Source organism: Leucopleurus acutus, assembly GCF_964270905.1.
Source record: "Leucopleurus acutus genome assembly, chromosome: 13".
In the NCBI taxonomy this organism is placed as follows: domain Eukaryota; kingdom Metazoa; phylum Chordata; class Mammalia; order Artiodactyla; family Delphinidae; genus Leucopleurus; species Leucopleurus acutus.
The window spans coordinates 1,325,897-1,396,758 of NC_139155.1; the positions used below are offsets into that span (position 1 = coordinate 1,325,897).

At 54.5% G+C, this 70,862-nt stretch overlaps 1 protein-coding gene across 1 annotated transcript; it reads right to left on the reverse strand.

Annotated features, from left to right (window-relative positions):
- Positions 1-11,836: 11,836 nt before the first annotated feature.
- On the reverse strand, positions 11,837-52,765 carry CTDP1 (CTD phosphatase subunit 1). Its single transcript, XM_082853327.1, has 13 exons — positions 52,311-52,765; positions 46,768-46,851; positions 46,017-46,110; positions 44,510-44,638; positions 42,943-43,093; positions 40,007-40,097; positions 37,951-38,117; positions 36,117-37,100; positions 35,669-35,810; positions 34,883-35,086; positions 28,571-28,733; positions 19,988-20,172; positions 11,837-12,524 (listed from the first exon to the last, which is right to left on the reverse strand). Exons 1-13 carry the CDS (start codon positions 52,613-52,615, stop codon positions 12,383-12,385), a joined length of 2,841 nt encoding a protein of 946 aa, XP_082709453.1. The 5' UTR covers positions 52,616-52,765; the 3' UTR covers positions 11,837-12,382.
- Positions 52,766-70,862: the final 18,097 nt, after the last annotated feature.

Sequence of the window (70,862 nt, forward strand, 5' to 3'; positions counted from 1 at the left end):
CAAAGAGGAGAGAGAGGCCAGCCCCTCCCGCCTGCAGCCGCGCGGCCCGGGGGTCCCTAAACCCAGCCGTCCAGCGTGTGAAGCTGTTCTGAAAGGGGCGCTTCTAGGAGAGCGTCGCTTTTTTCAGGTTGACCGTGAACACTCGCTGTCCCCTCGTTTATTCTCGCGAAGGCAGTTTCCAGGGACCCATCAGGGCCGCTCGCTGGGACTGATTCAGCAGGTGAAAGACAGACCCCCGCCTTCAGGGGTCTACAGCGCTGGGGCGTCCGTGGTTGACCCCTCCTTGGTTGGTACGCAGCTCTGGCAACACAATTCGGGAACAGTCACGGCCCTGCAGAGGCTCGGAAGGCAGAGGCCCGGTACTTGAATGGTTACCCCGCTCGCTTATTTTCCTGTATTTGCCGTGGAGTGACTGGAAAATTCCCCATCCCTCAACGCCTACGAGCCAGAGATTACCAGAACCAAAAATAAAAAGATACCCACAGCTTTTCAAAGAGGAGCAGCGAGGTGATTGAAGGCTCCCCCAGGCCTCCTCCACCGGCCCCATCAGGGGCTCTGAGACAGCCAAGCAATTAGAGACAGTTGCTGTTGGGGGAAAAGTACCAAATGCTGCGAGCTTTAAATCCTTCCTTTTGATCAGATTGGACTCTGGCCACTTTATAAAGCTGAACATTTAGATTTTAGAAAGAAACGCAACAGCCCACGGGTTCAAGAGTGATACCAGGTCTTGCAGAAGACAAATGTTACGAAACACATACGGAGAGAAAGATCCCTCATTAGGAACCGTACCCTTCACTGTCTCCACATATAAGCAGCGCCTAATTTAACAACTTCCCAGCGTTATTACCTTCATCACAACAGCAGATGTGCCCAGGAGTCCACGTCCCTACGAGACAAGAGCTTGGTGGGGAGTCCTCATGCCCGGAGGCCTCCACAGGCTTCCCTGGAGGACGACACATCCGCTCCCCCGCAGCTGAGGCTCTGAGACAGAGATCGTACCTGGCTGGTCCTGCCCTCAGGCCCCAAGGAGACCAAGGGGAGGGTGTGGGTCTCAGCTTTCCCAGCGGACGGAGCCTGCTCTGCCCTGGACGGCGTGCAGCCAGAGGGCAGTGTCAGGAGTGGACGCAGAGCCTGCGAGGGGCAGCTCAGCCAATCACAGAGCGTTAGCTTGGACGCAGGGGGCTGCGCACGGGGAAACTCGTGCAGCAGTGCTCTCGGGAGAGGCCCTGGTGCTCGGGGCCTCTGGGGCGGGACGGATCGGTGGCCGTGGGCAGAGGCAGGGCCAAGAAGGTGGCTGCAATCCAAGCCTGGAGCAGTGCCTGTGCTGCGTTCAGCGAGGGGCAGGGGGTGGTCCGCTCAGCTCCGGAACGGGGACGTTTGCCGTTTGATAGACCGCAGGCTGGGTTACGGCCTCGTGGTGATTGTGAGAAACGGGGCCAGAAAGGCCAGCACAACTCAGGCCCAATGGTGGCCGTCCCCGAACCGTCCTGGCAGCACAGTCCAGGCACCTACGTTTCCCCAGATCATTGCTGGGGGGTGAAACCCTGGAGAGCGAGTGTCTGCAGGCTCGGAGCCCCATGGGTTACTCCGCGGTGTGGGGCTGCATATCTCACGCTGTGTAATTACGTAGCCAAATTTCCCCGGGGGGTTCTGTTTACAGAGGGATTTCTGATCATTCTTGAGGTTTGCTTAATATGTGTGTGTGTGTGTAGGTGAGTGTACTGAAAATAGCCGAAAATCTGTAATAAGTTAGAGGAAAGGCAGGCAGGCAGTCCAAGCGACTAGCAGTACGATTTGGGGGAAGTTCTGGACTCTCTCTGGATGTGAAACGAATGGACTGCAGCCGCCCACGTGTGGTCTGCACAGGGTAGGCCTGCACCCCCGGAGCCTGTTGGAGGTTCAGGCTCAGGCTCCGCCCCGACCACGGGTCAGAATCTCCGTTTTATAAGGTCTCAGGCGGCTCATCCGCGCGCAAGCACGTGCCAGAGGCTGGGCCTCCCCATCTCTGAAGTCCGTCCGGCTCTGCATTATTTGATTCTATGGAAAGAAGGAAGGCTCTTAAGAGGCCATAAAGGGACCAGCAGAGAGAGACTCTCTCACCGAAGGGCAGCAGCATAGAGCTGCTGAAGAACCTTCGTGTTTAATGTTTGTGCAGGGCAAGCGCAGGTGGCCCCGTGCAGCAGTGCTGTCATTAAAATTAACGTTTGTGAATTGACCATTTAACATTCGCAACCTGACCATGAAATAACGTATCACAGAGCAAAACGCATCAGTTCCTGACTGCTGTCCTGCTTTGTCTCTTGGGTCACTTGCATTGGGTCTGAAACCAGCCCCAAGTGGGAGTACTTACAGCACGGAGACGGCACATGCCACAGACCCGCCCCAGTGGATCCTGACCCGTTCCCAGTGCCGGGCGTCTGTCTGTCCACAGTCTCGCTGTGAGTGGAGGGAGAAGGCTGCTTCCAGCGAGATGTGGGAACTCCAGGGCCTGGTCTCAGACAGAAGGTGAGCGGGGTCACGGGATCACGTGGAAGCAGCCCGGGGCTCTGCGTGTGCACCTTTTTACTTGGATGTGAGTGACTTTTGCACCAGAAGCCAAAGGGGGCTCACTGTGCCTCAGCAGCAGCTGCAGGACTCTGGCTGCCGGGGCTGGGAGATGGCCGGGTCGCCCCGGGGCAGGCGGAGCCGCTCCTGCCGGGCTGCACCTTGCCCTCCACGGGGCCCGGCCTGCTGAGTGATGACCACTGCAGCGTTCCTCCCCTGGAACCATCCTGCCGCGCTGCGTGGCTGCACCTCCAGTGCCCAGCGCACTGACCAGCACCAAATAAATACGTGTTAAATGTGCGAATGAATAAGAAAGCAACCCCACCGGGAGGGGCTGTCCTGTCCTGTCGCCGGCTCGCTGGTGCCTTCTGACACGCGCGTCAAAGGGCGTGCTGTTGGCGTGAGCAGCGGGCGTTCACGGATGCTCCGTGGGCTGGCGCAGCTGACAGGCGTCGGAGGAATTTTCGGCGAGAGCTCAAAGCCAAGGCTCATGCCCGTTTTCAGGGCCCGCTTGTCCCCCCGCCTGTCACTCGGAGCCAGTGGGATGACTCAGAGGCCCAGAGGGTCTGACCAGGACACGCTTTGCACCGCGGAGGAAGGTTCATGGACCGGGATGGGGGGGGCCTGCCCCCCAGGCTCTGCGCTTGGGCCGGGTCCAGGCACCGTTCTCCTTCCGATGCACATATGTGTTTACAGCGGAAGAAACGCAAACAAAAGTTCAGTTCATGCGCGTGTGGGTTCCATGTTTATATTTTTCTGTTGCAGAAATGAAACTCCTGCTGAATGTGTTATACGTACATATAGATAAATAAATCATAAATGCACGGCTTGTGTTGTCCCCAGCGTGTTTTTATATTTTATCTTTCTGACGTTTGAACAGTGGACAGGAAGGAGCCCCTACGGTGGTTCTTCTAGAGCTCAGATTTTCCTTTTTCCTCGTGTGCTCTGTGTAGAGATTTCCCCTGAGCATCGCTGGGCAGCTGAGGCCCCGTTGCAGGATCACAAGCTGCTCCCGGGTCAGGCGGAGTCCAAGGGGCCCGAGGGGCTGCCGCGCCGGGTCTGCGGCTCACAGATCAGAGAAGGTGGAGGTCAGTGAAAGCTGCTGTCCCGCAAAGCCTCTTAAATGGGAAAGCGCAGGCTCCGCGTCAAGGTGACAAGGAAGTCCCCTGGGCCCAACGGGCAGCTGAGTAACTGTCAGTGGAAGCGAAACTGAGAAGCACAGGCTTGTGAAATGAGCCAGCGGGTCTCCTGGAAGCCGGGTGCAGACAGGAGGGGCCGGCGAGGCTCCAGGGCACGGAGGCTGCCGTCCAGGGAGCAGCCCTCGCCCCCCGCCGGCTGCAGAGACCCCAGACCACGCTAACAGAAGTGAGGCTCCCCCGGCCCTTCTGGACACCACACACGTGTCCCTCTAGAAGCGTGGCCTGGCTTCCGCGGTGGGGACCACGACCAGGAGGTCGGCTACGGGCGGAGGCCGAGGAACGGGGTGTGAGGGGCGGCCTGCGGAGAGGTCAGCCAGGAGGGGAGGGGCCGCAGGAAGCGGTCAGCACGGAGAGGCAGGCAGAGTGGGCTCTGACCTCTGCGGCGCAGGCTTCGCTGGGTTTTCTCTCCGGCATAGCCGAATATTTTTGTGTCCTCAGGACACCCCCCCCCGAAGGCGTTAGAGGCTCGACGGCGTGTTTGATGCTGGTCACCAGGCACTGGTCTGACTCTGCGTCCTGTGTGCCTGCCTATCCTTCCGGAAGTTTCAGGGCCCCCTTGTTACTCCTTTGATGATCCTGTTTCCAGAGCCGGCTGTGCAGGGACCAGACTCTGAGGTTGCCATGTCCGTCCTCGGGGAGGGGCGTCCACCAGGGCCGCCAGTTTTCAAGCCCTCGCGCGCCTTGGCCTTGCAGGCCCCGATTTTAATCCCGCCTTAATCTCGTTCAGTATATTCCGCCCACTTTGCTCTCACCACTAAGGCACGTGGGGCGAAGCCGGGCCCAGGCCGTCTGTCCCAGCAGTGAGGGCTCTTGGAGGTGAGTGAGAAGCCCGTGTCTCCCCTCCTCTGGGTGTCCCGAGGCCCCGCTGACTCTTGCCGTCATCGCCCGGGAGGTCCTCCTCATGGCCGAGTCCTCCGTGGTTCCGAGCACGCCCTGGAATTCTCAAAGGCGCAGTTGTCAGGGCCCACCTCGTCACGTCGCACGGGCTCTCTTTCTCCAGGGCGCGGCGTGTGGGACAGGTCTCTGCACTTTCGCGGCATTGCATCTTTAGCGTCTTCACCCGGGACTGGTCCTCACAGCCGCGGAGCTTGCCTTCTGCCTAGAGCAGGTGCTGCCGGTTCCAGGGTCGCTCGGGCGCCCACCACGCGGACAGCTGGACCCGCCCTGCGGATGGAGGGCCTGGCCCGACGTTCAGGAAATCTTGCAGTGTACGGCTTGCTTGTTCACTCATGCCGCTCACCGAGGGGTGAGGGTTAAAACAACACAGACAAACCGAAAAGGGATTTAGAACCTCCTCTACGTAGCTCGGCTATTAGGAGGTGTAACGTAGCTCGGCTATTAGGAGGTGTAACGTAGCTCGGCTATTAGGAGGTGTAACGTAGCTCGGCTATTAGGAGGTGTAACGTAGCTCGGCTATTAGGAGGTGTAATGTAGCTCGGCTATTAGGAGGTGAAGTCTAGTTTTCCCCGATCAAAGCAACTACGACCGCTCGTTCCTTCACTTGGACGGTATTGCTGAGGCTCTCCTGGGTGCTGGAGGCCAGCACTGTCTTTTAGCCCGTGTGTTGCTGTGGTAACCGCCACCAGCCGGCCGCGCCGCGGCCCAGCCCACCCCCGAGTGCGCCCAGACCTTGGGTGGCAGGGCCTCAGGGGCCCGTGGCTGCTAGAGGCCCCCGGACAGTGGGCTGGGCCTCAAGGCCCCCTATGTGGCAAAAACCAGAGCAGTAACTGTGGTTAAGACCATCCATGGAGGCTAAAATTGGTGCAGAAGCTCCGCGATGGGCAGGGTAACTGCAGGTCTCAGAAACTGTTGAAAGCGGAGTAGAAAGCTGGCTGCCGCTGCTCTGACTGCAGTCCCGACACAGGCTGACCGGCGCCCCCAGGCGTGGTCCCGGGAACCTGAGAAAAGCCCACCTTGAGGGACCGTCCGGGAATCCCTGGCTGTGCTCGTCGAAAGGTCTGGGTCGTGACAGAAAAAGACTGAGGACCTGGAGGGGATGAGGGGGCCTGACGACCGAGGAAACACCGGAGCCGGGCCAGACCGGGGGGCAGACAGGGGACCCTAGGGGACAAGCTTGTCCCTAGGGTGTCAGGCGGCCGGGCCGCCGGCACAAGCTCCTCGCCCACTGACCCCGGTGACACACAGCCATGGGCCGCCAGGGCCCCGCGGGGACAGCACGAGCAGGTGCTGGTAGCTGGGGACACAGCCCGCTGCCCACACCCAGCCTGGTTCTTCCGAGTGGATCACGTCGGCTGGGGGTGGTGATCGAACTCGACCCGCCCTCCCAGGCTTTCAATCCCAGAGTTCACGCCCTTGCGTCGCCCGGCGAGATCGGCTCTGTGTGGGCCCGGGTGAGGGTTTGTTTTCTTCCCGAGGTGCTCCTTGTAGGCGCTCTGGGTGTGGGCGCTGACAGCGCGGGCGCTGTGTTCTCTCCAGTCACTAAGTGCAGGTTGCGACACCCTGGACGGACGAGCCACTTACGACATTGCATTGACGAGAAACGCTCGTCAAGACCAACACCTGTTATGCTGAGCGCTGGTCTCCCCTGGGTTTGCATTTTCGCATCAAGTGACTCTTTCAGCAAAGGAAAAGATGGGGTCTCTCGTTTTTTTTTTCGGTGCTGAAAGTACCTATCAGGGTATTAAGTCAGTGATGTTTCAAGCATTGCTATTCCCGTTGCTGTTCTGATCACTTACTTATTTAGCAGGAAGCCCTTTCCTCGCACTGGGTCCTGTGTGCAGACCTGCACGTGAGCCGACAGAAGGGCAGCGGGTCCTTTCCGGAAGGGCACAAGCCGGGCCACCGCTGGGGTCCCAGCAAGGCGCCGTCCAGGACCCATCGGTCCAGCCGACACCCTCCCCGAAGCCAGAGGCTCCCTTTTTGCCGTCGCTGCCATTCTCAGACGCTCGACAGACGGGAGCAGCCACTGCGCCCGCCAGGTGCTCGCGGAGGCGCCTTGGGGCGGCACCGAGTCCCGGGAGGGAAGCAGGGCCGGGAGCCATGGGGGGCGGGGGGAGGACACGGATGCTCTTCGCTGCCGGGAACCCGCTGGATCTGGAGCAGCAGCAGGTCGCTGGGTGCTGCCTGGGCCCCGGCGGGCGCCACTCAGGGCTCAGACGGGGGCTCCCGCGTCACTTCATCGGGGGGCACGGGCGGAGCCGCTTCCGGGAGCTGGGCTCCTTTCTTCCCGGGGGCCCGTGGCTTCACTTTGCTTCTAACGATAAAGCGGCTGTGGACTGGCCCCCCTCGTCCCGAGGGAACAGAATCCACGACACACTTGCTGTCGGAGTGAGTCTCGGAGCAGCGGGGTTCGGTGCTCGCCGTGCCGGTCGAGCTGGCGGCTCTCTTGGGACAGAGAGGAACCAGGGCCACACGTTAATCTCAGCCCAGAGGCGGGGGGCTGCCTCTTCTCACGAAGTCCACGAGGAAACCCTGGGGCGCCTGGGGGCATCACCGTGGGCAAGGAGGGGCTGCCGGCTCCGCAGCCCCGGGTCTTTACCCCGGGACCCTCCAGGGGTCAGAGGCGGAGCTGCCCGCAGAGTCCGGGGTGGCCCCTGGAGACCCTGGTCCAGAGGCGGCGGGCGGTGCCCTCCTCTCCTGCCCCGCATGCCCCCGCGCCCTGCCCCCCACCCCCAGCGGCTCCCGCCTCCCCGAGGGCGAGCGGGATGGCGCCCCTCGGCTTTGAGCTGTTTCCTTCTCAGCAGACGTGACGATGGCGGCCGAGTGCTGGGCGACAGCTCCACCCCCAGAGATGCAGCTGGACGGAACCTGCCTCTCCCCAGCGGCCGGGGCCTCTGCAGAGGGCAGGGGAGAGGCCGAGACCCTGACGGGCTCTGAGGGGGCCCCTCACGGGGCGAGCAGGTCGGGGCCCCCAGACTTCACGGGGGGCTCTCTCTGCAGGGCTGACCCAACCTGTCACGGCCCCTCGTCCCCCGTGGCGTGAGCCAGGGGTCCTGACCGTGATCTCTGCAGCACACACAGGAAGCCAGGACGTCCCCAACCTCAAATCCAGGCCGACTTTTCTGGAGCACTGTCGTCCCGGGGGAGACAGAGAGCCTGGAAGCAGCTGCCCACAGAGTGCTGTGGAACTCGGTCCAGCCTCTCGGGTGACACGACACATGGTGACCTTGTCAACTCGTGTTGCTGCTCGGAGCTCAGACTCCAAGGCCAGGTCCTTAGGGGCCTTCGTCTCTGCACAGATGGTCCCTGGTTGGTGCCAGGACGCGGCGGGCGCTCAGCTGTTAGGTCAGAGCCCGCGGGAGACCATCTCCCGTGGATGCGGCACCAGTCAACCCTGAACGGTGGCGTGTGCGTGCACGCACACCGTGTGTGCACACGTGTGCTCCCACATGTACGTGTGCGTGTGCCTGGGGGGGGGTCACACGCTCAGCAGGGCTAAGCGAGCACTACAGTGGGTCCAGCGTGGGCCACAGACATTGCTGACCTCAGGCCCCAGGGGCCCCTGGGAGGAAGCCGACAAGGCGGGCCAGCCCAGCTGCCCACCTGGGGTCTGGGACGCTTGGGGCCTGGGTCTGCAGCCTGGGGTGCAGGACCAACCGAACCATCCTTTCACTACAAAGCAACCGGCCTTGTTCTGTGCATCTCTAAAACTCAGACCGAGCGACTTTATTCATGTTGTTGTCATTTTTTATTACAGAAAATTCCAAACACATACAAAGCAGGCAGGACTCAAGCTTCTCCAGTGAAAACTGCACTGACCTTGCTCCCCTCCAAGCCTCCGCCCGCCCGCTGTGCCTCGTACTGTTCCAGTGCAGACCCCGGACATCGTGCCATTGCATCATAAATCCCTCAGTACATCCTCTTAGAAAGGGGGCTCCTAAGAGCTACACTTCACCTAAAATAAGTGAATATTCATTAATATCACACGTGTTCATGTTTAAATTGCCTGTTGTCACGCTGTGTCTGTTACTTTCAGTTTGTGTGAATTAGGACCCAAACAAGCCCACGCGCTGGGATTGGCGGGCGTGCTTGCCTTTAATCAATAGGTTCCCCTCCATCTCTTCTGCTTTTCTCGCTAATTATCTTTAGAAGAAGCCAGGTTGTCTCACGGAGCCTCCAGCAGCCTGCCTTTTGCATATGCTGGATATCGACGACGAAAAGACATGGAGGAGACGAGGAGACGTAAACGCGTGTTGCTAAGTGAAAGAAGCCCATCTGAAACGGCTGAACACTGTGTGTCCAACTACAGGACATTCTGGAAAAGACAAAACTGTGGACCCGGTGAGCAGATCAGTGGTGCCGGGGGCTGGGGGAGGGAGATACGGGGGAGCACAGAGGATGTTTACGGCAGTGAAAACACTCCGTACGACCCCATGATGGTGGATACGTGTCATTGCACACCTGTCCAAACCCATAGAATGTACAACACCCAGAGTGAATTTTAACATAAACTGTGGACTGTGGGTGATGATGTATGGACATAGGTGCCTCAGTTGTAACATGTCCCGTCTGGTGGGGGTGTTGATAGTGGGGAAGACCGTGCACGGGCCAGGAGGGTGCGCAGGAAGGATCCACACCTCCCCCTCGACGGTGCTCCAGCCTTACGCTGCTCGAAAAACTAAATTCTACTAAAACAGTACGCATAGGAAACTAAAACAATGCATTGAAATGCTAATGTGGTTAGATTTGGTGGCAGGATTATAGCAATTTTTCTTCCTCATCTTCGATGGGGTCTATGTTAAAATTTCACAATTAGATTCCTTTTAAAAAGCCAGGCTCATGACCACAGGAAAGGACTAAACGCTGAATGCGACTGTCACCTCTTGGTGGGGTGATGAACGGCCTGCTTCCTTTGTTGTACTTGAACATTTTTCCACCTGCGCAGCACTTTCAAAATGGAAAAGCTTTATGTAAAGACCAGGCTGCAGCTCTGAACGTGTGTGCGTACACACATGTGCACACGTGTACATGCGCACGCTCAGCAGTCCACACGGGATTGAATCTGACTTTGAGAATACAAGGCGTGTACCCTGAAGCTGGCCCTTGTGGCGCACGAGTGGGTGGCTCTGGTCATCCTCCAGGCTCTTCTGCTCGCGTGGGGCAGCCCGGGTCCTTGCAGGGAACACCAGTGCCCCCGCCCTGACACCTGGGCAGCCCCCGGCCCTGACTCGGGTTTCCGCGTGGGGTGGGCCCACAGACGGGTCGGACTCACACGACAGGTGTCCCCACGTCACAGCTTCACGGTTGTTTTAAAAACGTGAAAAAACATGAAAAACTCAGACGGGACATGAGATCCACCCACGCTTACACAAAATTCCAACATTGCGCTTCTCAAGGAAGAGGGTAAAATTTCACATTTCCAGCGTCACAGACTTCTGAGTGTTTGTAAAAAGTGGCTTCAATTTATGATCTGCTCGTGCAAAGATTTCTCGTGGACCGAAGGGATTCCCTCCCAATTCCTGGTTGTGAATTTTCAGACAGCTGTCTTAAGCGTAAAGCCTGACGTTTAAGTTCCGTTCAGGATGGCAAGTTCAAGCTTCCTATTAAAATTTCCAGAAAAGATGTCACTTGGAGGAGTTGCACAAATTACCCAGCATCTCCCTGACTTGAGCGCACTTCTCTCTGTGAGGCAGCACGCAGGTCCCCCAGGCAACCCTCCCCCAAAGGTGGTATCACCTCCTCAGGAGGCTCAAGGGGCCCCGGGGACCTTCGGTGCCACCTCGGCCCCCGGGACGGCTCAGCATGCCAAGCACAGGCCACGGAGAACAAGGCTGCAAGGAGATGTGTAACTACCCCAGCCCTCTAAGGGATATCCACCCGAGGCGCTGTGTCGGGTTTCAGCGGGAAACCTTGAGATCAGTCACGTTCCCAGTTCTGTCTTCTCCGTTCCTGCCCTAGTACAGACCCATCAGAGGGGCCTCCCCCTTGCTGCTCCCCAGGAATGGTTCTGACCGGGAATCCTGGAGCCTCACAGTGCTGTTGTGGAGACTGGCAAGTACACGAAGGTACACTCACCTTGGTGAGGAAACTAGGCGGGGACTGTGCCTAGATTCTTGACGTCTGCCGGCCCACACCTGTCCCATGTGCATCGTGATTCCCACTCTGCCCCCCACCCCCATCATCCGGAGGGTGGGTGGCATCTGACCATCAAAGAGAGGACAAACCATGGGAGGAGGATTCAAGTTCCCAATGACACCTGAGCGTTTGGTGAACACCTGGATCCAGCCGTACCTGAAGCTCCACCCCACTTCTCAGACAAGCCAGTGGGTAGATACAGGAAGACAAGCCCACTGGAGCTGCGGCTCTTACCTGCAACTGAAGAGTGTGAACAGGACACAGCCTGAGCCCAACACTCACTTTTAATCCAGTAATTAGCCCAGAAAATGCAAAGAAGAACGTTTGCTGTGTGCTGATCTAGAGTTGGAAGGGGGCACACCTTCTGTGTCTTGGTGACCCGGCAGCCCAGGGGCTGCCCCTCCACACAACAGGAATGCAGCATCTCAGGCACACCCCGGGCTCTGCTCCCTCCACCTGCAGCCTGACCTGGAGGGATCACGCAGGAAGGACCAAGGGGCTGTCTCAGAGGAGGCACGAAGGCAAGTTCACCAGCGTTACCGCCCAGGGGTCTCAGGTCAGCGGTACTGGGTGGGATCTTCCTGGGGCTGCCCGAGCACACAGGGCCTGTGGGTGAGACCTGGGACCCCAGGGGTGGGACCACGCGTGGCCATGCTGTCTGGCTGACACACCGAATACGATGTTTCACACCCTGTCAGCACTGAGCTCCCAGGTCAGAATCGCCTCTGGTTTCCTTGGGTGTCTTGGGTCAAATTATCATAAATCTAGTGAGTAGAAACACCACCGGTCCTTGGCATTCCTAAAGCTTTGGTGCAGTAAGGGACAGACGAACAGCCACGGACCGGCTTGAGAGGGTCATCTGCTTTTCTGTTTCAGCGTCCAAGGCCCTGGTCATTCACCCAGGAATCGGCCCCGTGAGCGCCCTGGAGGGGAGCGTGACAGGGCAGCTCACCCACGCACGTGGCGCGAGAGCTGGATCCCGTGACGAGGGAACGGGGCAGAGCAGAAGGCTTACAAAAGGGACTTTTATTAAAGGAAAGAAAAATCTGTTTGGTGGGTCACGTATGAAATAGATATACAAAACTTTACATGCCCGCGAGGGCAGGGCCCGTTGTCCCGGCGCCCGCGGGAGCTGCAGGGCCCTGGGGGCAGCTGGGGGCCCCAGGCCTGTCCTCGTCACACGCCGATGCACGGCCTTGCTTGAAACCTGTGCATGTTCTGGTAGCTTCAGTCGTGAAAAAGCAGGCGGATGCTGGGCTGCCGCCGCCTCAGCCCTCTGTCTGGTCGGACGCCCAGCCTTCACCCTAAGCAATGTGCTGCCTAGTTAAAGGAAAAACACCTCCCCACACCCCCCGTCTTCCTGATAAAAAGCGCCAACTCCAGTCCCGCTGTGCGGCTCTGCTGGGCTCACCCAGGATCTCTGGCATGGCCGCGTTCCCTGCCCCGCTGTCCTTAACAAGTAGGCTTTCTTGTAGTGAAACTTCTAAAAACACCTCTTTCTGCAAAACAGTGTGTTTCTGCAGGTGGAGCTCTGCAAACAGACATGTCCCTCTGGAGGAGGGGCAGCTCCCGGGACGGAGGTGAGTCGAGTGCACGCCCCGCGGTCACATGAGGTCGCCAAGCTCGGCCTCCAGCGCGGCCGCCATCTCGTCCGCCTCCGAGCTGCCCCCCTCCTCGTCCTCGCAGCTGGACGCTCCGCTGGACTCGCTGGCTGCGTCCTCTTCGTTCAGCTTCCTCTTGTGGCCCCTGCAAGGAAAGCACACGCACCGTGAGATGCTCGTGGCACACACGCTCCCCGGCCCCTCGGCCGCCAGCCCCCATGCTTCCGGAACAGCCCTGACAGCACAGGCTGGGCACCAAGGCAGCCTCTGTCTCCGGCAGGTAACGAAATACCCAGGACGTGTGCGGGCGGGAGAGGGAGGGGCCCGGAGCTAGCTGCCGCTGGGAAGGGAGGCGGGGACAGCTGCCAGCAGACAGGTGTATGTTTTACATTCAGGTCTATGAAATCTATTTTGAGTTAACCGCTGAGTACATTTCTGACTGTGGGCTACGATTAATTATTCTGCATTTGGACATCAATAGTTCACAGCTGTTGTCGCACCATTTATCGAAAAGTTACGTAGGAATATATATACGCCCCCCCCAGCAACTACTATGGTTTGGGGAAACCTTCTGAAGGGAAGAAACCCCCCAAAAGATTTACCTCTTAGAGACACAAAAGGCATCTCAAGCAGTCACAGACACACACGAGACTGGGAAAATGACGTGCAAGACTATGACGTCTGTAACCTAAGACCTATAATACACACAGACATTTCTACAACAGACAAGGAGTAACCTAGTTGTGAGAAACGCTCCTCAAACAGAAGAGGGCAGTTGGCAGAAAAAAGGGCCAACGAACACCAAAAAAGATACTGCGACGTAATCTGAAAAGCGAATCAAGGTGCCTGTCAGGGAGCACACTCAGCGTCCAGGCTGGCGGAAGTCAGGAGAGGGACCCCGGCCCCGGAGGGAGCGCGTGACCCGCGACCCAGCGCCGCCCCTGCCCAGCCGCTGCGGCCTGGCTCGGCAGCACACGCGGCTGGAAGGGAAAGTAAACCCGAAAGAAACCCCTCCTCTCCGGTCCCGGCGGCACCGGGAGGAGGTCGGTGCAGGAAGGGGGCGCGGATGGGAAGCGACCCGGCGGCTGGGAGGGCGCCAGGGTCTGGACAAGAGGACGGAGCCGTGTGGACCCTGTGATGCGCTTTCAGGACAAACACTGACCAAGGTGGCTGCTGGAGCACAGCCACGCTGGGACACGGCGCCCGGGCCTCGCCAGCTCGAGCCAAATCTGAGCAGACATGCGGCCCAAGGGTCCAGCCCCTCAGACACACTGCAGGGTTAGCTCTGGATCTGCGAGAGATGGTGGAACCAAGGATGGTGTTAAGCGTTAAGCGTAATTCATCTGAGGCGCTCGCACGATTCCCCTTCGCTGAGCGAACGCAACGGATAAACTGAGAAACGACGTGCAGACGGAACAGCTGAGAGACTGCTTTCTCCTAACCCCAACGACACCCCCGCTCCGCGGGCAGCGCCCAGCACCGCCTCCCAGGGACAGAGCTGGGCGGTCGCGTGTGTGTGCGCGTGTGCAGCGGTAACACACACGAGAGCAGAGCAGAGTCAGCCCCAGGCCGGAGCTGTGCTCAGCTGCGGGTGGCGGGCAGAGGGGGCTGGACCCCACCTTCCAGGCCCCCACTTGTGGCTGCACCGCCGGCGGCGCTGAGAGCACGTGGGGACGTGGTCTGTCCTCGAGGCTCCTCCCCGACCGCCCTCCACCTCCGGGGTGTCCCGCCTCCTGGGTGTCCCTGGGGCGGGTGCCGCGCGTGCTGTAAAGCAGATCCCCGTCTTCCGGTCACCGAGGGGACGAGCTTCCAGGAAGTAGCAAATCCAAGGGCAAAGAGGAGGTGTTCCCGTGACTGGTGAGGAAGCCCCCGGGTCCAGGAAGGGCCGGGCCCTCTGCCTGCCTACAGAGACCCTCACGCACCCCGAGCTGCTGCAACAAGGAAGCCGAGGCTGAGTCAGTGGACGGCACCCGGCTGCGTCGGCCGGGATTGGTGCTCTCCTGCGGGGACGGCTCCACAGGTGGCACGGGGGGCCTGGGAGGGACCCCGGGGCACGAGAAGTACAGGCCCCTAGGAGGCTGATCCCGGGGCGTCCTGTTGATAAAACCTCCTGCACTGCCCTTGGAGACCCCGCTGCAGGGCAGCCTTTTGGGACAGAACGGGCTGCACAGGGTGTCCCCCCCACCACCAGGGCGATGCCAGCTAACAGCTAGGCAGGACCCCACGGCTGTCGCAGCTTCTGTGCAGAGAGACAAATGTCGACTGTGCTGAGCCCGGCTGGTCCTGCGGGAGAGACCCTGGGACCTCGGTGTCCGCTCGTGCGGCCGTGTCCGGGGGCCTGGGGACCAGGGTTGGGGGCCGCAGCGGCAGTGCCTTGTGCTGGGAAGAGCAAAACCTGCAGTCTCGGTTAAACAATGTTTGGAGTATTCCTATATCCAATACGATTGAGTTTTAGTAATTAAAGATCACCTCAAAGACTGGAAACAGCTGCAAGTCGCGGTAAATAGATGCCTAAAATTGATACCAGCTTCCTTTCCTCTCAGCAGAGCCTGCAATAATTGTATTGTTTTCACAACCAACAGCACAGTCCCCTAGAGAAACGCTAACAGATTTAATTTGGGGAAAATTTAAGGCTCAAGAATCAGCTCAGATTCAACGTGGAATAAAGCAAGAACGTGAACAGGAACATAAATCACGTGTGTACGTTTCCTCCCTCACGTCCCAGCCTCTGAGCTCTTTGCTGTAAAGAGGCATGTGGACCCGCACCTGAAGTCTGCTGTTTAAAAGATGCACAATTATTTTAGCAACTACGGCAAACAAACACACATTATTATTTCATACCAGTGTCTAACCAACAAGATCAAACAATCCATAACACATTTATTTTTCAAATTGCTGGTTACAACCAGCTTGGTATTTTTGGCAGAAAGAAAAAGAACAGAGCAGCACGGCAGGTGGTAAGGTCACTATTTTACCTAACAAAAGCTGTTTCAGGTACGTGTGTGCATGTGTCCACGTGCGTGAAGGGGCGCACCTGCCCTGGGGTGTGGAAGGCCATCTGGACCCCGAGGCAGAGAGGACGCGTGTGGGCTCCTGCCTGCCCTGTCTGGTCACGACAGCGGAGGCTCTGCTGCTTCTTCAAAGAGGTGCACGTGTAGGTCACTGTAACACACCACCGGGCTCCAGGGCGTGTGCTCAGGTCAGGGCCACAGGGCGAGAGGGCATGTTCCAAGGAAAAATCGTACGGGCCACATCTGTTGAACTGTTTCTGAAAAGCCTGAGAACTCAGGTGACGTCACCTATCTTGAGACAAAGTCTTCTGACCCCTGTCCTGGTCTTGGCTTCCTGCATCTTCGCCGTGAAGCGTGCGGATGGGGACCTCTGAGCTGGGCTCTAGGTGTAGAAGCGTGGACGCTTTGGATTTTCCCATAGTAGCGTTTTTACTTGAAAAACGGGTCCCAATGTGTCAGATGACGTTCCCCATCACATTTGGCAAGGTGCCAGTCATTACGTCCCTGGCAGTCCTGCCACGTGCGCGCCGAGGGCCTGGCGGTGCCGTCTGAGACGCTGTCCCCAGGACCCTTCAGCGATTCTCCGTCTCCGCGGCTCTGGGAACATATCCCGTCTGTTCTCTGATACGCGGTCGCCCTCTCGGGCAGCTTCTCCGGCCTCTTCTGTCTTGTCTGTGGCTCATTCTTCTGTCTCTCCGATGTCTCACGATTCTCTTTGCTGGAAACCGGACGTTTTAGTTACTGCGCTGCAGCCGCTCCGGGCACTGGTCTCCCCTCCCCACAGGGCGGGGCTGTTCTGGGGAAGCTGCTGCACCGGCACCGCCCCCCCCAACAGCGCAACGTCTCTGGGGTCCAGCCTTGGGCGCGGGCTCAGCGCAGGGAGACAGAAAGGCACACACGACTAAAACAGTGCCGCTTTTTATCCACCGCACTGCAGGGCCCAGAAGCCGTCACGAAGCACCGTGGCAGGGAGGGGGGGGGACAGCCAGCCCCCTCGCCATCAGCACGGCCCTCCACGGTCGGAGGGCAACTTGAAGCAGCTACCAGGCCAAGAGTGCGAAGGCCTTCCGACCTCGGCGAGCCCACCTTCAGAAATCGACTGTGTGTGATGAGCTCGCACACGCAAAGGGCTGGGGCCCAGGGCGTCACCACGGTGCTGTTGGCTACGGCAGGTTAAACATCACAGATCGACACACGAATCGACGGGAAGCCACGTGTCCACGCGACAGAAGGGCAGCTCCTCAGCCACAGCCTGGGGAATTTACAACCTGAGCCGAGCACCTTGGTCCAGGGTCACCAGCTGGCAGCGCAGACAGAAGGTGTCCGACGGCAAGGCAGCGACAGGGTAGAGGTGGAGGGCTGGCTGCAAAGCGGCCTCCGGGCTCCACCGCAGCAGCAGAGCTGGGTCTGCTCTCTGGTTACAAACACCGGGCCCACGTCTCCTCCATCTTTAGAAATGACCAACGTCCCCAGCGTAGTAAAGACAGCCTTGCCTAGGTGACCACGCAGCACCGAGAACAGCTCTCACGCGTGAGGGCCTCTGCACAACTTCGCACTGTCTGTCTACACGTTTGGCCGGGACCCCGGCCACCGCACCCCTGCGGAGAAGGGGAGGCGGCAGAGGACCGGGCGGTGGGAGACCGGGACGCGGGTCAGGAGCTGCGCCTTTAGACGTGGGTGACGCTCCTGACTAGTTCACCACGGGACCGGGTGGGGTGGGGAAGGGGCTGAGACTAAACTCTCTGGCACTTAGAGAACGGGCCTCGGGGAGAGAGAGCCGGCTTCCGCTGGCCAAGCCGACCGCCCACGACACGAGACCCCAGGCCGCGTCTCCACATCGGCGTCTCCTGCGAGTGGTGGGGGCAGGGCGGCGTCTCCGACGCCTGCAGACGTCTCGTCTGCCAAGTGCCTGCCACACGGCCCTGACTTCTTACTCAGGGATCTACCTCAAGGAGCGGAAGTGCCCCTCCAGCTGCCGTGTGTAAGACGGGCGTCTGACGTCTGTTCATTTGAAAGAAGAGTGGATCGGTTCTCAGTGGACAAGCCCAAACCCCACCCCGTCCTTCCATCAGAAGTCACCTTCAAGTTCCAGTGACATTAAGATCCCGTAGAGGAGCCTGGCCACTCAGGCCGGCAGGACATGCTGCCAACCGCTCGGGAGAAGCCAGGCTGCGACCCAGGGCGCAAGGCGCCAGCGCTCGCAGCAAAGGCCGTGGACCGAAATGTCCCGCAGGCAAGAAACAAACCCCCCAAACAAGCCTGACTTAATTTCAAGTAGAAACGCTACTATGGGAAAGTCCAAAGCATCCACACTTCTACACCCAGAGCCCACTGACAGGAATAAAACCTGCGCGAAAACCACATTCGCCAGCTTCTGGGCAGAGAAAGGGGTGAGCTCCCAAGCCCGATCACGGCGCCTCGGCCCCGACGCAGGGCAGACTCGACGTCGGGTACAGGGAGACGCCGAGCAGCAGAGGGGCAGGCGGGGGCGGGAACAAGGGTCTCTGGCCACCCAGGGGGAGGCGGCGTCCGGGTGGACCCTGGGCTTTGGCCTCGTCTCAGATTCCCACAGCGCTGAGGTCAAGCCCCACGGCACGGTGTGAAACAGCAGCTGCAGTGAGGATGGTGAGGAGGCCCGGGCCGGGGTGAAGGGGGGGCTCCCGATCACCCCCACCCACCCCACGCCGACCACAGCCCCGGCCCCCGCGCTGGACTCCCCGGCACCGTGCAGGGCCGAGAGGAGCCGCGGTGGGCGCAGGCCACACGACTCTGGCCCCGATGGCAGCCCCGACCACCGCAGGCAAGGCTTTCTCTGCGTGGCCCCGAGCTACTTCCCGTGTGGGCAGATGACTCCGTGGAGACAAAGCAGGCCGCGCGCCCCAGGACTCCAGCCCGTCCTTCCCAGTCTTAGAGAAAAGGCTCTGTCTTCCTCTTCACTTGGCAGGCGCAGCAGCGCAGCAGCAGTGGAACCGGGGCTCCGGGAGCACACTCCTCAGAGGGGCCCCAGCTCCCTATGTCCCTCGAGAGCCCCACGGGGCCCTCGCGCGGAGCTGAAGACGCAGCTGGGTCAAACACCTGTGTAAGGCAGGGGTCCCCAACCCCTGGGCCTCGGACTGGTCCGTGGCCTGTTAGGAACCGGGCCGCACGGCAGGAGGGGAGTGGCGGGCGAGCGAAGCTCCATCTCTGTTGACAGCAGCTCCTGTCGCTCGCATCACTGTCAGGTCAGCGGCAACATTAGATTCTCAGGGGGGATGAACGCTGCGGGGAACTGTGCACGCGAGGGGTCCTGGTTGCACACTCCTTATGAGGATCTAATGCCTGACGATCTGGGGTGGAGCTGAGGTGGGGACGCTGGGACCCGCTGGGGAGCGGCTGCAGATAGATTCTCATTAGCAGGGAGGTTTGGCTGCCCAGAGACCATAGTAAATCAATGGCTCGCAGACTCATATCAAAACCCTGTGAGTGAGCGGCAAGTGACAGCAAGCTCAGGGCTCCCGCTGACTCTGCACTGTGGTAAACTGTATACTTATTTCATCATACGTTACAATGTAATAACAGAAACAGAGTACACGACAAACGTAACGCCTGAGTCACCCCGGAAGAAACCACCCCTCCCCTACCACAGGTTTGATCCCCGGCCTGGGAACTAAGATGCCACGTGCTGCGAGGTACGGCAAAAACAAAGCAAAGCAAAACAAGACATCCATCCGTACGCACGTGCATACCGGTAAGTAAGCAAAGGAAAATACAGTGAGATGGAAAAGCAAGCACCGTCGTGCCGTCCTGCCTGCCTCAGCGCCAGCACTCACAGTCCCAACAAGCCGAGGAACCCCGAGGGCAGACACGGGTGTGGGCAGCTGCCCTCGGCCCACGCCCTGAACACGTCCGAGGTCACGCGGGGGCCAGTTCTCACCACGACCTGCCTCTGAACACTCGAAACCCTGGGGCTGCAAACACACCGCGCAGCTGGACACAGAGCACGGGGCCGCCATCGGTGGACAGCACGCTGCTCCCGGCCGTGTCCCATCCTGGGTCCACACACAGCAGCCCTCCAGACATGAGCGGGGACTCAGGGAGAGGAGCCCCACCGCAGGCTCCTGGGCCGCTGGGACCACACCTGGGCACGAACCACCACCTACGACACACACTGTGCACTCTGTGAAGGGGAAGAGTTACATCTGCCCAAATGGTAACTGAATCATAAAAAACGATAAAAATCAAGGGCACCACAAACGTAATATTCTAAACAACCTGTAACGTGCTTTGTATGTTTCAGAAACAGGACAGTGACCTTTGCCCTCTCAGGACCACCCAGACCGACGTCTTTAGGTCTCTTACCCCCTTCACTATTGCCTTGAAAATGATACCCACACACCATGGTCCGTAACAACACTGGGAAGATACAGCAAGATAACAACAGTGCACTGATCAACACGGAAGGTGTCTGGCGCTTGGAAGGTGTCTGGCACTCGCGGGGCAGCGCACAGGGCCCCCCTCACCTGGGCGACCCCCCCGCCTCCCAGCCCCTCCCCTGCACCTGAGCCCCCCTCCGCTCCTGGGCCCCCGACTGCCCCCTTCCTCTCGCAGGCCCCCTCACCTGGGCCCCCGGCCGTCTGCTGCATTCCTCTCGGTGGGTGGCGCTGACCTGAGCGTGGGCCCCCGCGGGGCCCCCAGGGCCTCGGGCTGCCCGGGCCTCGGTCCGCGCTGCCGGTCCTCCCGGTCTCCCGGCTTCTTCTTCTCGCTGTCACTGTCATCGCTGCCCTCTCCTAGGATGTCATCCACCTAACGAAGGGCCAAGAGTCAGCACGAGATCACCTTTCCCAAGAATCCTCGCGACGGCCCCTCCCTCGGGACTGACACCACCGCAGGTTTCTGCACGGGCCCCGCTTCCCGTGACTAAGCACGCAGGACACCCCGTAAAGCTCCAACACGGGGCCTGCCGCGAGACGGGTGCTTACAACCAGCACCGAGGAGCGTGGACAAGGCCCACGGGGTGCATGACGGGAGGCAGAGGTGGCCTGGGCTGTCCCTCCTCCACGCCCACCTCGCCGGGTCCTGGGACCCACGCGGCCACGTGTGGGGTGCCTGCCCATCTGTCTTCTCTGACAGACCTCAGGCTTAACTGTTCACAGACACGGCAAGGGAGGGGGCTTGGGGGGCAGGGGGCAGGGCCCCGACGACACCTGACGCCCACGACGGCGGACAGGGCGCAGGAAAGCGGAAGGCAGCGGCGAGAGGAGGCCGGGCCCACGTTTCCTGAACACGGACCCGCCAGCACCTTTTCCAGGAAGGAGCAGAGACCCCGTGTCCCGTCAGCTAGCGTAACTACGTTCTTATGGCCTCAGAGCAGGGTCATCACTTAACAAGTTTGATCTGTGAAGCTGCTTCAAGTGTGCGAAGCGACAAGAGATTTGCTCACCGGGCTCTGCCCCCGTGAGCTCCCAGCCAGAGCTCCCAAACCCCTGGAGTCTCCTGGACGAGGGAGCACCTTTGCTCTAATGAGGCGACCGTGGTGGACTCTGGGGTGGGGCCGGTCACCCAGAAGCACCAGCGGATGAGCGCCCTGGACCTTTCCACCCCACCCCGCCCCCAGGGAGCCTCCCTAGAACCCCCGAGGCACAGGGCTCGGGAGCCTCTGGCCGGGACCCTCCCGACCTCACCCGTGTGCCCTTCACCCGCCGCCAGTCAGGCCTCGACCGCGTGCCCGATTCCGCGTTTCCCAAGTTCTCAGCCGCCCCGGCAGGGGCGTGGGAACCGACAGGCGGCCGGCTGGTCAGAAGGATGCGTGACAACCCGGGACCCCCCATTTATGACTGCGTGTGGCGTCGGGGAGTCCCGTAGGCTGTGCACGTCCTGTGTTTCTCGACTGCTGGCTGCGGGTGAAGGTCTCAGGGCGAAGCCAGGTGGGCACTGCCACACCCCTGGTCAACCAAGCAAGAGCGACCATGCACCAAACGCTCAGGGAACGACCCCCTGCGGCTCCAGCACAGCGAGGCTGGAACCCAGCTAACAGCCAGCACTCGGGGGCCGCGCGGCATACGCGAGACAGAGGGCAGCTGGCGGGGGCGGGGGACGAGGGCTGCGCCCACGCGGGCTCTTGGGCTTTTGGAACTTTAAACTACGGGGCAGGACGGCTACTTTATCAAGCTCAGAAAACACGCCAAGGAAGGAAGGCTGTGAGGTGGCCTTCACTCACGGGAACTCTGACTTCTTCCAGCAAACCACCCACTTCTAACTGAGCCCTGAGTCAGGGAGGCTCCCGTGGGGCCCAGAACCCAGGACGACCAGGGGATGCCCCTTCGGCACCCCTCCCACGCCCGCAGCACCCTCCTGGGTGTGTGCCCTGCACACCTGCTGCTCCCCGTGGCTCTACTGGGCCCGCTTCCCTGTGAGAGTCGTGGACTTGCAGTGCGTGGCAGGGACACCTCGGGGAAGGCACCGCAAACGGGACAGAACGGGTTTCAACCCTCTGATTAAATTCGAGGGCGGGGGGGGAACACCCCCTCTACAGAGCAGCTCTGATCAGCGACCGCCAGCCACACCCTGAGCGCTCAGGCCAAGGCTGACGTCTTTGAACCACTGTATCCAATTTCAAGTCTATCAACACGCAGTCTAGGGAGGAACCATGCGCAGGGACCTCACAAGTTAAAATACGGAAACATTTTAATGGACAGTTAAAGTGTTGGCTTTATCGTCAGGGGTCACAAGATCTTCACACGTAATATATCCTCTCGGGTTAAACTAAAGGCACCTAACAAAAAGCATCTAATTGTATTAATTCTAACAGGTTATTGGCTTCACCGGTATATTTAGGTGGCTGTACTTAACTTCATTTTGATAAGCAAACCTCCTCTTGTCAAATTTTGCTCTGAAAATACTTCAGGTCTTTAACTCCGCATCCCATCTTCGCAGGGGAAAAGAAAGAACTAAAAGAAGCCAATCATTTAAATCTGCCCGAAGCACACAATCCCAGCAGCTCAGAGACTGCGGGGCGACCCCAGCCTGGAACGCGGGCCAGGCCGCCCACAAAGGGCTCGCGGCTCGGCGGCGTTAGCCCCAGGCCTGGCGGACAGCGCGGGCTCGTCCCGCAGGAGGTCTGGTCTCATTTAACCCTGCCTGGTGTGCTCCCCGGGCTTCCCTCACATAAAGTTCTGTACGAGGACAACTTTGCACTTCCCGAAAAACAGGGATCTGTAATGAACCATTTACTTCGTAAATGTTGTTTTAAAAATGCTCGTGTAAATATTTTAAAATCTTAATTAAGGGAAAATCTAAAAGCAAGTATGTGAAGAGAAATACAAAATTCACTTTTTCCTCAAGTACTGAAATCTCTCAAAGGTCAAGCACGAATGACATCAAATGCTCTTGGGAATGTTTCCATCCATCGACTTGGAAGATGCAGGTCATGAAGACTTAGTAAAACTCATCTCAGCTTCTGACCCGTGGAAGCGAGGCAGACGAGAGAGAAACAGAAGAAATGGAAACAGAGCAAGTCCAGGCCAAGAACGGCCAGAGGGGACACGGCCTCGTCCCAGCCCTGGTCCCAGCACTTTCTTCTCACCATTCTGTTACTTTGCCTGCAGAGGGAGGGAACCTGAGGCAGCGAGGGCCGCGCGCAGAGCACGAGTGAGCTGCTCTGAGCGACTAACAGCACCGCCTGTGAAGAGGACACGCCTCCGAGGACCACGGGCGTGAATTCTAAGCTCTGGTCTCAGGCAACGCGCTTCCGGTGAGGTAGAAATGATACCACCTGAAGGGTCTTTAGACCGACACCAACGTACTTCTCTCTTGGCCAGAAGAACAAACGCCCTGGTCATTCCCTTAATACGCTGCATTCTCACGAAATAAAACCGAAAGCACTACTGGGCCTATTGAACTTAACTTTCTCTGACGACGCTCCCGTGATGTGGAAAAGGACCAGAAGGTGGCCGTGCACACACCCACGTGGTCGACCCTCGTCTAGACTCCACGCTTCAGGGGGACGCCACCAGAGTCCGCTGTCCCCTCGGCAGCAGCGGAGGGGATGCACTCCTGGGGCCCACAGAGCCCCGCGTTCCGCAGGAAGCGCCCCGGTGGCCGGGCCCGACAGTCTCCGCGCGCTTGGCACCCACCTGCCCCCCACGGGCCGGCCCAGCAGAGTCTGTGGAACAGGCCCTCTGGGAAGTGAGAGCCAGGCCAGGACGTGCCTCTACCCCACCGTCGGCACTACCGTGCTGTTTCCAGGCGTGCGTCATCTTCAATCTCAAGTGTTTCTCCTGAAGCCCAACGTGCGGTACCTCAAAACACTGGAGTCCATGACAGCGACTGCGAGGCTGCCCACCTCCTGACACCCAGATGGCACGGCACGGTGGTAAGACACGCTGACTTTGGGAGCCTGTTCCCCACACTGACCCTGACGGCCCGCCCGGGAGCGCCCGCCCCACCTCAGGCTCGGGTACAGTCCCGGGAAGAGAACCGACCTCACATGGGTGTCGAGGCTGACCGGGCTGCACAGAAACAGGACCACAGGACGAGCCCGGCCAAGCAAAAGGGCCGAAGACAAAAGGAGGAGAAGACTCAGGTGGTCGTGAAAACAAACCATGAAACCTCTCCAGGTACGTACTGCTCCTAAATCACGCAGTAAGAACACCCAGTACCCGAGAAACGCGTGCTCTGGCCTCACATCAGCTCAGGTTAGCCCACGTGTGGGGGGAGGAGGGCAAGCGGGCGTCAACCCTGACCCCCAACCCGTGACCATCTGTGTCCCGCTGGGCCGGCCTTTCCCACAGCCTGCTTCCATCCCAGGGGAGAAGGAGCCTGGACATCGTGACCACCTCTGAAGAAATTCCACAACTGGCCAAACGAGTCTATGCCATCAAAGGCAGTAAATTGAAGTCTTCCACCAAATCTGAGGTTTTCAGCCGTTATCTCCCCAAGTAGTTTTTCTGCACCGATCTCTCCCTTTTATCAGCTCAGACGACACAAACATTCAACTTCTGATTTGACCCCAGTGTCCCTGAGACGCTGACCCCCCCGCCCGGTCTGTTTTCCCGTTGTTCCTCAGGGTGATTCCTATAACCCTGTCTTCAAGTTCACTTAACCTTTCCTTGACACTTCCGTCAGCAGGGGTCCTCCTGGTGAATTTCAGGGCATCTGCCTGAGTGCGTGTCCAGTCCTGATGTTTGCATGTGGTTCTTCTTCGTGGTCTGCACTCTCTTCAAGGCTGTACCTCTCCCAATGGCCACGGCCACGGCCACGCCCGCTGCTGTAGTGCTGGTCTGACGACCCCAACGCCTGGGCTATCCGGGTAGGCGCCTGCTGTCACTCTCTTGGGAATCGCCCGTTCCTGTGTTCGCGTGTTGAGTAACTGTTAAATCGTGTGCTGGACATCCTGAATATCATGTCCTGGTAGAAGCTCTGGAGAACAGGGTTTCGTGTTTTAGCAGGTGACCAGCCCAGTCAGGCTAAGATGGAAAGTTCTGTCCTGCCGGCCGTGGACTGCAACGTGAGTTTCACGCCTCTGCAGTGCTGTCCGCCCCACACCCAGCACGACTGGGATCGACTTCTAACAAACAGTCGAAGACAAAAAAAGTGGGAGGAGCACAAACAGAGCCGGAAGCCAAGGCAGCACACGGGACACGCGCACACCGGCACACGCGGGCCACCGCAGAGCGAGAGTAGCGCAGGAAGGTAGCAGAGGAGGGAGGTGTGCCGTGCGCTCAGAGCACCCGCAGGCATGAGATGCAGCCGCGTCAAGCGCGCCAGGGGAAGAGTCCAACCCTGCACTGGCCGGGCGGCGCGGCACGCGGGCGCCGTCCACACGCGCCCGCATCTGCTCCCCCGACACGTGCGCCGCCTGTGCATCGTGCTAACTGTGCACCTCCAGCTGAGCAGACGCTGCACGGCAGGCGCTGTGAGAACTTTCCACGCTTTTCTTGTGCATCTGCTGGTAACAAAAACACGTGCTGACGGAACTGATCACCAGCAAAAACATGCTGTGAGAAGACGCCACCGACTCTGGGAAAGGACAGCTTTATGGCAACCACGCAGAATGCAAGGCCACATCAATCCTAAGAATCATCATAATTTGCACAAAGAATCACAAATGTGCTAACGGCCCTGACTTTTGAACACAAACTCAAAACGCTGCGGGACCATGCCTGCTCCAGCCTCCCAACTCCCTGAAGCTGGGTCTTCAAGTAGCTTCTGGGATCACCTGGCTTCTTCTCAATGTTGTGAAGCTCATGGAAAATGTGCCTATCTTATTCAGAACATAATCCTCACAAGACAGCGTTTGCCGCCAGCACAGAGCGGACCCGCCGTCAGGGGTGGGATAAGCAACTCTGCAGACCTCCCTGGGGAAACAGCCCCGTGACACGCGCAGCAAAATGGACCACGGTAGTGAGGGCAGCAGGCTGAAACTGCCACCCACGTGTGCAACGGTGGCCTCTCGGGGTCAAGGGACCACCTTTGGACACGTTGGTTACTGCGTATCAAAGGCTTTAACCCACCAGATAGCAAACCTGCGCCTGAGGTCTCAATTTCTCCAGTGAAACGTGTTAATGTCCACAGGTGGGAAATGAGACAGGATTTCCTCGCTGTGCTGACGGATGGTGCTCGCGGGTCCAAACAGACAAAGCGTGCCCTCAAACTATCAAATAAAGTCAACAATCTCCTCCCTGACGGAGGCTGCCGCGGAGCTGAAAGGGAACCACTGCCCAGAGTCCGCACGCGGGCTGTGCCTGAACCACGGCAGACGGGGAGCTGCTGAGCCTCTACTCAGCAAACAGCTTTTTCACGTGAACCCAAATACACAAATACAACCATCTGGCATCAACAAGACGAAGACAGCGGAGATCACACCAGACGTGCGTATACTTTCGCCTCTTTGAAAAAAGCAACGAGGAGGTTCTGCTCAGATTCTGGGTCTGCAAAGATGCTCATCTGAGACGCCAGCCTGCGCGTGGCGGGTTGCAAGGACAGCGGCATTCCTGATCAGGTTTAGGTGCAGGCTGCGAGTACAGAACACCTTGGTGCTGGTGAGAGGAGCTGACCCTGGAAAGGAAGGGTTCCGGGTGGCTGGGGCTGGGAGAGGCGTCTGTGCTTGGGACGCCCTGGCTGTGGAGCGCCCAGACATGGTCCTCAAACTGTAGAGCAGACAAGCACCTGTCGCTGCCAGTCCGGGACCATCTGAAGAGCCCCCTCTGGTGGAGTAAACTACAACTACAACAGGCTCAGAGCCACCGCCCAGATGAGCACACAGCACCCTCTTCAGTAGTCCTGTTCCCCTGAACTTTAAGGAGAGGGAACACCTCTCTGGCCTCAGCTGCCTGCTGCGGCCCCACGGGGGCCTCCGCCCTTCGTGCGACCCTGGGGACCACAGCCTGGCTGTCTCTGGGCAGAGCTGCAGATGGTGGACAGGGTCTCTGCCCAGCTCTGTCCGGCCTCAAATCCTAAAGCCCCACACGGCCCCTGCCCTGCCACACAGGGAAGATGGAGAGCCGGGCGCCCGCTCCCCTGGTCATCTGGCGCCCGGCACTGACCGAGCAGTCTCTCTGGGGCCCACACGTCACCGGGAATCGAGCAGGACCCCCTGAGCACCACTGGACACCAACCCCTGGTTCCCTCATTTATAAAACGACAGTCATGTTTGCTGGAATCCCAAGTCCAGGATTTCTCTCTCCTTCAAAACCTTTCTTCCCGAAGAGCCAAAACGAAGGTTTTAAGGCTAATTTTCATTTCTGAAAGAAAAGCCAGGTTTCAGAGTGATGGGAAGTGTATTTAACACTGTTATTTCACGTTAAGATTTCGCCACCCTTTGATGTGCAACAAACAAGTAGCAAAATCGTCGCCACTGCTTGACAAACTGAACCGTGTCTCTGCAGGTGCCCAGCAGCGAAGCCGCCCCGCCCACCTGGGAGGACTGGGGCGAGGGGGTGGGCAGGAGGAGAGAAGTGCGTGTCCAGCTGTCCCCTGCCAACCCCCAGCAGGAAGCGTCCCTCACGTAGAACAAGGAACATCCTTGATCAAGAAGACAGGCTCACGGTTAAAAAAATTCTTCTAGGAGAAAACATTTTTATGAACAAAACCCAGCAGTGTACTGGCTAAATGCTCAAAAAGGCAGAAAACGAACGGCAAACAGAGAAATTCGGCACATCTGAAAGCAGGTTTAAGCGTCACGGGATAAATTATCATCTGAAGATGATGGTGTGAGTTGCTGGTAGGATTCTATACTGAATATAACATTCTTCTGCTACCGCTGGAAGTAAGCTGAAATGCATCTCTCCTCAGGGCTCTCCCTGGCGTCCGCGGTGGTCCGAGGACGACTTCTGTCTGCACAGTACGAGTGGCTGAGTGGCTGCGGGAGCTGTCTGTCTCTAAGACGCAGATCCGAGGGCCGGAGGAGTGTCGGTCCTGATCCGGGCCCGGCTCCGTTTAGTGGGACGTGAGGTGTGGTGTCCACAACGGTGCCTGCGTAGAACAGCAGCCCCAGAGCCATGCTGCCCAAGCCACCTTCCACAGGCTGGGGCCTTCTCTGAGGGGCCTGACCTAGGATGGACGAGGGGCACACAGGCCCTGGGGCAGGCACGGGACACAGGGCGAGAGGGACAAAGGGCGGGCTTACAGGTGCTCCCACTGCTTCCCTCGTGGGCCAGAGACAAACAGCTGACTTGCAAAATTATCTACAGTTTAGCTTTGTTCTGGTCCTAAGGAGAATCCCCTCTGTATTTAATCTTCACTTCAAAAGGGATTCTGGGTCCTATTAACATTATTCCCACAATTAAGCATTTGGAAGAAAAACACCACTTCTACCCACGTTGCCCGACACCTGTTAGTGGTGTGACAGCCAATTCCCTGTCACGATCTGGGTGTGCAACCTGAGAGGGCAGAGGGCGTCTCGACCTGGGTCCTGAGGACGCGGGGGCCGCCCGGGCACTGAAGGCTGCTTGGCGGCTCCCCTGGCGCCCACCCACTCGACGCCAGGAGCCCCCTTAGTAGCGACAACGCCAGACACCGCCGTGGGCCCCGGGGTGGAAGGGGGAGGTCAGGCCCGTCGGTGCAGAAACCTGCCTTCTATGTTGCCAGTACACCAACTGGTCACTTCCGGCTGTCGTCACCTCCTCCCCCACACGTCCCTGGAGACCAGAAGGCCAGGTGAGGCCACGCGCGAGGCGTGTGCTGCGGCCGGGCCGGGGCTCACCTCTTTATCCATACTCTCTAAGTCCTCCTTACACAGCGTGTACAGTGGCATGGTCTCCGACATGCTGGGCTGCCGCTTCCTTCTAGAAGGACCAGGCTGCTCTCCATCTTGATTGGCTGGCAAGTCTTCACCAAACAGCTGCTGGTGATGTGGCTGGACCGCTCTGAAAGGAATTTCACAGGCCCCATATGAGGAAAGTTGGTCTGAAGTCACCTTTCCAGCCCTGAATCAGATTCCCGATTCTCGGGATAGGTAAAGACACAGACACAGACACAGACACACACACACACACACACACACACACACGATATCTCAGCTGTGGAAACACACGCTGTCTCGTGGACGGTACCTACTCAGGCTTGATATGGGTTTGTTTATGAAACCAAATCCCTGAGTCCAGCCAGGCTGTGGGCCGGTCAGGCTCGCCCTTCTTCGGGCTAAAAGTGAACACTTAGCTCCTCCCATCAACAAACCGCACTGTCCAAGCATCCGCCTGGCGGGACTCATTTGAGAACAAAGGGCAAAGGTGCAGAGAGACGGTGAACACTCGCTCAGAAACCAGCCGCAGTGCCATTTATGCTCCAAGTAAGATCAAGCAGCTGTAAGACTGCGAGAAACCAACCATTTCTGTATCATCCGGCTACAAAGTAGAGATAACGTGATAGAGAATTGAAGACACAGAGTGCCCTGGGTCGTAGTGAAAGTCTGTCTGTCCACAGAGGACAGGAACATGCAGGGTCATGTGTGTGGTTTTATTAAACTATTAAACATCAACACTGCATGAGGAACCAACCTTCTGTTCCCAGAACGCTTCTGTCCTGGAGCCAAGCCCCAGGCTGGCGTGACAGTGACTGTCCTCTGAGCTACCCTCCGTTCCACCTGGAACAGACCCCAGAGCACCCCTGTCCCCCGCACACGCTCTCATCCCGTGTCAGGTTCCCAACACGGGTCAGTGCCCATGACGGCCTCAGAACTTAAGGGGCTTTGTGAAGCGGGCGGCCGTGCCTTCCTCTGGAGCTGGCCGTGGGCACCTCACGGCCACCAGGAAACTGAAGACGACGTAGCAAAACCTTGTTACTCTGAAGAAAAGTGGTGGTAATAATAAGTCTGAATCACAAAACTGAAAGGAAGCAACTGTACTGGGCTAACCACATACTACCTGATGTGGTTAAGATCTCTGACCCAGAAACATGAAGGACCATCTAGAAACCGCTGGCCCCTGCTTCTTCCGAAGTCAGACTCTGTCCCCAGCCTCTCGACGGCCCGTCCGCCTCCACGTATCCATGCGGCTTAAGAGCTTCCTGTCCTGTCTTCTGACCTGGGCATCAGGATGCACTTCAGCCCACACCCACTTACCGTCACCCCACCACCCAGAGCTCCTCTTACGAATATGGAAAACGGCAGAAGTACCTTTTTACTAGCACAGCCTCCCTTCAGACCCAGAATGGGGAAGGTGAGAACACGTGCACCCCCTACGGAAGGCTCATGGGCCCAGGGGCTGACTGGTCCTCAAGGCAGTGGGGTGTGGGCTCAGCCTGAGCTGCGCACAAGCACCTAAAAAGGCAGGATGTTCTTCCACGTGGAAGATGCTGAAAATCGGCCACCACGCTGGGGGCTCCTGAGAACCCCCTCAAGGCAGTCGCAAGATCCTCCCTCTTCTAGAGACACACCGGGCGAGGCCAGAACTCCCTCCCGCATCCCCACCGGATGGCAGGTCACACCAGGTGGACCAGGAGGCAGGTGGGAACCCCGTCTTCCGCTAAGCCAGAGAGATTTGCAGAAATGCAGGCGAGCCGCCCTCCTCATTACATTTCTTTTGGATTTGGAGCAGAGCTGTTCTTCGTTAAAACAGTGTTAACGGGCAGTGGTTTATTGCTTTTTTGAGATGAATGAGAAGCGAGTCCTTCAAAGGCGCCTCCGTTTTGCTTTCTGACCTGGTGAACACCAGGCTACAAAGCCCCCAGGACGGACAGCTGGAGGGCCAGCTCGCAGCCCCCGCCGCCTGCTCGCGCGTCTCCCCCCGGACGGAGCAGCGTCCCTGTGGCTTCAGAATCGGCTCCGCACGGACAGCCCGAGCCCCAGGCCCCACGGTGGCTTCTCTGGCGCTTCCCGCTGCTCATCCCGGGAACCGGCAACTGGACACGCCCACGGGCAGGCCCGGCTCACGACAGCTGCAGCCGCCAGCACAGGACTGGACAGCAACCCCGCCTGCTGCCTCCCCTCGCCCCACCGCGCGGGGGCGTCACGGAGCCGGCGGCAGAGTCACTGGCAGAGCAGGGGTTTCTCACTTGGAGGGAGCTCCTGATCAGTTTTCTTTCTATGGGTCATGCTTCCGCTGTCAAGTGTGTGGACTCTGCCTGGTCCGAGATCCCAGTTCTACATTTTCTAAGCAGGTCCGTGACGCGCTGCAGTGTCAGTGGAGCCCACCCACCTGCAAAAACCAGGAGGCGTCAGACTGTCGTGGACTCCGCGCCAAGGCTGCCTGGCAGTAACAGTGACCCCAGGCCGGCGTCAGCGGAGGCCAAGTGGGACCCTGGACTTTTTTTGCCGCTGCCCGGCAGGGGTGAGGAGGTGTCTTACAAGTTCTGCTGCGGGAGCACGGCCTGTGAAAGCCAGCTAAACAGAAGGTTTCAGCAAGGTCCAGACTCTCAGAAAGAGACCTGTCTCCAGGTTTCAACTGAAAACCACCTGTCACACCAAGAGCCAGGAAGATCTCCAACTCACTGAAAAAAGACAATCAGGAGATGTCAACTGAGGTGACAGAAATGACAGAACTGTCTGACAAAGATTCCAAAGTATCCTCAATAAAAAGAAATGCTTCAATAAGCAATTACAAGCACGCTTGAAATAAATGAAAGAAACAAAGAGCCTCAGGAACGAAACAGAAGATAAAGAGAAGAACCAAATGGAAATTCTAGAAGTGAAAACAAACAAAAACATGCTTTAGGTGGGCTCAGTGTCGCGACGGAGAGGACAGAGGGAAGGAAATCTGAATCTGAAGACACCCTAGAAAGTACTCCATGTAAACGACAGAAAACAGACTGAGAGGAAAAACGCACACAGCCTCAGGCCCACGTGACGACAGTGAGAGTCCCCGATCATGTCACTGCTGGTGCCCCAGAAGGAGAGGAGAAACACGCAGAGCTGAAAAAGTACTTGAAGAATAATGGCCGGAAACAATGCCCCAAATTTGGCAAAAACGACGTGAAACTTCCAGATTCGAGACTCTTAAGTGAATCCGCAACAGGATAAACGCCCACATCCATATTAAGACACATCACCGTCAAATCTGCAATTCAAGACAAGGAAAAAAATCTCGAGAGCAGTGAGAGAAATGCTACTCCAGTTACAAGGGAAATACGACTCAAGTAACACGCCAAAGAAGAAAAACTGCGCGAGCCTGAGGTCAACACAGATAAAGCGATGAAGAAATTCAACAGCCATTCACGGTGAAACACAGGGAAGACGGGAGGAATCCAAGGAGGAGCAGCTACAGAAGCTCGCAGCCGACACCACGTGTGACGGTGCGAGGCTCAACGTTTCCCTCCTCAGACTAGGAAAAAGGCCAAAATGCCCACCAACCACTGGAAGAGACAGAGAACCCAGGAACGGACCCACGGGAATACGGTCCCCTGAGTCCAACAAAGGTGCAGAACAAGCCCATGGAGGAAAGAGGGCCTTGCCCACAAACGGCCCCACCCTCAGACCTCTCACGTTAGGCCAAAACTCACTCGAAACAGACCACGGACTTCAATACAATACGTGAAACTACCAGGATCCAGGCCAGGCAGGGTCCACAGACCTGACACCGAAGCATGACTCACGGAAAGACAACCAGTCAGAGAATCTCCCCCAAACGGGAAACGTCTGTTCTGCCAACGACTCTGTAAGAGGGTGGAAGGCATCCTCAGAGCACGAGAAGCTTCCACAAGGCTCGCAACTGACGCAGGACAAGGACCCGAGACGCCCTAAGGGCCTCGAATGCACGGGCAGGCGACGGAACATCTCACTGAGGAGACTCCACAGGGGCAAAGGGCCGAGAGAAAGGGTGAGCATGAAACCACACGTCCCACACCCTCAGGGAGGCTCAAATGGAAACGGGGGCACCAGATGCAGAGAAACGATGTCCCCCACCCGCTGGTGGGGACGTAAAAGGTACCACCACTGCAGAAAAAAACTGGACGGCTTCTTGTAAAACTAAACACACTCACTGTACAACTCAGCAGTCCCACTCCTGGGCGCTGATTCAGGAGAAACAGAGACGTACACAGACGTTTACAACAGCAGCGGCCGTATCAGTAACATTCCAGAGCTGGACACGCCCCAGAAGACCTTTGGCGGGTGAACGTCACAGAAGCCGCGGCACCTCTTTCCACGAAACACTCCTCAGCAGCGGACGAAACACTCCTCAGCAGTGGACGTGGCCACATCGGGGCAGAATCTCCAGGGAACTGTGCTGAGTGGAGCTGCACACCCTGTGATTCCACTCACTCCGTGTTTTCGGGATGACGGGAGTACAGGGACAGAGACAGACCAGTGGTGGCCGGGTTAGGCTTGGGGGTGGGGCTGGGAGGGCTGGAGATGGGCTGGGGGGCCCTGGTGGGGCTGGATGCTACGTCTGGACCAGGCCAGAGCTGGCGTCCCGGCTCGAGACTGGCTGCGCCCTACGGCCAGTTCTGTGAGATGACATCAATGGGGGCAGCGGGTTGACGGTCCCTGGGATCTGTTACTTCTGACAACTGCCTGTGAGTCTACGATTGTCTCAAAATAAAACCACTACTGAAGAAAACAACACGTTCACAACTTATAGCACACGACAAACAAAGGGTAAATGAAAAGGAATTCGGAATCGCAGAGGCTGTCCGTGCAGGGAGATACATTTCAGTGCACGATGTCGGGAAGCCCGGGACCACTCGCGGCCCGCTGTCTCCGTGAGGGGTGCTGCCCCCCGCCCTGCACCTCTCACCCTCAGACACACCCGAGGTCGTCGCCTGTGGGAGGCCCACTTTGGGCCTCACCGGAGAGAGAGGGCGGCCGTGCGCCTTGAGACCGATCAAGGAGGAAGGAGAGGGAGGGGCCGGTCCTGCCGGGCGGGACACAAATCCCAACACATCTTTGGCAAAGTAACAAACAACTGCCCCCGTTTATTAAAGTCAAGGACATCCACGACCTTTAACCTAGTGACCCTGCTCTGGAAGTAACTCCACGGGAGTACAGGCAGCACAGAGATCACAACGCACCTTCTCAAGTAATTAGATATCATGTTGTCGGAAGAAAATCAGAGCTTAATCAGCGACGATGCTTTCAGAACAAAATAATCCACCAACAAATAGCCCAACTGAAACTGGCCTAAACCCCGGGCGTCTGTCCACATCTGGAGCCCAGCCGCAGGGTCAACTGACACCCCGCTGGCCTCCAGGGGCCCCGCATCCACATCCACTCTGCTGGCGTCAACCGGGCTCATGTCGGCCCCCGCGGCCTGTTGCCGAGGCCAGAGGGTAGGGAATCGGGTGAGTCCCCGCCCCCTGCAGCGAGCACTCCGGTGGAGCCACGCGGCCAGCGCAGGCCTGCCAGGCCACCAGAGCAGGAGAAATCCACCGCCACACGTGGGCCGCTAACAGCAAAGGTGGCTCTCGGCATGGGCTCGGGGCTCCAGAAAGGAGGGGACCCGGAAGCAAGACCACGTGCGTTCAGCAGAAGCACAAGCGTTTCAAGGCAGTGGCCACTCCTCAAAAACAAAGCAAAGCTTCAGGTCCCTCACTTACACCGCGGAGAGCTAAGGTGTCTACAGGGTGCTCTGTAAGGTCCCCAACTCAGCTGATTTCCAGTCAACAGGCAGAAAGGAAACAGACACCCGTGGAGACACGTGTGGAAACCACTGGCCACGCCCCCTCCGGGCAGTGCCTTCCTCCCCGACCTGGGTCTCTCTCTACGTTCCTATTTACCAACTGCCACGGCCACCAGTGTGACCTGTGACCTGAGGGCCGGGGCTACAGAGCAGAGCTGCTCCCAACTGGCCCTTCTGGGGGTGGCAGCGGGGACGGACCCGAAGGGCAAGGCAGGAGGATCAGGTCCAGCCGCCTGAGGCCACCCCTTGGCACCGAGCAAAGGTGGGGCGTTTGCAGGTCCAGGCTGAGCCACGGACTCGTCTGCCCCAGTCCCGGGACCCGAGACAGGACGGAAGAACATGCAGAAAGGCCTGACGTGGGCATGGGTGAGGACTGTGCCCCTGGCCCGACCCCATAGGCACCCCACTCTGCTGCCTGCTGGCTAAGCCCTGCGAGGACACCTCTGCGTGCGGGGCGTGCGTACCTGAAGGAGGAGAGCTCCGCGTGCACCGGCAGGGAGCCGGGGGGCCCAGGGCCCGCAGCACCCTGGCGGATGAGCTTGCCCGTGCTGGCGTCGTAGATCCGAACTTCAGGGCCAGGCGGGGCCTTGGGATGCACGGGTGTTGGATGAAACAGGGTGGTTGGAAGCAGGCCCTGCCTGTCGGGAAAGGCGGCCGGGCCGTCCTCCCTGGGGGGGAGGCGAGAACGAGGGCGGTGAGGAGAGGCCGGAACAGATCGGGACCCCCCGCGCCTCCCTTCCGCCGGGACTGTGAATCCGTGCGTGAAGTCGTGGTTCTCCGTTAAGCCTGGGGTTCGACCTCGGCTGTGACACAAGGCCCCTTGGAGAGCGCGGGCTGCACCGCTGTCTCTCTGACACTGTTTCCAGCTTCACCTCTAAACACAGCACCCGCTCTGATGGAGCCGGTGCGCTGTCCGTGCTGCCTGGCTCTGCCCACGGGCCCTCTGCACCCATCCCTCGTCCTGGCCACCCCATCCCTCCACGCTGGACTCTGTAAAGACCCTGTGACTCGATGGGACCACGTCCCAGCTGTGAAAGAAACAGCCGCAAGCTAGGATTCGCTGCTTAAAGCTGACTTGTGTCTCAGGAGAAGCACTTCCGCTTCTCCTCCAGGTGACACTGGTCAGAGGTACTCTTTGTGACAGTCTGCGTGGCGGGGGCGGCGGCGTCTCCTGAGCGGGAGCAGTGGCTGTGTGGGCTCCAGTGCGGACCCTCCCTCTGAGCCACCAGCCGCCCCCCGCGGGCGCCCACCTCTGGGATTTGGCCGGGTCACCACGTAGCGGGAACAGCCGCTCCTCCACCTTGTCCCAGCGCTCCAGGCAGCTCCACAGCCAGTCGGGGTTGACCACGTGCAGCTGCCCGGAATCCTGGGCCTGGCGCACCTTCTCCGTGCCTGCGGGCACATGCACTCTGCTCGGAGCCGCCGCGGGCCACTGGTCTGCCGTCAGGGCTTGGGGCGGCGGGGACAGCAGGGGCCCTGGAGGGAACAGCCCTCAGAGCAGGGCCCACCGTGTGATGGCTTCTCAAGGGCCCCGCTTCTCTATATCGGCACCCATCCCAGAGCCTCGAGCCCAGGGCCTCGGGGAGCAGTGACACCTGGGTGCCCCCGCAGTGCGGACCGTGGAGGCAGCCGGTTCGGAGGGGGAGCCGGAGTCCCACCCGGAGGCGGTCGGGGCCGGGGCAGGAGGGCGTGACTCACCGGCCCGCGCGGCGATCAGGTGGGTGGCCCGGTCGGGGTTGCCGGGCTCCAGCACCAGCTGGGTGACGATCCTGGCGCCCAGGGCCGTGGCGTGGTAGTGCTCCCGCGTCTTCTCGATGGGGAAGTTTGTGGGGTGCAGCCCGCTGAAGATGATTGCGACGTCGGCCAGCACCCTGCTGCGCAGCTCGGGGACAATCTTCCGGATGTCGGGGGCGTCCTGGGTCTCCCCGCGGAGAAAGCAGTCATACCTGGCATAGTAGGTGGCATGCACGCGGGCGAGGATCTCCTCCAGGTGGACCAGGTGGTCGTCGGCGTCGGCGTCCTCCTCCTCCTCCTCCTCCTCCGCGCTCTGGTCCAGGGACTCGCCCACCGTGATGCCTGACTGCTCGCTGTTCTGGGACTCTGTCTCGGCCTCCCTCCTGTCGGCACAGCCGCCGCCCAGCCCGCAGAGGCCGTCCCGCTCGCCCTCCCCCTGCACGGCCGCCTGGACGCCGGGCCCGGGCTCCACGCACGGACTGGCGCCCGAGGCGCCGCCCTGGGCCACGATGTCCCCAGCATGGCGGGTGGCCGCAGGCTTTCTCCGGGTCCTCTTCTCCCCACTCTCCCCATCAGAGGGGATGGGGGACGGCCGGCCCTCGGACTCGCTGTTGCTCCCGCTGTCACTGGGGACATCTGGGTCCGGGTCAGGGCCCACCGGACCCAGCACGGGCCTCTTCTCTGGCGGCGTCCGCCCGTGCTGCTGGGTGCCCGCCAGGGGCCCCCGGCCGTCAGCAGAGGGGGCGCAGGCGGCGGGCCGAGCGCCCCTCTCCTCCTCCTGCCCGGGACAGGGCCAGCCCCCCCGAGGGCCTGCGCCCCCGTTGAGCTCCCGCGTGGGCTTCCCGAGGCCGTTGCTCTGCTCGACCCCAGACACCTGCCTTCCTTCCTCGGGATCCTTGACGGATGGAGGCTGCTCCGTGGCGTCGGCACCTTTAGGAGAAGGACTGACTGCACGTGTGCATGAGAGACAAGGTGACCGTCACCTAACATTTAAGAGGAAACCCCCTGTGGAAACAAACTCCATCCACCTGCCCCCAGCTGCTAGCTGGAGGGACCTCTGGCCAGGGAGGGCGCCCTCAGCCGGGAAGGGCTGGAGGGCGAGTATCTCAGGTTTGCGGGCCTCGCCCGGCCACCTTGTTTGGGGTTCCACAGTGGTACGAGATGTGCAGAACATGCTTGGTTCCCAGGCTGTGGCCAGATCGGGCCCAGCTCGAGCTGTGCTGGGCAGCCTCACCCCCGAGGGTGCCCTGGGGTCTCACTCCCCTGCCTCCACCTCAAAGTTCTACTTTAGTGACTACAGCAATAACTGTAGGCCTCAAAATGGATTATTTAAAAGCTAAAGATCATCAGAAACACTTCAAACCAAAACTTTAAAATTTTTTCAGACTCTGGGTTCCAGCTCGCCTGGGAGGTTCCCCGCAGGCTCTGGGCCGGGGCCCGGCACCAACCGCCCACGGGCTGGAGCCTCACACACCAAACTCCCAGTGTCACGCTTGTCTTTCAAGGAAAGCCGGGATGAAAGGTAGTATTCAGATGCATTAAATTAAATAGTATTCTTTAATCTTTACTCAACGGGAAAAATGTTTAGGCTGGTACTAGTAAAAGAAAAAAACAAAACCCAAACTGAAACCAAATAATACCACGTTTTTCAGCATAATATAAATAAACCCCACAATCTCTATGACTACTGAAATATAAATAAATGACCCAAACCAAACTGAATCCTCAATTAACAGCAGCCACAACAGAGACAGGACAGAGCCGGTGCTATCTGACAGCCAGGAGGGGCCACACCCACCTCTCCTCCTCGCCTGGGGCTCCCGGGACCCGGATGGGGCATTGATGTCACCTATGCCCTGGAAGTACACGTATTTCTTCACAGTTATCAGGTTGGGGGCAAACTTCCACACGTCTTCTCGGTCATCGATGATGCAAACCATGGAGTCCCCACAAGGAAAAAGATTTCTAGAAGTAAAAATGCGTCGGAAGTACTAGCACAATCTATAAAAGGTCATCATCGATCGAATGTCAAGACCATCTTTTATATGAAACCAGCAGAGAGCATATTAATCAGAACCAGATGCAAACTGCACTGAAGGGCTTTTGTTTAGCTCACATTTAAAAAAGTTTCCAGAGAAAGTTATACTAAGATAGTTACACTTTTCTCCAGTGTCTGACACTCCTTAAGGCAGGAGTCATGGCAAATTCTTCAAAGGGCCAGAGAGTGAAGGGTTTACTGTTTGGGGCCATGGAAAGCCCTCACCCAGGGGAAGCTGGCACAGACCAATGGGCCTGGCCACATCCCAACACGGCTTTATTTACAAACACGTGTACTCGGCCTGTGCCAGCGAGAGCTCTCAGTTACAGGCAGGAGGGCAAGGCCTTACTCAAATCTTGGCTGGGGCACCTACACGATGCCAAGTCCAAAAAGCGACTGTTGTATTCCCGAAAGCTATGAGGATGTATGGGTGGAGGAAGATGTTAACAAGGGTCCAAAAAGCCACCTTATGGACACAGGCCTGCTCTGTGGTCTTTTCACTTGATTTCTGCCCACAACACTTAGATTCAGACAGACAGGCGCAAGGATGCAAAATTCAGAAGGATGAGTGCTTCCTGCCTGTTTTCTAGGATCGAGAAACAAACCCGGAGAAACGCATGTCATTGTTCAGGTTCTCTAGCTGTTACTAAAGGCTACAACTAGTCAGAAAAAAACGTTCACGTGTCCAGAATTGTCTTCGGTGAGTCTGTTTTCCACAGGCAAAGCATAAGCGGTAGCTAAGATGACCTACAGTTAATGCCTTTAGCACATTTAATTCCAGACGAGGGAGGTGAAAACCACACCAAATCGAGACCGGGGACCAGAGCCAAGCGCCGCCCCTGGAGCTGCCATGGAGCCCCTCCCCTCTGACACGCTCAGCCTCGGGTAGGTTTTCCCCCGAACCAGTCATCACACCCTCCCTCAATTTCCTTCGTCCTCGAACCTGCTCGTCCGGATGCCTAACCAGTAAACACGAGAACTGTTTCTGAAACAAGTACTCTGATTCTCTTCTTGCATCCCATAGACGTGAACAGGTCTCAGTCTGTGTGGATACCCAAATCTGAAACACGAAATGTTAGCTAAGGGTGGCCAATGCCAGCCAAAAGGCCACTGGGGCCACAGCTGTTACTGTCCAAGTCTTAAGAATCAACGGCCATGAAGAAAGTGATACCTGACACAGGACACAATGCGGGGAGGCGACCTTTCTGGGTAGCAGTGGGGAAATTCCTTGTAGAGTGAGCAGGAAATTCCCAAGAATATAAATCAGCTCTCAGGGAGGGATGGGAGGGAGCCCTGGTGTAAGAGCACACAGACCTGGATCGGGAGGGGCACACGGGGACGGAAGGACGTGGAAACAGGCCGAGCGCCAGTGCAGAGTAGCACGACTTAGGATTTGATAACTGACTGTACGCTGCACAGCACGCAGGTCTTAAGGAAACAGAAGTCCGAGGTGCCAACACCCCCTAAAACTCCCGACTAGGCCAAACAGCCCCCTCACCCTCTGGGGAGGCTCTGGGAGCTGGGTCGCCCAGACTATCTCTCCACGCATCCCCCAGGCCCTGGTCTCACTCCTCCCCCGACACCCATGTCACCCCGGGCTCTGGCCCGAGTGCCCCAGGAGCCACCATTGCCTGGACATTCAAGGAGAGCAGGGAAGGGAGGGGTCTGGTTAGAAGACAGCGGACTCGCTACATGCCAGAAAGTGGACGCTGGTAACTGGGAGAATAAATACAGAACGATTGGGCTGATGCTCGGAACGCAGCCTTTACGACGGAAACTGAACGGCGACCTCAGATGCGCACAGCCAGGTACATACCTAAGGTTCCCCGTTTTGGAAAACGGGTCAATACATTCGTCCCTCGATAATATTCGATGTGAAAAAAGCTTCTTCTCAGGATCTAAGAAGCCTTTGAAAAGAAAACAGGACAAGGTCACGTGTCTGCGATGCGCTGACATCCCTTCCTACGTGTGGTGATGTGCAGAACAGAGCACCAGCATCGAGCACTTTCCTCTTCCAGGTGAGACCGTCACCCTCTTACACCCTCGTACAGCTCCTTCCCTCTGATCTTTTTTTTTTTTTTTGCAGTACGTGGGCCTCTCACTGTTGTGGCCTCTCCCGTTGCGGAGCACAGGCTCCGGACGCGCAGGCTCAGCGGCCATGGCTCACGGGCCCAGCCGCTCCGCGGCATGTGGCATCTTCCCGGACCGGGGCACGAACCCGTGTCCCCTGCATCAGCAGGCGGACTCTCAACCACTGCGCCACCAGGGAAGCCCTCCTTCCCTCTAATCTTAATGCAGGTAGGGGCTTTGGTCCAGGAAATGTTGACTGAATCTCACATCACCTGGAATCTTGCTGGGACAGCAGACGGGATGAACAAAGTTCAGTGTTACCCGGAAGCTCAGAGCCGCGGGCAATTAGCACCACGTCTGCCCACCTCGCAGGGGACTGGGAGTGGCATCAGGGAGGAGCCCGTCGCCGACAGAAGTGGCGCCAAACAGGAGTTCACGTGCTGGTTTGGCTTTGTCTCCCTGACCTTCGTGTTCGCAAAGCAAAGGGGAGGGCAGGGTGTTCGGGCAGCACTCCTAAACTCACACCGTGACAGGAGAACCCGTGTTTCCTCAAGCCTTTCTTTACATGGACGAGGAGGCACCTTCATAACCTTGCGTGCGTCCTCTCCCACACGGCCCGCCCACAGCCGCCTCCCTCTGTGACAGGACCCTTGACATTGCAGGTTTGACACCCACGCCTTACTGTTTCCTACTACTGACGGAGACGGACGCGTCACCGGTCGCTAGGCCTGCAGCCCGAGGTCCTCCTCCGGGCGGAGCCGTGTGCCCCTCCTGAGGGCCCCTGTGCAGCGGGGCGGCAGCCGCCCGGTGCTCAGGGCCTTGAGGTCACTGAGTCGTCAGTGCTTCATCGACAGGCAACGCCCACCTCGCAGGAGAAACACACACTACCGTTCTACTATGTAAAGAACTTGTGTGAACGCTGCAGCCTCTCAGTGGCTAAATCTAAAACACTGAGTATCAGAGCCTCTACAACAAATGAAAAGCACGCGAAGCGCTTAACATTTCTGCCCCAACGGAAGCGTTTCTATCCTCGCTACACTGAAAGTACACATTTTGTGAAAACAGTAAAGTTGACAGGAAGAGGAAGTTACGAAAACCATCCCTGTTAAAACCACTGTCAGGCCTCCGCACGTGTGCCTCTGCTTGTCATCTGCGAATGATCAGACTGACACGGCCAGTCAGCCGACTCCTTCCAGCGAAAAGCGCTGTGGCCACTAAGCTCAAATCCACGTGCCCCCGAAGGCCTCGCAGCTCCCAGAGCTATGTGGGGCACCAGTCCTGGGGGCCACGTGCTTCCTCCCGGGCTCTCTCTGCAGGTGAACCGTGGTCGCTCTCAACGCCCTCACTGGGGTGGCCGAACCACCTCGGGGCCCCTGGTCGAGGTGCTGCTTGGAGGGTCTCTGTACCCACTGTCGCTGGGATACTGCCTGCGGTTTCCTCGTGATGGCCTCGTCTGGACTTGCTGCAACTTGGGATTCTACGGCACACGGCGCAGCCTGAGACGGGGCAAACCCTGTTCTTAGGAACCTCAGGAAGCGGTGATGGCCACGGGCCCTGGGGGGGGAGCAGGGCGGCAGGCTGAGCAGGGATGCCCCCCCGGGACCTTCCCTGGTGCTCTCCGTGCCTCACTAACTGACACCTAGCAAGGCCAGGTTCCAGAGGTGACGGCCGCAAGGAGAAGCCTGAGGCCCGCACCTGAAGACATCACTTGCTATTCCCACGTGGGGTGTGGCTTACTCAGCGGTGTGAGAACTCTGCAAAGGAGTTGCGTCAGTCTCCAAAGCACGCTCCTGCGGAGCCGCAGAGCAGCCATACGCTGAAGGTGAACACGCTGAACGTTAGTTACGAGATGGGTTAACTAATGACGCTGCCGCTGTGTTTGTGACTAACATTTCCTACAGAGGCAGCAAATGTTAAAGGGGAATTTAAAATGTATTTCTCCACTGACAAGACCAAGAGCCATCTGCAAAGGCGTTTGCATTTAAAAGTACTTAGTTTAACGTACCTGTAACTAATCCTTAGGAGCTGTGACATACTGCGGGTGCCAATGTCCAATGATGGGCCCCAGTGGGCTAGAGCCCAAATGTGCCTACGCAGGGGAAGCTGGTGCCCTTCACCCCGTCCCCGGCCAGAGCTGGGGGCCAGGGGGCTCCGGTGTCCATGCACGAGAGCAGCCAGCACAGAACCGCAAGCCCGAACTAGGACAGCAAGTTAATACATCATCACGCTGCTCCCTTCCAAGTTAGAGAGACTGTTCTGTCTGCGCCGAAAGTGCTAACTGCAGACAAACACAAGCAACACGGCTCCAGAGCTATTTCCAAACGGATTAACATTTTTTAACAGAACCCTCATAGCGAGAGTTTCTACTTTTCCACGTATGTGTGGTCCTGACCAACTTCCAAAGTGGCCCGTGGTGTGCAGCTGACCGGAGTGATGGCAGCCTGCCCTCTGCACTGGAGTGCGTCTGTCACGGCCCGTGGGCCCGGCAGAGCAGGGAGGTTCTCGTCCGCCTGCAGCCTGTGGACCGACTTAACTGGGCCCCCACCTGCCAGCTGGGAGACTGAAACTGAGTTTGGGAGACCTTCCTGATCTTTCCCCTTCATCTTCAAGAAACATCGAGAAAAAGAGAGAAGCCAAACATGAAGTGTCCAGTGCGGGGACTGAGCCCCGCGGCCCGCTCACCTGCGATCGTGTGTGCGTACAGCCGGCTGCCGAACGTGAAGACGTGGAGCTCGTACAGCTTGGCGATCTTCTCCAGGAACCCCTTGCAGTGCGGACGCAGACGGGTGTGCAGCATCGGTTCGCCCCGGCCCAGCTGGAAGTGGAATATGCCCTGCAGAGAACAGGCCCAGTCAGGGGGCGGGAGCCGCCGTGAAGGCTTGGCCCTGCGGCTGACATGTGACACGTGACAGCTGCACGGTCACCGGCGGGGGCTGACGTGCAGTGAACCACGCCCACTCCACAGAAACGCTCTCCTTTCTCACGCTCTATGGCGGAGGGGGGCTCCACCTTCCCTGCTGCGGTAACCACCTATGGTAAGCGCCCAGGACAAGCAAGGAGCTACCCAGAACGACCAGGTGCTGCGGACCGCTTAGGACCCACCTCCAGGGGCTACTGACAGTGTCTCCCAGAGCTAGGTGAACACAAACCAAGGGTCCCACATCACTCAGTCTAACTCATGGACGGTTTAAGGTGCAACTTTACTACCGTACAAATGAAACACAGAAGCTGAAACAGTATTCGCAGACATCTTTAGGAGACAGACAACCTGCTTATACGTGATTAACGTGCACGCACGTCCACTCTCCTTAGGGAGTTAAACTTTGATCCTTTCAATCCTCTTTGTCATTCATTTTCTCAGTAGTAATAAACTAAAAAGAAAGGAAACAACCTGAGGCCTAGTTAATTTTTTGCTAGCTCTAAATTCGTCACACCCCTCATGATGGGGCTGTTCTGGTAAAGCATCTGGGAGTGTGAAATGGTATAAAACACCTTCCACCATACTCAACAGCTAAAACGTCCAGAAGCTACAATAGAAACATCCTTAAAATCCCAAGTTAGGATCTCCGAGGTTAAGGATTCAACATGCCTCTCTGGCTGTCGCCAGCAGGTGTCCTGTGGGTCTGGAGTTGGGGGCGAGGCGGGGGGTTGCCATGCGTCCTGATGCTGTCTGGGGGTCCAGAGGGGCCTGGCCAGTGGGCAGGTGTGGGCAGAGGCACAGGGAAGCCCCCAGCAGCAGTTGAGCGCCGTCCACACGGCCCCGAGGACACCCTCCTGCCACACAAGCTGAGAACGGGAGTGGCGTAACCGTGCAAACTCTTATGCAAGGAGTGAAAAGGCCCGGCTTCGCAGGCAGAACGAGCCCGAGTGGCTGCGGTGCTCGCGGCAGCCATGCCCTCAAGCTCTGCCCCCCAGCCTGAGTGCAGCGGTCGTGATGCAGGAAACCCCCGAGACGCCTGCCAATCGTGGACGTCACACAAAGAGCGTCTTACAGAAGAGCCCACGACATCAAAGACTAACTGAAAAGCACACGCTGTTCTGCGGGTGAGGGACTCGGCACCAGCGCTCACCAGCTACTCACCGTCCTCCGCACCGTGGCCGAGAGCTTCCGGAGCAGAGCGCCCTGCGCCTGCACGCTTACTGAGCTGGGGGCCCGCGCCCCTTCACACGGAGCTTGCACCCAAGCTTCTCAGGCCTGCGCGTGTCGCTGAATGAGCTGCCCACCCCCCCGGCCCCCGGAGGGGCTCACCTTGTTGGACATCTGCGGGCAATGCTGCTCCGTCGTGTGGATCAAGGTCTGGTCCAAGTCCACCATGAGCACTAGTTTTCTGTTCCGATGCAGTCGCTGCTGGTCTTCCCTTCCTAGCTTTTCAGCTTGCTAGTTAAAACGGAAAAAGAGAGACGACAAAGCAAGTACATGTGGGTCCAAAACAAAACTCGGTCTTATGAGAAAACAGAAGAGGAAGCCGAGGGGTTCACGGCCCCACACGCCTCGCCCGCCTCGCTCGCAAGCCTAGCGGCCTGCGGACTAGGCCCCAGTGCCAGTCCTGCGTGGTCCAACCCTCTTGAAGCCACTCCGACTTGTGACTGCTTTTCATTAAACAGGCAGACCGGTGAACGGGGGCTGAGAAGGAAGTGGCTGCGTCTATACAGACTCAGCCGAAGGCTCTGGAGCCGCTCAGGGCAAGCGACCGGCAGAGCTGAGACAAGCAGTGAGCCGAGCGTGGGGCGGAGGGGATCCCGCCGTCCACTCCTGAAGCGGCTCACGCAGGACGGGCGCGGGTTAGTCCTTCACAGCAGAAACGACGGGGGGCGCCTTCTTCTCCTTCTATCCTCAAACTTCCTTGTTTTGTCTTAAACATACACTTATGTATTTGTATTTGTTTAAATTTCAGCAATTCAGAAAATCCAGAATCACGTACCTCGCACTTTGTCTTTCCCATGAAAGACAAAGTAGGTACACATCATTTAAAAGCACACACCTGACAAAATCATAACACTGAAGACAGCTTTTACCTACTACCTGCAAGAACGCAGAGCTCCGAGACTGCCTTGCGGTAAGACAAGAAGCCAGTTGTTACGGAGCCCCGTGAGGTGGGCACCGTGCCTAGTGCCCGGTCCTGGTGACGCTCACTCACCCCCCCGTGTGGACCCTGGCCCAGGTGTCAGGAGGCCTCTGACCAACATGGCAATGTACAAAAAGCAACCTTTTTCTTTCTAGACATCTCTCCAGCACTCGCACGTCTCTGCACATGAAAGCACAGCACCGGGCCCTCACCCTCCACCCCACGTCCACGCAGCCAGCGCTGATCAGACCTGACACCTCCCCCGTCCTGCTCGGCCCCCTGCTCCCCGGGCAGGAGCCCTCGAGATGCCCTCCCCTCACCCCTGCTCACGATGGGCCCGGGCTCTGCACTTCCCCCTCGGCTCTCTTCCCACCGCAGCTCTCCAAGCCCAGGGTCCGGCTGCAGCACCCTGGAGAGCTGCCGACCCAACGCAGCCCCGCGGAGCAGTGCTGCCTGCAGGCGGGATCGCTTGGGGAAGGAGGAGGAAGGGGTGCAGCCCTCACCCGCGGGCAGGCCACATGCGCCACATAAACCACCCGTCCACCGCGGGCACACTGGGAACACAGGGACGGCGACGACAGAGCTGGTGTCTTCTCCTGTCGCTCCTGACACTAAGAGTGGCCCACAGATGCGCTCACGGCTCTCAGGAACCGTCTTCCCAAACGCTGCCCCTGTCAGGGGTACACTTACCTCGGAGCTCACCATTAGCTCGGGGACGCTGTGCACCATCGACACGGTGGCCGTGGACAGCGGCACCTGCGGCCTCCCATTCTTACTCTGCAGCCTGCGAAGCGAGAAGGGGCTGCTGAAGCGACACCTGCAGCTCATTAACTTACGCGGAAATTTTAGCTCAGGCTTTAGCTGATGAGTCCTGCGGGCTTAGTGCTGAAATTTGCCCCACTGTCTGAAAACAGACAGGAAAACCAAGGAAAAAATTAAGTAAGCGTCACACTCACAGAGTTCCCTTTGAAAATAAAGATGGTCCCACTGAAACACAGAGGCCCAGAGCGTGAAAGTACAGAACAGTCCACACTGCTCTACACGTACAAACGGGGTAAGCCACTCAACAGTGGTGGCAAACTAGCGCAGGCTGCGAGATGGGGGCCTGGAGGTTGTGAAATGCCGGCTGCGTCCAGGGATGGCCGGTCCCAGTGCGGAAGCGCGGTTCACTCAGCGGGGATGCGAAGGCAAATCCCAACCCACCAGCTGTTTCCTACCACACCTGGGGTGGGCGGCAGACATGCTTTAGTGCTTCCAGAGCTCAAAGAAGTCAAACCAGAGAGGAAGCGGACTGACTCACGCTACGTGCGGGCCGACGAAGGGCAGCGGAGACAGATCCTCCAACCCGAGCCCCTCAGGCGACCTGTCCCTCCACGCTCACACCCACCGCCCTCGGGCTCCAGGGGGAACGGTGTCCCACTCTCAAGCTGCCAGAACTTACTGGGTCAGGTCTTGGCCACACTCGGCGCACAGGCCCTTCATGACGACAGGGTGGCTGCATCCTTCTAATTGCACCAGAACCGCCCTAGAATCGGGGGTGAAAACGGTCACAAGTTAGCAAGAACTAAAATCTCTTGCCTTATCCAACTCCTCTAGAAAGAGCATCTGAGTGGGCACAAAGGCACCTGGATTCTGGTACCGGTTCTCCCGGCGACTCTTGCATAACTTTAACTCCACATCACCCTCCAGGGCTGCCGTTTCTCTGGCTATAAAATGAAGGACTTTTTCATCTATGATGAAACACCTGTGCCCCGTGCCAGTGTCGTGAGGGAGGCCCTGCTGGGCGTTTGCCCACAAAGCAAAGACCCTCTCTGAGGCCCAGCGGCCTTCTGGTCGGTGCCCCACACGTGAGGGTGGACGGCTCTGCACCCCTCCCTCCTCACCCGTTTCTGTCCTAAAGGCTCTGGACTGCAAATGGTTTTCACGGGCAGACAGAGCTGCCAAATGGGGGGCAAAACCAGGGAAGCGACACCCCTCCTCTGAGCAGGGCCTCCTTCCTCCCCGCCCTTCCGGCCCCGTTGCTCATCATGACCAGCCACTCGGTGCCCTGGGCCAGGACGGCCCCCTCCCCCGACCCCGGTGCGGGGCGGGGTGGGCACACCAGGCCCCGCCGGCCTGGCCTCTCTCCCACCCTCAACACCGTCTCAACCTCTCCCTGAAACGGCCCCCCTCGCCCCGATCCTAGACAAACCGGAGCGGCGGACGAGGGGCTGCCCTGAGCACACCCGGCTCCTCCCTCAACCTTGCCCTTCTGGTGGCACCTGCTCCAGGTCCCGCCCGCCTTGGCCCCTGGTGATCCGGCACCCAGGGGAGCCCTGCCCTGGCTGGCCTTCTCCACGTGTGGCCCCTCAGCCCCCCACGTCCACCCAAATCCCTCCACGAGGCGCCCACGACCCCTTCACCCAGCAGCGCCTCCAGGTCTCTTCCGCCCGCGGCCTGGTGGGGTCTCTGCTTTCCCAGCTCTCACGGCACCTCGGCCGCATGCGGGCCATGCCCTGGGTTCCAGGGTGAGGTCACTGCCGGGCCGCAGCTGGTCCTCCCTGCCCGGTCAGTTCTGGGGGGCGTTCACTGCTGACACGGGGCACCCACCTTCCCAGACCTCTCCCCGCCGGGACCCTTCCCAGCCAGCCCTGCTCTCCTGCGCCCGAGGGGAAGAACAGGGCCCTGGAAGCATCTGCGACGGCACGGTGGAGCCAGCAAGGGGACCAGAGGCGCTCTGCTCCGCTCAAAGGCGCGTCTCAGACAGCTGCTCACGGGCCAGTGGTGCGTGTGGGCCCTTTGGCACCTGGTGAAAAGTCTGCCGCTCACCTCCGGGGCCGCTGGCGGCAGGTGTTTGAGAAACAGTAACTGGCTCATCCACCAGCCCAGGAGGCTTACATACGCTGAGGCTGCTTCCACTTTGGTTACAGGCTCCACCGACCTGCTGCCTTGTGACAACGTGCAGGCCACACGAACACCAGTGACCCCAGAGCTCCTGGGCCAGGAGCGATGACCTGGGGCTCAGCCTCCACACACCGCTCCTCTGGTAGGCACACTGGTGGAGTGAAACTTACGGGGTACAGCAGCTCAGAAACGCTTGGCCCAAATTAAAAGGAGGGGAAACAGACTTGACAGTCACCCGTCCGTATCCGCAGGGGATTGGTTCCAGGACCTCGCAGGTATCAGAATCTGAGGATGCTCAAGTCCGCATATAAAATGGCCTAGCGGGCTTCCCTGGTGGTGCGGTGGTTGGGAGTCCGCCTGCCGATGCAGGGGACGCGGGTTTGTGCCCCGGTCCGGGAAGATCCCACGTGCCGCAGAGCGGCTGGGCCTGTGAGCCATGGCCGCTGAGCCCGCGCGTCCGGAGCCTGTGCTCCGCAACGGGAGAGGCCACAACAGTGAGAGGCCCGCATACCGCCAAAAAAAAAAAAAAAAAAAGGCCTAGTATTTGCATATAACCTACATGCACCCTCCTGTGTACATTAAATCACCTCTCAGTTACCTATGATACCCAACACGATGCCAACGCTATGTAAATAATTGCTGGTATGTGGCAAATGACAAGTTTTGCTTTTTGGAACTTTCTGAACTTCCCCCCCACCCCCCAAATGTTTCGATCCAAGCTGGCTGAATACACAGATGCGGAACCTGTGGTGTGGAGGGCGGACTGTACTTCCTGTCAATTACTAGATCACTCGGAACTGCTCTCCAGGGCCAGAGCTGAGTATGACACTGTCTATCCCAAATGACTTCTGCATCAGATAAAATGACAAGAGAGAGGGAAAGGGAATTAGATAGGAGCACAGCAGCAACGTCCTTTTTGGCACAAGTTGTTTCCTCCTCCAGCTTTGCAGACACTGCTCGAGGCCGGGTGAAACACGCCGAGTGGGCTGTGTTCTACCCTAATCCTCCACACGGCCAAGGGACTGATGCACTGTGAACTCTAAAAACAAGCCGCAGAATGCCAGGCCAGTCACCCATAAAGGTCAGCTTTCCTGGTTCGTTCCTGGAGAAAATCCATAGGATAACCATCAAATGCAATTCCTAAACAAGTTATTTTCCCCAAAACACACAAGTATCAAACTCTAATTTTTTTGTACTCATTAGCTTTTGTGTCTGCTCCAATAGGAAGGTCAGAGAGCACAGGGTGTATCAGAAAGGGCAGTGCCAGGGAGCTGGGCCCCAGCACGCTGCTCCCTGGAGCAGTCACTGTCAGGTGTTGGGTCTGGGCAGGGCTTACAGGTTAGGAGGGCTACGGGATCTCTTCTAAGTGCTAAACCTCTGAGTACTGAAGAATATTGGAGGAAAAGAGACTATTTTGTGCACCCAGATTGGGGTTTCTAAATGCCATTCTCCATTAAAAGAAAGCAGGATTTCTTGGAGAAATGGCTGACTCCAGGGCTGGGGATGGGAGTGCAGAAGCCATCTGTGTCAGAAAACAGGACCATGCTCTACGTTAACGGGACCTGGAAGGGCGCCCGCTTCCACACCCAGGACAGCTTGAGCATTAAGGCAAGTCATCGGAATGGACCATAAGCCACTGAATAAAATAAGAACCCCTGAATCCACACTGAAAAATCAGTTGTTCTTACAGAGGAAAACGAAGCAAGAAATAAAGCAGAAACGATGAAATTAAGAACATCGGCACTGTACAACCCTGATAAAAACAGCAGGTTCAGACAGGCACAGATCAAGCTGGCTGGATGTCGATGGAAGAGGCAAAGGCGCACCTACACAGCCTCCTCCCATGTCGGTCCTTATCCATCACCACACTTGTTTCCTGATTACTTTATGCATATATTTTCCTTTCCTTTGGAGACATCAATGTACCCGAGTGAATTGAAAAAAAGCAGACAGGTGAGGGGGAAAGACATCATCAGGTACACAATTAACAGACTTACTCTCTGGCAGGCAGTGCCTTGTCAGAAAATTTTCAAATCAGAATAATTTCAATCCACATATATATTACGAAGACAGAAACAGACTCTCATTCTATCTGCTTCCCCCCAGGGGGACGCTCTGGATGAAACGCAGCCTAAGGAGAGAGCAGTGCAGAGGAAGCCCTGGCAAAGCCTCAGCAGGTACAGTGTTGTTTTATCAAAACCTCCTGGGACCTCAGCCCCTTCCTCTGTCTCAGTCAGAATAGCTCCCGTTCTCCCCGACAGCACGAAGCACTACAAAAACGTGCAATCCCGTTACAGATCACAACAGTATCTACTGATTATTTCCACTACACCCAGAGGCAGGACTTCTACGTTCCTGCAACTGTTCACTGCCTGAGAACAACCTCTGACGTGGTCAGGATGAGTCCTGCAGAGGACAGTGCAGATGGAGACAAGGACAACTCCAGCCAGGTGGGCCCGGCGCTGCGCTGGTGCTCTCCTCCCCCACACACCTGCCTTCCAGGAGAAATGCTACCACTCTTCAGGTCCTCAAAAAGCCCCACGATGAACCACTGCAGTAAGATACCCCAAGACCTGAAACACCAAAAACACACCAAAAAGAGAATTACTCACAGCGGGGAGCCTGTCACTCTATCAGCTACTGGGCTGATTGGTTACATGACCTCACTGGGTTACTCTGCTCTATCTGCAGGACTGGCTGTCCTGATCCATGCATGCACGTGAGTCTCACTAACTGCTGTGACCAGTAACTGGCCCGTCTGGGCCTTGGTGGCCTTTTCCATGAAGAGGAACAGAACCACATGAAGAAGACGTCTTTCCCTCAGGGTTTTTCTACACAGTGATACAGCAGCATCAGGGTGCACCTCCATCGTTTAGCTGGCAGGTTTACAGGCTCATTATGGACCAACCAATGGTCAGGTAAGACCTGACTTCAAAGTAACGCTGACAGTGTGCCACACACACACAGCACAGCGAGCCCCTGTCCCCTAAAGGAGGCCAGGCAGACAGCTCTGGTGGCGGATGCACTCAGTGGGCAGGGGCAGGCATCTGAGCAGAAGGCTGAGGGCCTGGCTCCCCACCAAAGACGAGACGAGAGGAGAGGAGAGGAAAGGGTGCGGGATGAGACTCCCAGGATTGCCAGGGAGGCCAGTTCTATCCTGGTCACCCACTGCTGTGTGGACTAGGCAGAAGATGCTCCAAAGCCAGAGGGGCAACTAGAGCCACGGGGAGAGGAGCAGGGACTGATGCCCCCCCACCCCCGGGGAGGGCCAGGGTGGGCAGAAAGGGAACTGAGCACCCAGGGCACTGAGGTCCCCACAGAGGAGAGCTGCACGCCAGCCGCTAAGCAGGAGGCAGGAATGCTCCCCTTCCCCAGGCTTCTGTCCCTGACGATGACAGCAACCACACCAGTCATGCGCACACGCCTTTGTGCACAACACTGGTCAACTCAGGGAGAAGATATAAACTGACAGGGTCACACACTTTAAAAAAGAAAAAACACCCTTTACTAGATTAAAACAGAGGTACGAGAGCAAGAGCCTGTGGCAGGAGGGTGCACTACTACTTCTCATTCTGACCTACCTGTGCCCAGGCCGCACCCCCTTCCTGAGCTGAGATGCAGAACTGCACCAGGTTTTACAACCACGTTTCGCAAGGTTTACTAGAACCTAAAGAAGTGCACGCCTCCCAACAGCTGACACTGCGACAAGCATGGAGTACGCCTGATTAGTCCTGTGCGCACTATGACCCCCTAGGTTTCCTAGTTTACAAACGTGAAGTCTTGTGGGGGAGACACCTATTACAGAAAGAGAGAAAAGAAAACACAACTGTTCTACAAAGGGTGCAATTTCGGTGACGGAGAGTTTTTTAAAAAAAGCCAGCTGCCTCTGATTAGTAAAGTCACTAGCAGTGACTGCCGTCCAGCCTTAGAAAAACAGGCAGCCAAGCCGCTGTGGGCTCTAACTTACAAAGTTCTCTAAGAGTCCAGCCTTCAGCTGCTGCCCCGGAGACCCTTTCCCACCCAGTGCCAGGCCAGGACCCCTTCCCGGCCCAAGCCCAGAACTCCCTCTAGACCTCAGCCCCCTCCCTCCTTCCTACTCACCCAGGTGCCACCACCTGGCCGGGCTGCGCGCACAGCTCCCGCACCACGCCCGCGCGCTCCGACCTCAGCCTGCGCTCCGTGCGCACGCAGCCCCCGGAGCCGGCGCGAGTAGGGGCGGGCCCGGTGGGCTGCGCGGAGGCGGCGGCCTCGCACACGGCCAGCACAGAGCCGATGCGTACGGCCGCGCCAGCCGCCACCCTCCACTCGAGCAGGCGCAGCGGTCCGGGGCCGGGGCAGCGCACCTCGGCCACGGCCGGCGGCTGGGCGCCCTCGGCGGGAACGCGGCCGCTGGGCGGTGCCTCCATCGCAGCCGAGTGGAGGCGCTGTGGAAAAGCGGCGGTGGGCGCTCAGGGTCCGGCGCCCATCGCGGGCTACCGGGCGACCCCGGCCCAAGCAGAGGCGGCAGCGGCGCTACGATTCCCCCTTCGGCACCACCGGCTTCCACCAGCCGCCCGTTCCGCGCCGACTTCCGGGACAGCGTGCGACGTCACGTGCCACCGCATTCGTGCGCGCAGGCGCCGAGGGCCTGGGTGTAAACACGCCCACGCGGGGCCCGAGAGGTCCTCCGCCGGCCATGGGAAATGGGCGCGTCCTAGGACCACGCTTCTGCGACTGGGCCCGGTGGGAACAGTGTTCCTTCGCCCCATCCACCCCATAAGCGCCGGCATCTGGGGCTGTGGGTCGGCATGCAACGCGGAGCTGCCGGCCCAGAAGCCCTGTCAGGCGCTGAGGCTGGACATCGTGGGACTCTGAGTCCCGGTGTGCAACGCGCCCCTCTGTACCACGAATCCCCGTAAGGCGCCGTGAATCCCGGCGTGCAACGAGGGTCTCTGTCCCGCAGTCCCCGTCACCGGCTGAGGGCCGGCGTCATGAGAACTACAAGTCCCGGCATGCAACGCTCTGCTGTTCCCACAACCCTTTATGCGCTGAGGGCTGACTGGTGTCTTAGGACTAAGAGGCCGGTGTCCCAGAAACCCAATCAGGCGCTTTTGGTCCCGGCATGCAACAGGGGCTGACGTCCCACAACTCCTCCCATCACGTGCTAAGGCCGGTCGTCCGTCGTGGAACTACGAGGCCCAGCGTGCAGCGCGCCGCTGTCCCATGAATCCCAGTCAGACGTTTGGAATCCCGACGTGCCTCGCGGGAGTCGTGGACTGTGGTCCCAGCATGCTGTGCGCGGTCTGGGGTTGGAGCTTGGTGGGCGCCGGGATCCTCGCGTCGCCGTGGGGTGCGTGTTTTGGGGTCTTCTCGGGGTCTGGCCCTTCCCGCACTGTCGGAGCCGCCTCGCCGTCGTGCCCGCCTGGGGAGGCCAGGTGCACTGTGCGCAGGGACCAGGAGCCACTGTGGAGACAAGCCGAGCCGTCAGGGAGGAGTGGGAGTGGTCGTCGGCGGGGGCCTTCAAGGTCTTTCTTGATAGGATTTCTGAAGAGCTGCACTTTCTCTGGTGGGATTTGAACATAACCACCTGTCCCAACAGCAGAGCCCCCAGGTGCATGAAGCAAGAGCTGACGTAATTTAAGGAAGGCAGACAACTCAACAGTAGTACGTGCATAATTTTGCAGCACTTTGCTTTCTTCTGTTTCACAGATACTGCGTTTTTTACCAATTGAAGGTTTGTGGTAACCCTGTATGGAGCAAGTTTGTCGGCACCAATTTTTGCAGCAGCCTTTGCTCACTTTCTGAGTGTCACATTGTGGTAATTCAAGCAGACTTTTCCGTCGTTACTGGTTACGCTGATCTGTGATTGATGGCCTTTGGTGTAGCTGTTGTAGTTTTGGGGCGCTGACAGCGCACCCAGGTAAGGCAGGGAACTTAACTGAAAAATGTTGTGTGCGTTCTGACTGCTCCACTGACGTGCGTTCCGTGTCAGTATCTCTCCTCGGGCCTCCCGATCCCCTTAGACGCGACAATATTGAAAATAGGCAAATTATTAACCCTACGATGGCCTCTACGTGTTCAAGTGAAAGGAAGAGTCGCACGTCTCTCACTTTAAATCAAAAGTTAGAAATGATTAAGCTTAGTGAGGAGGGCCTGTCGAAAGCTGAGATAGGCCGAAAGCTAGGCCTCTTACGCCAAACAGTTAGCCAAGTCGTGAATGCAAAGGACAAGTTCCTGAAGGAAGTTAGCAGCGCTACTCCAGTGAACACACGAATGATCAGGAAGCGAAACAGCCTCATTGCTGATATGGAGAAAGTCTTAGTCGTCTGGATAGAAGATCAGACCAGCCACAGCATCCCCTTAAGCCAAAGCCTAATCCGGAGCAAAGCCCTAACGCTCTTCAACTCTATGAAGGCTGAGAGAGGTGCGGAAGCTGCAGAAGAGAAGTTTGAAGCTAGCAGGGGTTGGTTCATGAGGTTTAAAGAAAGAAGCCATCTCCATAATGTAAAAGTGCAAGGTGAAGCAGCAAGTGCTGGTGTAGAAGCTGCAGTAAGTTATCCAGAGCTAGCTAAGATAATTAAGGAAGGCGGCTACACTACACAACAGATTTTCAACGTTGATGAAACAGCCTTATATTGGAAGAAGATGCCATCTAGGACTTTCATAGCTAGAGAGGAGAAGTCAATGCTTGGCTTCAAAGCTTCAAAGGACAGGCTGACTCTCTTGTTAGGGGCTAATGCAGCTGGTGACTTGAAGTTGAAGCCAATGCTCATTTATCACTCCGAAAATCCTAGAGCCCTTAAAAATTATGCTAAATCTACTCTACCTGTGCTCTATAAATGGAACCACAAAGCCTGGATGACAGCACACCTGTTTACAACATGGTTTACCGAATATTTTAAGCCCACTGTTGAGACCTACTGTTCAGAAAAAAAGATTCCTTTCAAAATATTACTGCTTATTGACAATGCACCTGGTCACCCAAGAGCTCTTATGGAGATGTACAGTGAGATTAATGTTGTTTTCATGCCTTGTAACACAACGTCCATTCTGCAGCCCATGGATCAAGGAGTAATTTCAACTTTCAAGTCGTATTATTTAAGAAACACATTTCGTAAGGCTATAACTGCCATAGATAGTGATTCTTCTGATGGATCTGGGCAAAGTAAATTGAAAACCTTCTGGAAAGGATTCACTATTCTAGATGCCATTAAGAACATTCGTGATTCATGGGAAGAGGTCCAAACATCAACATTAACAGGAGTTTGGAAGAAGTTGATACCAACCCTCATAGATGACTTTGAGGGACTCAAGACTTCAGTGGAAGAAGTAACTGCAGATGTGGTGGAAATAGCAAGAGAACTAGAATTAGAAGTGGAGCCTGAAGATGTGACTGAATTGCTGCAATCTCATGATAAAACTTTAACAGATGAGGAGTTGCTTCTTATGGATGAGCAAAGAAAGTGGTTTCTTGAGACAGAATCTCCTGGTGAAGATGCTATGAAGATTGTTGAAATGACAACAAAGGACTTAGAATATTACATAAACTTAGTTGATAAAGCAGCGGCAGGATTTGAGAGGATTGACTCCAATTTTGAACGAAGTTCTACTGTGGGCAAAATGCTTTCAAACAGCATTGCGTGCTACAGAGAAATCGTTCATGAAAGGAAGAGTCAATTGATGTGGCAAACTTCACTGCTGTCCTATTTTAAGAAATTGCCACATCAACCCCAGCCTTCAGCAGCCCCCGACCTGATCAGTCAGCAGCCATCAACATCCAGGCAAGACCCTGCACCAGCAAAAAGATTACGACTCACTGAAGGCTCAGAGGATGTTTAGCATTTTTTTAACAATAAAGTATTTTTAAGTTAAGGTATGTATGCTTATTTTTAGACATAATGCTATTGCACACTTAATGGACTACAGTATAATGTAAACATAACTTTTATTTGCATTGGGAAACCAAAAATTTGTGAGGCTTGCAATATTCACTTTACTGCAATGGTCTGGAACCAAACCTGTGATACTCTGAGGTAGACCTGTCATGGTCTTTAGTTGGACCTCTCTCTCCCTTTGTTCTTCTCTCCCCCCATTTAAAAATTATGTAAATTATGTACATACCAAAGACTATGTAACCCTAAAATGAACATATCCGCCGATCTAAAATCTAGAACATGACCAGTATTGTTACAACTACCTATGCACTCCTTACCCTCCCATCTTATCCCCTTGATTCCCCACCAGAGGTATCTGCCGTCCTCGGCTTCATGTTTGTCTTTCTCCTTTTGTATGGTGTTTTGCTGCATTTGTATATATGTATGCACAAAGATACTGTGTAGTCACTTTTTTTTGAGGTTTATAAAAATGCATCATGTTTTTAAATCTGAATGGCTTTTTCATTCATCACTATGAATCCGAATTTTATTCATATTATTTTATCTGCGTATAGTTTATATATTGAGACTTCTATATAATAGCTCATTGTGTGAATATGCCAGGATGGATTTATCTATTATGTTGTGAATGGACATTTGGATTGTTTTCGCTTTTTGATATTCTGAAACTTGCTACAGTGAACATACTTCTGTGTGTTTCTTGGTGTAATGAGTTAAAATGTGAGGATATGTGCATAAGTGTGGAATTGCTGAATCAGGATATGCAAATGTTCAGATTTATGAGATAATGCAAAAATGGTTGTCTCAGTTTATATTCTCACCACATTCTCAACAACTTGGTATTATCAGACTTATTTATCTTTGCCAATCTAAATGAAAATCTGTGTTAAAATTAAGTTGTGGTTTTAATTTGCACTCTTCTGATAGCCTTTTGGCTTAGTATCTTTTCCTGTTTTTTAAAATTTACCTTTTTTGTTTTCTGCAAAATGTCTATTCAAGTTTGTTGCTCACCTTTCTACTGGGTTGTTTGTCTTTTTCTTGTTGAGTGGTGGTAGTTCCTTATGGTTTCTGAATACAGATCCTTTACTGTTTACATGTTACTCATATCATTTACCAATTTTTGGCTTGTCTTTTTCAAGTTCTCAAAACTTCTGTTTTGAGAACAGAAGTCCTTAATTTTAAGAATGCATTCCCTAACCCGAGGTTATAAAGATAGCTTCCTTTTTTACTCCTAAAATTTGTAAAAGTTTGCCTTTCACAGCCAAGTCTTTAAATAATAAGAACTGGATGTTTTGTATATGTTGTAAGGCAGGGATCTGATTTCTTTCCCATATGGGTAACCAGTTATCCCAGCACTATATATTGAAAAGCTTACCTTGTTCTCACTGAGCTGTGGTGCCGTCTCTGATACAGAGTAAGTCTCTATAAAGGTATGAGCTTATTTTGGACTTTCTATTCTGGGTTGTTCTTGTATCGTTTTCATTGCTGTAGCTTCATAATAAGGCGTGACATTTGGGAGGGCAATTGCCCCACAGTAGTTTACTTATTCAGAAGTTTCTTTAGAAGTTTTGTGGCTATTCTTGGCCTTTGTTTCATAAATTTTTGAATTAATGTGTCAAGTTTATTGGTAAAACCTGTTAGAGTTTTGATCAGAGCTATATGGAATCTATAATTCAGTTTGGGGAGGAGTGACATCTTTGTGATTTGAATCTTCCCATCCACAAACAGTATATCACTCCAGTTATTTAGGCCCCCTTTAAAATCTTCCAATAAGGTTTTATAATTTTCTGCATATAGGAGTTGCACATTTTTGGTTAGATTTATTTCTAGTTAACTTTACTTTTTGTTGTTGATACTTTTTTTTTTTTTTTTTTTTTTGCGTTACGCGGGCCTCTCACTGTTGTGGCCTCTCCCGTTGCGGAGCACAGGCTCCGGACGCGCAGGCTCAGCGGCCATGGCTCACGGGCCCAGCCGCTCCGCGGCATGTGGGATCCTCCCAGTCCGGGGCACGAACCCGTGTCCCCTGTATCGGCAGGCGGACTCCTAACCACTGCGCCACCAGGGAAGCCCTGTTGTTGATACTTTTGTTGGTACATGATACTTCTAAAAAATTGACATTTTCTAATTGACTGTTGGTGGTATATAAAAATGCAGTAGATTTTCGTGAACTGATCTTATACCCATTTACCTTAATAAGTTCTTTTATTTTAAATCGTATATCAGTAGATTCTTCAGAGTTTTCAATGTAGGAGTTCATATCATTTACAAATAATTGTTTTATTACTTCCTTTCCAAGTTTTATAGCTTTATTTCTTTTCTTATCTTAATGTGCTAGTTTATCCCTATACTGCAGTGATCAGTTATATAACAGGATCAGTTATTGTGGTATCCTTGTTTTATCCCACATTTTACGGGGAATGTTTCCAACATTTCCCCATTAGGAAAGACATGTGATGAGTGTTTTTTGTATATTCATGATCAGGTAAAAGAAACTTCAGTCTATTCATAGTCTCTTAAAAGATTCTTATGACTATTTTAGAATATTATCAGATGTTTTCTGCATCTTTTGAGGGATCATATGGCTTTCTCTTTTGTTAAAATTATATATGCATATATGTACATATACACATATGCACACATAACAGATATATGAATTCTGTTTATGTAACTAAAATTATACATTCCATGTTTATGAGTGAGAATAGTCCATATGTTTCCTCCTCTATATTATCCTTATTTAACTTGATTTCAAGGCCAGTAGGTGTCATGAGATGAGTTGGGGAGCTTTTCTTTTCTGTTTCTAGTTCTATTTCTGAAAGATTTTTTGTAAGTGTGGAATGACCTGTTTCTTGAAAGTTTGGTGTAACTAGCCTTTGTAACCTTTTGGTCTTGCTGTTTCCTTGTGGGAAGATTTTACCCTGATGATTCAATTTCTCTCCTAGTTATAGGTCTAGTCACACCTTCTATTTCATCTTGAGTCATTTCGGAAATTGCATTTTCTAGGAATTTTGTCAATTTATTTGGATTCATTCTTATTTCTAGCATCTTAAATTGGATGTTTAAAGCATTAATTTTAGCCTGTCTTCTTTTTAAGTAAAACTTCAATGCCATTTGTGTGCTATTGCATATCACTCTTGCTTCATCTCACTAGTCTGGATATATAGTTTTTTCATTTCAGTCATTCAATTATTCATTTATATCCATTATGATCTTTTTACTTGACAAATGGGTTATTTAGAAGTATATTTGAAGATGTCCAAAGCATGGGAATTTTTCTCCATCTTTTTATTGTTGATTTCTAAGTTAATTGCATTATGGTTAGATAACATAATCTGAATGATACTACTTCTTTGAAATTTAATGCAGTTAACATAATTCCGGTATATGGTTAGTATGTACTTCAAAAGAATGTGTCATCTTTCCTTATTGAATCAGGAGTCTATATCTACTCAATAAGTTAAGCTTGTTGAATGTGTTATTAAAATTTCCCATGTTTTTTTCCTGATTGACCAAGCAATGATTGAGAGATACATGTTGAAACCTCTCACTATGATAGTGGATTTACCAAATTCTCTCTGTAGTTTTATTAATTTTTTGTGTGTACACACACAATTGTACGCATACATACACAAATGGGTTGGGGGCAGAGGTTGTTATTAAGGCATACATGTTAAAAATTTTTATATCCTTGAGGAATTGAAACTTTTTGTTATGTAGAGCCCTCTGTATCCTGAATAATGCTTATCTATTAAAATGTTTTTTGCTTGAAGTAATATAACTGTTTTAACTTCTTTTTAATAAATGCTTGCCTGGTATATACTTCACTTTTAGAGTTTTTACACCTTAAGTTTAGGTATTCTATAAATGGCATCTAGCTAGACTTTTATAATTCATTCTGACAATCTCCACCTTTTAGTTGGAAAGTCCAGTGCATTTATATTTAACCTTCCAATTTTTCTTTGGATATCTTTTCTCCCTTATCATCTTTTTTCCCTTTGGGGATATATTGAGATCTGGTTTTCTGTTTATTTTCTTATATTTTTTCTTACTCCATTTTTTTTTATTTTGGCGATCACCATTGAAGTTTTACCTTTGTGTATTGTGATTTATAGGAGAAATATATATTTGGTCTTCATCCACAGTGCCTGGATCACATCTCCCAGAACCCTTGGAATTTCCTGAGTGATAAGAACAATGGGATAATATTTGGTCTCTTGTCCTTAGTTCCTGAAAACACTTTCAGTAGGGCCCCACCTAAGGGTAGGGGCTGGTTGCCAGGAGAACCAACCAAATGAATAGAGGGTTAGAATTTTCACCCCATCCCCACCTCCACCCTGAACTCCAGGGAGGAGAGATGGGCTGCAGGTTGAATCAACTGCCAATGGCCAATGAGTTAATCAATTGTGCCTAAGTAACGAAGCTTCCATAAAAGCCCGAAAGGACAGAATTTGGAGAGATTCCCAGTTGGTGGACATGTGGAGACCTGGCAGAGTCGTGCACCTGGAGGGAGCATGGAAGGTTCACGCCCCTCCCATACACCTTGCCCCGTGTATCTCTCCCATCTGGATGTTCATCTGTATCCTTTCTCCATAGCCTTCTGTAACAAACTGGTAATCCAGTAAGAAAATGGGTTTTCCTGAGTGCTGTGAGCTGTTCGAGCAAATTAATCCAACCTGAGGGGTGGGGGGGTTGTGGGAACCTCTGATTCATAGCCAGTTGATCAGAAGTACAAGTAACAACTGGACTTGTGATTGGCATCCTGAGTTGGAGGGGGTCATTGGGATCTCGAATTTGTAACCGGTGGGTCAGGAGCATGAAACCTGGGCTTTTGACTGGAGTCTGAAGTGGAGGGCTGTCCTGTGGGACTGAACCTTAACCTGTAGAATCTATCTCCAGGGAGACAGTATCAGGATTGATTTCGAATTCTTGGACATCCTGCTGGCATCTGAGAATTTCTTGTTGGTGTGGGGAAGCCTACACACACACACACACACACACACACACACACACACACACACGTATTGGAATTGGAAGCCAAAAGAACCTTGTATTCCTAACTTAATAAATTTAAAGTGAATATTCCAGTTTCCTTCCAAACAATATATAGATCTTAAAACACTATACCTCTGTTTTTCTCCAGACTTATACACTATAATTGTCTAATATTTCAGTTCTACCTTTTTACAATTCCCAAATTAGACATTATTTTCTAGACAATGTTTTGCTTTAACATATGTTTACCAATTTATTTCTCATCATTTTTTCCTTAACATTTCATATCTTTTTTGGTAACAATTTATTATGAAAGAGATACATTCCAATGAAAATAAACAGGTTCTACTAAAATGATGGATACCTAAAATATTTGTATAATATATAATCTACATATGACATGTACATGTCATACACATTTGTATATACTGTGTTGTAAATAAATCACATCTTCCCTCTGGGATTAGGGCTCACCTTGGAATATATTCTTTAGAATTCCTTTAGTGAAGTTCTGTTGGAGTTACACTCTCAGTGTCTGTTTATCTGAGAATGTTGTATTCTGCTCTCACTGTGGAGAGGTAATCTTGGTAGACAAACAGCTATAGAGTGACAGTGGCTCTTTTCATTTGGAAGAGATTTCATTAGATTCTGGTTTCCATTTTTTATTGTTGAAAGTCTGTTAACCTGGTTGTGGCTTCGTAGGTGATAAGTCTCCTTGTCTTTGGGGTTCTGTAATTTTGTTTGTGTGTCTAATGGTAGGTTTCTTTTTGCTTATACTGTTTGAAATATATTGTAAATTCATGGATTTCATTAATTCTTGAAAGTTCTCAAGCATTATCTCTTTAAGTATTTCTCTTTAGTCTCTGGAACTCTGAGTAGATACTTGTTGAAATTTCTTATCCTATAATCATCTCTCAATCCTTTAAAAGTTCTTCCTCTTATTCCTCTGTCCAGCATTCTGGGCAATTTCATCAAACATTGGCTGCACTTGATTAATCTCACTTCATCTGTGTGGAATCTGCTGTCTAACGCATCTTTTGAAGCTTTACCTCAAAAATTACTTTTTGCATTTATGAAAGTTCTGTTTGGATATTTTCCAAACATGCCTGTTCATTTATAGCCTATCTTTACAATGCTTGCTTATAATTTTTGTAATTTTCTTTTTTCTTTTATAGGTTCACACCTCATTTGTCAGATTCTGATTCTGGCCATTTGAGTAACTGATGTCTTTGTGGGTCTGAGTCTGTTTTGTATTTGTAGTTGTTCCTACCCATTCTTATGTATAGAAGCTGTGTTTCCTTTTATGGTTGGTGCTGTTGGTGAGCGCATATTTGGTTGATCATCTGTGGAGATCCTTGTGACATTTGCTATGGCGAGAGCCAGAGGGCCCAAGATGAGGACACTTTGGACCCTTCCAGGGTAGGAGTCTAGAGTTCACCTCTCCTGCTGTGCCAGGAGCCCAAGGCTTACCCTCCCCACCTCTGCAACCTTAGGTAGCTCTGATACTGGCAAGTTCTCTGAGGGCAACCCTGCGTCTTGTATTTTCTTACTGGAGTTTCCCTCCTGGATCCCTCATTAGGATTTCCTTGAGTTGAGAGACTTCAGGATGTCCCTTACTTCCTCCAAGCCCAATACTGACATGGAAAATTAAGTCCTAGACAAAAATCTAATTGTTCTGTGGTGTGAGGGGCCCTTCAGAGTTTCTACGCTGCCCTACCACCCAAAGCGGAAGTTCTTCTCTTCGATTTTTCTTCTCTGTTTGTTTTAAACTGGATCAGATGACCAAAGGAGAAGACACTCCCTTTCTCCCCACCCCCCTCCCCTACTGGTTTTTTCCCCTCTATTTCCCCACCTGGTTTTCTCCCTTTTTTGGTCTATATTTGAAGGTACTGGTCTTAGAGGAGTCATGTGCTCACCGCCCCTTTTGTTTTGGCGAGTGGGGCAGAGGGAAAAGGTGGAAATAGAGAAATTTCCTGTCAGTGGAGAGCACTATTGACGTATCTGGGAAAAGGATAATTGTGACTTAAGAATTTTAAGCCATTTGGAGGAGAGACCTCCATAAGATAAGGTATTTACAAACCACCAATACACCTGCACATAGGATACTATTACATGATAGATTAGAAGAATTGTACTGTACAGCACAGTACACAGACCAATTAAATCTACTCTGTAAAGCGTGTAAGGACTGGGACTATTCTAGCTTAGCAGCGATTTACTGACTCTTTTTACCGCTCCCATAGGCTTGGCCACATAGCATTTTACTTTCAGTAAAATGGCTCTTTGAGAACAGACGAATAATGAAAACAAAGTTATTTTGGCTACAAGGAACATTCTACCATTTCTTTTACAAAGAGGGCAGTAGTACACATGGTGTGCATTTTGGAAAGAAAGAGACAGCGGGGAACCCTGAAATGGTTCTCGTGCTCAGGAGAAGGCAGTCACTAGGGATGAGGACGTCTGTGGCCCTGTTACCATGAGAGCAGCTGGTGTGCTGTGCGGGCTGATTTCTCACCGTGAGTCAGAAACAGTCCCTTTAGACGATCCCAGAAAAATACCAGAATAGCGGGTGTACATCAGAGCCCGCACACATGCCGGCCGAGACCTTCCAGGATGCTTCTCGTACGAGCCGTGACTTCTCAGGAGCCTTTCCCAGCCCTTCGGAGCAGCTAGGTAATCATGAGAGAAGAAACAGACAGATTTCCCTGCTCTCTTTATCGTTTTACTTCCCAGTAAAGGGAGATGCTGTGAAGTCTGCTTGGTTCTACTGGAATAGCGCATGAGATTATGACTCTAGTGACAGTACACAGAGTTAGAAGGATTTGGTTTTCTCAGCATCCTCACCAGGCATACTGTCAGTTATAGTGGGGTAGAGATGGAAGGGAAGCATTTTGCGACTGGAGCCTTCCCATATGGCTCGGGTTTAATTTTTTTTTTTTTTTTCCGGTATGCGGGCCTCTCACTGCTGTGGCCTCTCCCGTTGCGGAGCACAGGCTCCAGACGCGCAGGCTCAGCGGCCGTGGCTCACGGGCCCAGGCGCTCCACTGCACGTGGGATCTTCCCGGACCGGGGCACGAACCCGTGTCCCCTGCATCGGCAGGCGGACTCCCAACCACTGCGCCACCAGGGAAGCCCCGGGTTTAATTTTTTAAATTATTATTTCAAGTTGGGTGTTAAGAAAACATAGTTTACAGTGACTCTGATTCACAACTCCAAGCCACAAGTTTTCATTTGAAAATTTATCAGGTTCAGAACTAGACGGTCAGCCCTCCTGGATTGATGGTCAGCTTTTCTAGGTCTGAGATGGGCCCAGCGCATTACATGAGAGGGAGTGAGTTAACGGGCTCCGCCGTGTTCATTTTATCTCACATATTCCCTCTGGAACAGCAGGACGGCAGGCTCCTGACCACTGCATATTGTAACGTTTGCTTTGCTGCTGCAAAAAGTATATTTTTTGGGAAAATGAGCATGAGACTCATTTGATTTTACATCATCAGATGGGTGTAAAAAGGCTGTAAAACGAGAACGCTGGCCTTTATAGGCTGAATGCAGAGTCCGTGCAGCTTACGGATTTCTTCTGTCTATTTTTTAAATTCCTATAGGAGATTATTGATGCTTTATTTGACTATGGGTTTAAGAAGAATCTTTATCATTTAATGATGTGTGCTGAAATATTTTACAGATGAAATAATAGGATACCTGGATTTATTTCTAAATAATCAGGTTTAGTGAATGGTACATATGATTGAACAAGATAGGTTCTGTACTGATAATTGCTGGAGAAGGGTAAGAGAAGCGTCAGTATTTTTGCAGGTTTGAGAACTTTCATAATAAAAAGTAAAATGTTCTGTTAGGGGAAATAATCTTCCTGCATAAATTCCACGTGTAATTTTCATACACATTACCTCCTAATATGCTTCTCATCTTATGACTGCCAAGTTTCCATTACAGCCGCTGGAGAGAGAGTTTATAAAAAGCAGGTCCCAAGATGACCGTCTTAGTGTAATTCACATGAGAGAGTGGGTTGGAGTCCTCGCCTGTCAATCCATCCTCAGAATCCAGCACAAGACAGACATGAAAATATACTATGGGGTTGAGAGTCCTTAACAGGAAGAAATCTCTCTCCAGTGACTCTTTAAAATGTTATTTTGTGTTAAATTTTATGATATAGACCGTGAACATCCTAGAATTTCAAGTTCTGTTCCATTGATCTTTATGTCTGTCCTTATGCTAACACCAGATGATCTCGATTTCTATAGTTTTATAGTAAGTTTGAAATCCAATAGTGTAAGTTCTCCAACTTTGTTCTTTGTCAAAATTGTTTTGGCTATTCTAGGTCCTTTTCATGTCTATGTAATTAATAGGATCAGTTTGTCAATTTCTACAAAAATATGCTGGGATTTTGATAATGATTGCATTGAATCTCTACAATTTGTAGGGAATTGACTTACAAATAATATTGAATCTTTCAATCTGTGAGCATGGGATGTCCCTCCATGTAAATTTTCTATAATTTTTCTCAGTGATGTTTTATAGTTTTCAGTGAATTAATCTTGCACTTCCTTTTTTACATTTAATACTAGGTATTGTATTCTTTTTGATGCTATCGTAAATGGAATTATTTTCTTAATTTCATTTCAGGTTGTTTGATGATAGTACAGTTGACCCTTGAACAACACGAGGGTTAGGGGCACCAACCCCCCATGCAGTCACACTGTGTATAACTTTTCACTTCCTCAGAACTTAACTACTGATAGCCTAATGTTGACTGGAAGCCTTACCGATAGCATGAACGGTCGATTAACACATGTTTTGTAATGTTATATATATTTATATGTGGTATTCTTATAAAATGTAAGCTAGCGAAAAGAAAATTTTATTTAAAAATCATAAGGAAAATACATTTACAGTAATATGTGAATTTATTTTAAAAAATCAGCATGTAAGTGGACCTTCACAGTTCAAACCTGTGTTGTTCAAGGGTCAACTGTATGTGAAAATAGAATTGAGGTTTGCACAATGGGCTTGTATCCTGCAATCCTGATAAGCTCATTTATTAGTTCTAGTGAGTTTATTACATTAGAATTTTCTTTATACAGGATCAGGTCATCTGTAAATAGACAGTTTTATTAGTTCTTTTCAATCTTCATGCTTCAACTTATTTCCATTCTCTCATTCCCTTCCTTCCTTTCTGGCGGAGCACGTATTGCTCTCTGCGCCCTCCAGCACAGCGTTGAGTGGGAGTGGCCAGAGCAGGTATCCTGGCCTTGTTCGCGATCTTAGGAAAGCACGTCCCTGACTATGACGTGTAGGTCTGTTTACGTGCCTGGTGTCAGGATGAGGATGTTCCTTCCTTGTTTATTGAGAGGTTTTTGTCTGTTCGTTTCATTATGGATAGGTGTTGGATTTTGTCAGTGAGATTTTTCCACACCTATCGATTGATCGGTTTTCAGATGTTCATCCAAGCTGCATTCCTGGGATGAATTCCAGTTGGTCGTGGTTTATAATCCTTTTTATATGCTGCTAAGATTTTGCTAAGGGTTTTTGTGTTAAAGTTCGTGAGAGAGATTGGTGTGAAGTTTGCTTGTAACGTTTTGTCTGGCTTTGGCGTCAGGGTGGTGGTGGCCTCGTAGAATGAGCTGGGAAGTGTTACCTCCTCTTTTTTTCTGAAAGAGCTTTTCTCTAAACATTTGATGGAATTCACCGTTGAAAGCATCTGGGACTGAGCTTTTCTCTGGGAAGATTTAAAATCACCAGTTGAATTTCTTTTCTTGTTATAGGTCCATTCCAATTTTCTATTTCTTCTTGAGTCAGTTTTGATCATTTGTGTCTTTCTAGGAATTTGCCATTTCATCTTCATTGGTATAAAGCTCTGAATATTTCCTTATAATTCTTGTCAGTATGGTTGGTCGTGATAGCCCGTCTTTCACTGCCAGTTCTGCTCATTGTGTCTCCTCTCCTTTTCCTGGGCCAGTCTAGCGCAGGATCTCTCAACTTGAGAATTACTGACATTTTGGGCTGAAGAAGCCCCTGTTGCGAAGGGCTGTCCTGCGCGATATAGACTGTGGCTGACGTGCAGATGGCTCTGAGGTGTGTGATGTGAGGGGAATGCAGCGGGAGCAGGTCTGGGCAGGGGAGAGTGGCCGTCAGAGCTGTCCCCAGACGCTGCTCGGGCTTCTCCTCCGGCCCTGCCGAGGCCCCCATGGCTCTGGCTGAGGCACCGAGGTTGGACGGCTGCCCCGCTTCTGCAGCAGGGGGGCAGCAAAGCCCTCCTGGGGGGCGGATCGGGGCCGGAGCTCCTCAGACCCCACGCACGAGGGCACCTTCTCCTAAGCGTCCAGATGAGGGAGACAAGCTTAGGGCATGAAGACGTGAGCTGTGCCGTTAGCAGAACTAAGGTCACGTTGGCTTCCCTGGAGCTCTCGGGGCCACGTTTCCAGGTGCTGCAGTGGGAGCGCGCTGCCGGCAGGGTGGGAGGCCACTCCCAGTGCCCTCCGTCCCAGAAAGTGTGCTGTGCACAGAAGCGTTTGTTTTCCACTTTACCCACACCTGTAGCTGCGTGAGGCTGGAAAATTAACACTTGAACCCTAAATAATAATAATGACTGTTTCCGGTTATTTTGAATCCACTGACAAAGACCTTTACAAGATAATTGCACTGATCAATCCCCTATGAGTTACAGGGGAAGGTTCTTGAGTTGGTGTGTGATGAGAACATTAGCGGGAATTCTGTAATGGGGTTCTGTTTAGTAAGTGTAATTGTAAGGAATATATCGTGTTAAACTGCCTGACGTAGCGTCTTGTAACAACACATGGTTTCCATCAAGGAGCAGATGTTTTCAGCCTCCCCTTAGAATAAAACATCATAATTTAACCGCACCCACCAACTCCACCGTGAAGCAAGAGCAAAGCACAGGCTGCACGTTTCAGATGTGTGTAATTGCAGCTTGAAAGCACTTTTTTGTTTTAGGGTGAAATGGCCTTAAAAAGAAACAACTTTTTAGAATAGCAGCCTAAGGAATCCTGGGAAAATTGTGTTTAGCAGGAACCGTAGCTGTGGTTTACAAACAAACACATGAAGAAACTGATTTCTGTTGAAGACTTCGGGCCCCTGGATGTAAACTTCGTGTCCCCAAGACAAAGCAGAGACAAAGACAGCCTCGCCGCCATGCTCTAGATAATGTAACTTCACCACAGGAGGCAGAGGCAGGATTTTCTCTTTCTGCTCACGTTGAACCCTTTCACAATTGTTCTTTTTTGAAAATCGACATATAATTTCTACCATGTAATTCATCCCTTTAAAGTGTACAGTTCAGTGGGTTTTAGTATATTCAAAAAGGTAAGCAGCCGTCAGCGCTCTCTAACTCAAGAACTCTTGTCACTTCCCCCAGAAGGAAACCCGGGGCCTAAAATGTTTAGCAGGAGCTCGCTTCTCGGTGTAATGAGAGGTCACGGCCACTAGATGGAGACATTCCTTCAGCGAATTTCTCTGCGAAGCCTCGTCCTGAGTTGTGCTCCGGTGGGGGTGGCCGGGCTTTGGTGCTGGATTTCAGGGTCCTCCCGCTTCTCTAAAGGCAAACGTTGTTTTGTCAAGCAATTTCCCCAAATGGAGACGCTGAGGCTGTTTAGGCAGCATAGGGACAAACGTGTTTTAATTTATTCATTATATATTTATTATGTATTTGTTTGAATGTGTAATAGAAAAAATACAACAAATACATCAAGGCCATGATGTCATTTGTTTTACTTAGGATAAGGACACGTTTTTTGTTTTAACAAGGATTACATTTAAAATTAATTTAAAGAAAATTATTAAGTAACTATCACAAGTGACGTGTGACCATGGCAAAAGCTGTGTGGGTGCTCAGGCCGCTGGGCTTTGGGGACAGTGCTGGGAGGGTTCAGTAAAAAGCCCTTCACCGCAGCGAGAACGGGCAGTTTCATTTCCAGAAACGACGATCCTCTCACGTATGCGCTGAGAGTCCTCCACCTGCTGATAGGCAGGGAATCATCCCAGCTCTTACGCTCAGGTTCTCCCAGGCCGCTGACGCGAGAGCCCCCGGATTTAGTTTATGCCCTCAGCTAGCCATGCAGGCGGAGAGCTGCCCTCAGCCATCTGGAACCTCCTTGCGCTGATAACGCAGTTGGGAAGCGGGCCCTTTGTAGAACTAGAGGCCCACCTGTGCGTGCCTGGAGCCCTGTCTGGGACCGGGCCCACGGTAGGATCCGGGAGGATGCACAGGGGGGATCTCTGGGGGCGAATAGCAAGCAGCGGGGCTCAGCGAACGCCTTTGATGCTGGAAATCAGGGTCTGCAAATAACGCTAGTGGGCGAGTGGCTTGGTGCTCCCCAGCGTCTTCCCACTCGGGCGCCCCCTCCCTGCAGTGAGCTCCTCAGCTCCCCACTCACCGCACCCCACCTAGGACCGTCCTCAAGGTGTGCTCACCTCCTTCTGGTTTCATTTGAGTGACCACCTTGTGAGGCAAGAGGCCCCATTATCCATCCCTGTTTCCTAGATGAGGAAACTGACACCCGGAGCAGCTAAGCAACTTAATTGGTTGCTGGAGAAATGGCATTTGAATTTTGGTCTGAGTCCAGATTTTCTCTCACTGGATTACACTTTCTCAGGATTGTTCTCACCCCAGCACGACGACGCACTTGCACAAATACACAAATTAGTCACCTCTCGTGGTAACTGCCAGCTTCTTTGTGGGGAAAACAATTGGAATGAAGAACCTGAGGCAGCACAGCGTTCCTCCTTGTCATAAAGTGTTGCAAGTTTGAGGGAGGGATTCACGTACTAAGTCTTTGCCTTTGTGAGAACGAACTGTGGAATTGGGTGATCATATTACATAAGGGGTGACACTCCTACTCGTAAAGCATCTGCTTAAGATGCTGGGGGATACGCACGCATGCAGAAGTGTCTGCTGAGGAAATGAATGGATGGATAAATGAGATAATAAACACGGTGCCTGGTCTGAAGGGATTAACAAGCTGCCACAATCTACCAACACTGCAGAACCCAGAGCTCTGCAGAGAAGCTGGTGTGGCCGCCCTGTCCCTGGTGGGTCCCCTCCCTGGAGCCGCCCGTAGGGACCCTGAGCCAGTTGTCACACACGTTGGAGTGAGGCTCTCTGGTTTGCATTCTTTCCTGTCACCACACTGGGGTACAATTTACCTTCAGAAGGGCGTGTGCAAGAGGAATCTGTATCTCTGTAGTCAGTAACCTCCGCGTGGAAATGGCAAAGCCCAGTGTAGTCAACAAGGGAAGAAAGGACCGGGCTTCGGAGAGAAGCGCTGTTCTCGTGCCGGGGAGTGAGGTGCGGGTTCCGAGAGAAGCTGGAGGCGCGGAGGGCCGAGGGCGCGAAGGTCACGCGTCCCGAGTGGAGCCGGGAGGCGGGAGCCCGTGCCGCGTGCACGGACCTCGGGGGCTGTGCCCCCCGCCCGGTGTGACTGGTGCCGGTGCCCCCTCACCGCCCCCGTGGATGCCCTGGTCACAGAGAACGCACGCGCCACCCGTCTTGTAATAGAGTGCGAGCCGGGGAGGGCAGGGGGTCTGCGGGCAAGAGTCTTGGAGGCCTCGCTGACGCCTGTCACGTCGACGAGACGTGGGTAAAGCATGGAAACCCGAGGGGGCGGGGCCGAGGAGACCGAAGGGCTGGGAGGCGCGGGGCGAGGGTGTAAGACGGCGCCGGGTCACGCCGCGCAGCCCTTAGAGGCTCCCTGAGTGACGCCCGATGAAGCCTAGATGGGGGCCTAACAGTCGCCGTCGGTCATCGCCGGTGAAA

Coding starts and splice junctions, on each gene's coding strand:
- CTDP1 (XM_082853327.1), bottom strand. CDS start 52,615: ATGGAGGCACCGCCCAGCGGCCGCGTTCCCGCCGAGGGCGCCCAGCCG. Junction 37,101..37,950: donor GCCCCAGGCGAGGAGGAGAG/GTGGGTGTGGCC, acceptor GCACACGTGCAG/TCAGTCCTTCTCCTAAAGGT. Junction 35,811..36,116: donor CCTGATCGCCGCGCGGGCCG/GTGAGTCACGCC, acceptor ATGTGCCCGCAG/GCACGGAGAAGGTGCGCCAG.